The 70,572-nt window shown below is 41.2% G+C and overlaps 4 protein-coding genes across 8 annotated transcripts; all 4 read left to right on the forward strand.

The window, feature by feature from the left end:
• Positions 1 to 6,776: 6,776 nt before the first annotated feature.
• On the forward strand, positions 6,777 to 9,044 carry LOC121345107 (CARD- and ANK-domain containing inflammasome adapter protein-like). Its single transcript, XM_041421664.1, has one exon. The coding sequence runs from the start codon at positions 6,777 to 6,779 to the stop codon at positions 9,042 to 9,044; it is 2,268 nt and encodes a 755-aa protein (XP_041277598.1).
• A 2,079-nt stretch (positions 9,045 to 11,123) lies between these two features.
• MYSM1 (Myb like, SWIRM and MPN domains 1) lies at positions 11,124 to 30,040 on the forward strand. 3 transcript variants are annotated; one of them, XM_041421734.1, is made up of 21 exons: positions 11,124 to 11,236; positions 13,106 to 13,181; positions 13,375 to 13,445; positions 13,702 to 13,779; positions 13,911 to 13,937; positions 14,443 to 14,521; positions 14,999 to 15,097; positions 15,684 to 16,432; positions 17,262 to 17,392; positions 18,225 to 18,328; positions 19,790 to 19,867; positions 20,909 to 20,997; positions 21,310 to 21,364; positions 21,443 to 21,493; positions 22,315 to 22,389; positions 23,436 to 23,624; positions 23,908 to 24,040; positions 25,811 to 25,916; positions 26,036 to 26,093; positions 26,892 to 26,924; positions 27,764 to 30,040. In XM_041421734.1, the coding sequence occupies exons 1-21, from the start codon at positions 11,178 to 11,180 to the stop codon at positions 27,809 to 27,811; spliced, it is 2,388 nt and encodes a 795-aa protein (XP_041277668.1). In that variant the 5' UTR covers positions 11,124 to 11,177; the 3' UTR covers positions 27,812 to 30,040. The 3 variants fall into 3 exon arrangements, with proteins under 3 accessions (XP_041277668.1, XP_041277666.1, XP_041277667.1); XM_041421732.1 differs by having other exon boundaries at positions 26,892 to 30,040; XM_041421733.1 differs by having other exon boundaries at positions 26,039 to 26,093; positions 26,892 to 30,040.
• A 2,424-nt stretch (positions 30,041 to 32,464) lies between these two features.
• Positions 32,465 to 33,900, forward strand: TACSTD2 (tumor associated calcium signal transducer 2). Its single transcript, XM_041421724.1, has one exon. It carries the CDS (start codon positions 32,686 to 32,688, stop codon positions 33,613 to 33,615), a length of 930 nt encoding a protein of 309 aa, XP_041277658.1. The 5' UTR covers positions 32,465 to 32,685; the 3' UTR covers positions 33,616 to 33,900.
• Positions 33,901 to 41,475: 7,575 nt separating this feature from the next.
• OMA1 (OMA1 zinc metallopeptidase) lies at positions 41,476 to 58,985 on the forward strand. 3 transcript variants are annotated; one of them, XM_041421677.1, is made up of 9 exons: positions 41,476 to 41,613; positions 42,832 to 43,363; positions 43,745 to 43,973; positions 44,455 to 44,628; positions 44,715 to 44,822; positions 46,026 to 46,154; positions 49,574 to 49,648; positions 51,287 to 51,436; positions 57,558 to 58,985. In XM_041421677.1, the coding sequence occupies exons 2-9, from the start codon at positions 42,852 to 42,854 to the stop codon at positions 57,774 to 57,776; spliced, it is 1,596 nt and encodes a 531-aa protein (XP_041277611.1). In that variant the 5' UTR covers positions 41,476 to 41,613; positions 42,832 to 42,851; the 3' UTR covers positions 57,777 to 58,985. The 3 variants fall into 3 exon arrangements, with proteins under 3 accessions (XP_041277611.1, XP_041277613.1, XP_041277612.1); XM_041421679.1 differs by lacking the exon at positions 41,476 to 41,613 and adding an exon at positions 42,402 to 42,524; XM_041421678.1 differs by lacking the exon at positions 41,476 to 41,613 and adding an exon at positions 42,421 to 42,567.
• Positions 58,986 to 70,572: the final 11,587 nt, after the last annotated feature.

The raw sequence follows: 70,572 nt of genomic DNA on the forward strand, positions 1-70,572 counted from the left end.
TTTTTTAAAAAAGCACAAACAAAAAAAAAACTTTTAAAACTTTCTCAAACAGGGAATGCTTCAACTGCTCAGTAAAGGAAATTGAATTTACAAATGAGTGTGTTGAGGTTAGAGGGACAGTGTGGAAGAGACTCAAAAAGGCATAGGGTAGCAATACTCAAAGGATGAAAAGGAAAGTGGTGCAGGGACTATGGAAGACATCAAAAGCTTTAGGAAGGATGCCTGAAGAGATGCAGTTCTTATAAAGACTGCTGGTGGAGGCGTGCAGTCCTCTCCAGCTGGACATCAGAACCAAACATTAAAAGTTATGGAAGCTATTATTTATTAAATAAAAAGGATGCTGACATAATGAGTCAAACTTGTGCTTTGTCCACAGAGCAGCTGTGGCACAGGTACCAACCCTGTGTGCTGTAAGAAGAGGCATTCCTAGAGAAAAGAAAATCCATGCTCTGTGTTTGCATTACTCCTGTGACCAAAACTAGGGGTTTTTTTTTTCCCAAAAGCCTCTATATGCAGCAAATATTTCTCTGCCCCCAGTGCAGACTAGAGGAGTAAGGAATAAAAGACTTAGTTCCAGGCATGGGAATAGAGAAGTCTGAAATGAAAGCTCCAGTTCAGGAATAAAAGGCTAAGGAGTAAGGAATAAAAGTTCCAGGCATGGGAATAGAGAAGTCTGAAATGAAAGCTCCAGTTCAGATGGGACTGCACATGATCTGCACAGCGATGGAAACTGAGGGGGCAGCCAGGTCATGGCTTTCCCCTGCTGCATGAATCACTCTTTGAATGGAAATTTGAGTAGGAAGACAGAATGGCTTGGGAACAAAGGGAGCTGCTGGAATATCACAGGTGCAGCCCAACACAGAAGGGTGCTTTGGGACATGCCAAGGAAAGCAAACACCATGAATCTGGAGGAGTTGTCAGGACTTTGTGATTTAGGGACCTCTCCAAATCAACAAGGGTGCTTCTCACAGAGTCAAACAGACCAGAGGGCAGCTGAGGTCCTGAGCCAGTGCTCCAGTGAATCAGGTCCTCGGTGCTGGAGCTTTATTCAGAGCTCAGAAAAAGACAGGAGCTGCTAATGTCCTACTGATGCTCCTGGGAGTCACACTGGCCCTCCTCTGAGGCACCTCTCTGGAGCTGGGTGTGTAACCATATCCTCTGCTGAACTGGAGCTGAGGTGAGGTGCAGGAATCCAGAGCCTGACATACAAGAAGACACTTTCTGGGGGAACCAAAATAGTCAGTGAAAGGCAGAGGATTCAAAGAGAGGGCAGGGGAAGCTGCTAGAACTGGGAACGGGACATAACATGAAAGAATCATCTCTGTATCCCTCTGAATGAGAAATACTGTGAGCAAAAGATACCAAATTATAGAACTGAGAACAGACTAAAACACCAATAAGAAAGAAACAATTACATGCCTGTGATTTTCTGCTACAGCAGGAAAGTTAAACTTCATTTTCATGTATAACAAACATAAACCAAATGTGACTAAAAATCCAAGATCATTTTAACCAGTTGATCAGGTTGGAGTACAACTAAATAACAACAAAGGCAAGTGGAATAAATAAATAAACAAGCAACTGCTTCCATATATGTTTTTTTCCAGAAGAAAGAAGGTAAAGAATACGAATTTTTTTTTGAAAATGTGGTTATAAGCCAGCCCCTTGAGTAATGTAAATTGTCTAAAGACTAGGAAAGTGCTTCAGATAGAGAGATTTAGTTAGAACAGTGAAGATGTACTGGTGATAGATTTTTATGGTCACTAAGATGAAAATGCTGCTTGGTACTGGTGTAATTTCAGAGTAGTTTTCACTAAGTACCTCTACAAAGCAAATTTGGCCAAAAGGCTTCTCTGGGAGATGCAGTGATGGCACCACACCCTTCTGGGAGCAATGCTGGGGCTGTGAGGAAGATCCTCACTGCCTTCACCAGTTACAGAATTTCTATAAAGTATTTTCTTCTCTAAGTTTTCACTGACAAAGTGCATGCTACTGACTCAAAATCACAAGGGCTTGTTTGGTTTACAATGCAAAAAAATTGCCCATTTTGGAGAAAAACCCTGTCCCTCTCTCCATTTGGTTTTGCTGATCCTTAAAGCTGCCTCAGCATTTAGTAATTCAATACTTTTACATCATTTACATTTTATCCTAATGATAGGATAATCATCAGTTAGACACAAAAATTGTAATTTTTTTAAAACTTTGCATTATGAAATTTGCAGTAGCTAAATATATCATTCATCAAATCAGAACACTTTTTTCTCCTTCTTTCAAACCAACTTTTATTTATTATGTTCTGAAACAAGAATGTTCTTTTGTTCTTTAACCTCTGTGAAGCTAAACTAGCAATTTTCTTTCCCTTCAACCTCCACTATGTAGCTTTTTAGGAAACAACCTGGCAAGTAATGCCATGAAGAACTTTGGAAAAATACTTTCATTATTCAGAACCTGAATGGCACAAAAAATGTTACCTAAATAGTTTGGTCACTCTTCTTAAATTCACTTCTAAATGCATGATGAACTGGAAAACAGTCCTAATCCTCACTTAGGCTGAGTTATGTATTTGTTAAGCCTCTTTCCTAGAGCTGGATGCAGCCAGCCTGCTCTGCTGGCATTTACAGCCATCAGTGGAACTTTGCAGATGTGCACAGTCCACTCACAGTTACCCTGGCTTGGGAACTCCATGGAAGTACTCATTAATCTTTGGGAAAAAGAACAGTTTGCATTGCATGGGTGCAGTGCTTAATGTGACCTTCATTTGTTTATGCCTGAGGAAACAGCCCTACAGTGCTGAGATAAGACTGTGGCTTGTTTTGGAAATAGAATAAAGTACCTGGGGTATTATAGCAGCTGCTGCATTATTGGTATTTTAAAAGCATCCATGAGCAGTGGACAAATGTGGGAAGCTGTGGCTGCTGCAGGTCTCTCTTTCGAGCACTGTGCCTGCCCCAGGCTCCACAGGGGTGGCTCTGGGCTACCAAGAGGTGTGTGGGATGGGATGGGATGGGATGGGATGGGATGGGATGGGATGGGATGGGATGGGATGGGAGCTTGAGTCTGGCACAGAACACTGTCAGACTGACCAAATGAGCTTTCCCTGCCCTCAGTGGGCCCTGCTCAGGCCCCTGATCCCTGTTCTGTGTGTGCCACTGAGGATGGCACTTCCCTAGGGAACAGCTCCCAGCTGACCACCAGCCAGGAAGGCCCTGAGCCTGCTCCACAGAAATATGACTGACACAAACTCATCACTCGGCACCAAAGCTCCCCTTTGGATTCCCCTCATTTACTGCAGTTCATCTTTAGGCAAAACCAAGCTCTGCACTTTGCCTCTTGCAGACATCCTGTCTGCTCAGCTCTCCCAGTGTTCTAACAAGTGAAGCTCACTGTAATCATCACCACGAACTCTTCCAGCTCTGCTGTTTCTCAATCCAGCTCTGCCTAAATATAGTTCCACCTCAACCAGCTCAGCCACACTCAGATTGCTGGTTATCCAAAGCAGAGCTCTCTTCATGAGCCGTGTTTATTAAGGAAAATGTCTTGATTACCCAGAGATATTTCTGCACCCCTCACGATGTTTAGATAATGATGCTGGCTGTATGATCTCTTGCAGGCTGGTTATTCCACAGCGAGATCCGTTCCCAAGAGCCAGCTCGGCAAGAGCCTCGGTGGAGGAATGGTGACCTCTGCAGGTGCCTCAGTCCCGCAGCCACATCCCCTCACGGGCTCCTTCCACCACACTCAAGGTGTACTTTGGGTCGCTTTCATCTTTGAGAAATTAAAGTAGAGAAAATTAAATGTATATTTGATGATGACATGGCAACATCAAATCAGCTCGAGAACACGGGCACGCGTTAATTTAAGAAATAAATGTTCATCGCTGAGAAGTCAGAAAACAATACTTCAAAGGACAAAAACTTCAAAGCACTCTACAACTTCAAAGCACTGCACCAACAGTAATAAACACTTAGGACGTGTCTGTGAGGTAGAAAAAAAATTTCCTTTTTCAATGCTTGTGTAAACAGGGAACAGGGATTAAGGGATTTGCCCAAGGACACAAGTTAGGAGCAAAACTGAGATTACATGTCAGAAATTACTGACTCAAGTGTCCCAGCTACAGCCAGATTTAAACAATTCCCTGCACAGACACTTATTCAGCAGAGGCCAGAATTGATATCTTTCTTATCAAGGGCATCACCTGCCCTTTAAGCCTACAAATTTAGCAAAGCTCACAATATTATTTTTAAAATAACTTAATAAATAGCCTTTTAAAATAACCTAATAATCCAGTCCTTGGATACATGGAGCTAAAGAAGTCAGCAGAAATAAAAGTGGTCTCTGAAGTACCTCATGCCCCTCTGACAAAAAATAAATATAGAAGACAACAAAGCAGCCCAAAGATTTGCCTCTTCCTGCAACACTTCTCTCCAACTTAGTTGTTTTCTTAGATCTCTGGTAATATTAAATAGTGCCAATTTTATTTTCAATGTGGAGTTTACTGCTGATCTGACATATTTGTGGTCTCATGCACTTAATTAAAAGAGAAGAGGTGTTGAGCCTTAATATTTTTCCCTTCTCTAAAACATTTACATGTCAAATAAAGTGAGTTAGTAAGTGAAAAATATACAAACAAAAAAAGCACACTTCAAATAACCAATTCTGAATCTCTTTGTGAAGTCATTGTTGGAACAAAGGCTTCATTCTAAAAGTGGCTAAAATAATAATCAAAAAATAAGGGCTTTTAAGGCATAATTTCTTAAAACAAATCTATACAACAAGCTTCCAAAAGTTTATTGCTAAATATGATTCTTGTTTTGAGACAGAATTTCCTCATAAGTCACATATTTATAATGAGAAACCTTTTTAAAAAAATGCATAATTATATTTTGAGGACTGTGATTTGCATCTCATAACCCGTCATTTGCTGCTTGTTACTTTCCAAAATAAAGTGATGTGGCTCTGAAAGAGGTGCTGCCTGCAAATATTGTTCAAATGTTCCTCCTCAAGGCCAGGGAGGAGAACTGCACCCTTCCATCTCTACTAGGACCTGCTTACCAAGGCAATTCTTGTATTCACAACACTGGGAAATCACTGCCACACTAATGGAACCTTAAAGAATATCACCTTTTTTTATTCCTTTCAGAAGTTCAAAAAATTCCTGTGCCATCTAGAATAACTCTGCTCAGCATCCACATAACATTTTCCACTGGCAGAGCTCACAACTTTCCTGTGAAGGTGATCAAGAATTGTTATCTCTGTTTTGCACAGGAAGAATAATAACGACAACATGAAGATCCCATTTCCCCAAACTGAGTAAGGACTGATTTACTCAAGGCACAGAGAGATCCTCAGGACTTGGGTCACTCAGATCTGAAGACTGAATAATTACAGATTACAGACTGAGCCAGTGGCAGATTTGGGAACACCATTCAGTCCCCATTAAACCATGCTATGAGTTAACAATCATTAACTAAATGACAAAAGTTTTGCTATTCTTGGTGTAGTGCCCTTCTTTGCATTTCAGAGGAATTACTGAGCTCTTAAATTGGCTGTCAAATTTGCTGACTTGGTAACTGGCTGGCTTTCAAAATATATATTAAAAGTCTTGCCTTTCCCAGCTATTTCTTCAATAAAACTTTTTTTTAAATAGAATAAATTTTGCGATCTTACTTATAAAGTTAAAGTCAACAGCAAAAAATTAAAAATCTTATCAGTCACCTTGTACATACTATTAAAGAAAATACATGCAAAGGGAGCAGGACCCAGCAGAAAGGGCACTGAACTAAGAAACTGATGGCAAATTTTCCCATTTGCTTAAATAAGGTCAAGCTTTTGGCTTTTCAGCTCATTTTACCTCCAGCTTTTCTCAAACTCTGTAATCTCAATTTCTCTCTCAATTGGTTTCAAAATGTGTGGATAATTACTATTTTATTTCCTTTCCTTCCACAGGGAATTTAAACACCAATAAGTTAAATTAATTACAGCTAGATTCCAAAGTCCTACATCCATATGGAAGACTACACAGATTTGAAGCTCTAATTATACTTTAAATATTGCACACTGAATCACATGCCTTGATCCACCTCATGTAAAAGAATTAACTTCCAGACAGACTCTGGGTTAGAGCAGGAATGACAAGCTAAATGGCCTTAAATATACCCCTGACTGGAGTTGTAGCTCATATTAGAAAGGCTGGATCACTTTTTATAACCAGCTGCTTATACAGTTTATTTTTATCTAGGCCTTTATGCTTTTATTTCATTACATTACAGGGTTTTCACCTGCATAGCTGGCAGTGTGCACTCTTTCATTTCAGATCATACAAGGTGTGTGATCATGGCAACAGTAACTATGCTGTGAATTTTCTTTTGTCATGTTTAATTGACTGGTCATTTAGGAACCAGCTTGGCCAGAGGAACAGAGAAACTCGACTAACAGCTATCTTCTATTCAAACACCAGATTCACAAAAGCATTTTTTTATCCCTAATTATGAATTAAAAATCTGGAAGAAGCTTTCCAAGTGAAATATCTTTACATATCACAGACTTTTGTTATTAAGCTGTACTCGTTGCTAAGGAAGAACAGAGAAGATCAAAGGACTTTTAACAACCAGAAACTCAAAGGTGAGGGAGTTTTGATTTCTTTAAAGATTTATCACTGATCTACAATGGTTGTTAGTTCATAGTTCTATGAAAAGACTGAAATTATGTGAGCCTGCTTTGCTATTTCCTATTTATTTCCGTCAAACAATACCTCAATTCACTTTTTGATTAGCAACATGATCAGGCATTCAAGCAGCCTGTTTACAAACCCATATGCAATTGAAGTCCTAAGGACTAAAAAAGAAGAACTTGTACAAGGCATAAATGACCCAGACCAGCTCCTGCACTGGCTGATAGAAAACGGTATTTTTACCCCAGAAAAAAAGCTGGTGCTGAGTTTCTACAGGACACGAACAGCAAAGAACTCTCGGGTATTAGACATACTCATTTCTCAAGGTGAGCGAGCCTGCAGGCTCTTTTTTTATCCGTGTTTAAAGCAAGTGGAGCCAAAACTTTACAGCAAGATAAGAAAATACGTCAGTGAAGTAAATGAAAGCATTGGAGATGCCAGAAGACAGTTGGTTGGGTATTTACTTGAAAAAGATAAAGCGTGGTTTGAAAACAGCAGCGAACAGCACCAGGGGAATAAAGAGAGACCTGGGGAGAAAAAGCACAAAGGGGCTATTAAGAAGAAAGGAAAAGTAACTCCGCTTTCAAGAGCAACAAAGCCTAGAAAAGATCCTGCTGCTGTTGACATCTTTGCTGCAGTAGCTAAAGGCTCCCTTCCCGAGTTAGAGAAAACAGTGAAGGATAATGATCTCAATGTGCTAAACCCTTCCAGTGAAACACTTCTGCATGTGGCAGCTGCTCATGGCCACCTATCCATCATGGCATATTTGCTCAGCAAAGGTGCAAGGACAGGTGTGAAGGACAGGAAAGGGAGAACAGCCCTGCACAGGGCTGCTGAGAAAGGTCATGGAGGTGCAGTCGAGCTGCTTCTCCGAGGCGGTGCTTCCACACACACTCTGGATAAGGAAGGCAAGACACCACTGCACTGGGCTGCAGAGAATAACCACAGCCACATATTGAAGATGCTCCTGAAAGAAGAGGCAAGGAGCTACAGGAATCAGCACACCTTTTTACACATGGCAGCTCTTAGAGATGAGAGCAGCCTGGCTAAAATGCTTTTAGAGGCTGGTGCCTCCACTGAAGCAAAGGATGAGAGAGGACAGACTGCTCTCAGTTATGCTGTTTCTCAGGGATCTGAAAACACTGCAAAAGTACTTCTAGAAGCTGGAGCCACTGTTGATTCCAACATGGTTGAAAGAGCCTTCAACAGCAACCACCCATCCATCTTCAAAACACTCCTGGAATATTCAAAAGATTTGTCTGCTGACATAATGGAGTTAGCTCTTTTCAGAGCTGTAGAGAAGAATCTGCACAGTGTTGTAGCAGCTTTAATTGACAGAGGCACAGATATCAATGCCCAGAACAAAAAGCATTACACTCCTTTGCTACTGGCCTGTGAAATGGGCAAAGTGGAGTCAGCAGAAGTTCTGATGGAAAAAGGAGCAAACTTGGGAATAAGGACTCCCGCTGCAGACACAGCTTTGCACTTGGCAGTGCAGGCTGGGGCTGCTTCCATCGCAGGTTTGCTCCTGAGCAAGGGGATGGACACAAACCTCAGGAACCAAGCTGAGGAAACCCCGCTCCACGTTGCTGCCCTCTGGAATCACAGGGCACTCGTTGGCCTCTTAGTCAGTGCTGGGGCCAGAATTAACGCTGTCACTAAGGACTCTGCTACTCCCCTGCACATCGCAAGTCAGAGAGGTCACGCCGATGTTGCCCGACAGCTGCTGCACCACAAAGCTCCTGTTAATGCTCAGGACAAGCAGGCAAAGTCCCCTTTACATTTGGCTGCTGAGCAGGGACACAAAACACTGGCAGAGATGCTCCTGAAGGCCAGAGCTGACCCCAATGCACAGGACAAGGAGAAGAAGACTCCCCTGCACGCTGCAGCTCTGAGAGGACACCTCAGCATCGTGGAAGCGCTGTTGGCTAAGAAAGGGAGAGCTGGAGCTAAGGACATGGATGGATGCACCCCGCTGCACTATGCCACCATGAAAGGAAACACAGACATCCTAAAAATTCTCCTGGCCTCGGGGAAAAATAAAAATATCAACGACAGAAACGTTTGGAGGAAGACAGCCCTGCACGTTGCAGCGGAGTACGGACACGGAGAGCTGATAAATCTCCTGCTGAGCCGCGGGGCTGCCATCAACGCCTCGGACTGCGGCAGGGACACTGCCCTGCACTGCGCCTGCAGGGCCGGGCACCTCAGCGCTGTCAGTGCCCTCCTCAGCTGGGCACGAGGGGAAAAAGCAAATTTACTCGCTGCCAACAGCCTCAGAAAGACTCCACTGCAAGTAGCGGAGCATAGTAAGACAGAAAACCAGGCTCGAATTTTAACACTGTTGAGAAAGAAAATGTTAATATCAAAATGATGATGTAAAGGAAAAAAAATTACGTTTAAGTGCAGAATTCTCTTTATTGTAATTTGGGCAGTCCTAATGTGGAATATGATTGAGAATTATGCTTGAGCTGGCAGAATTGAGTTAGCAAAGATGATCTTGGGAAAAAAGGATCTTAAAGACACTTAAAATTTTAAGTACTGATTAGTCTTCTGGTTCTCTCATAAATCACATATTTGGGATCTATTTAAAATGCTATTGCCTTTATAAACATTGTGCTTGAACTCTTCTAGTATAAATCAAGACAAAGACAGAAAATATCTTTTCATGTATCTGTGAATATTAGCCTGTATGGATAGCTTAGTTTGGCAAAATCACAAGTTAAAAAATCATCTATTATGAATAGTAAGATGTCTGTATTTCCTCAAGGTATTCCTGAGACTACAACGATTAGTAACAAAGGAATTGTTTGGCAAAATCACAAGTTAAAAAACATCTATTTTGAATAGTAAGATGTCTGTATTTCCTCAAGGTATTCCTGAGACTACAACAATTATTAACAATTCTTTTTCTTTCTATCTTTTGTCATACCATTGTCTAGATTTTGCATTTTTAAGCAGAGAGAACAAAAACCATGATATTTGCCATTTATTAATTTCACTTTTATTCCAGAACAAAGATAAGATTAGTAACAATTCTTGTTCTTTCTACTTTTGTCATACCATTGTCTAGATTTTCCATTTTTAAACAGAGAGAACAAAAACCATGATATTTGCCATTTATTAATTTCACTTTTATTCCAGAACAAAGATAAAATATGTAGAATAAAAAGGTTGCAACAGAGTTTCTTGGTTCAAAACATTTGTATTGAGATGACAACACAAACATAAACAGAAACACTTTCTGAATCAACAGAAAGTTCTCTGGGGTTATTTCCCTAACAATGATAATCAGCTCTTACACTTCCCTTCACATTACAAGCCAAGTTACCACAAACACCCAAACACCTTTTGAGAAACAAAACACGGATTTAAGAATGCATGAGTCTAAAGCTGATTTTAGTTATTGATAAAACAACACTTTAACCTGACCCCTGCAATGCCTGGTGAAGGAACAGACATGACCATGAACTTGAAGGACATAGGAGCACACAGCCTGAGTGTGCTCAGATGATCCCAGAACTATTTAAGATGGAAAAGACCTCCAAGACCACCAAGTCCAACCTGTGAGCAATCATCACCTTGATGTCAGCCAGCTAGAGCACTGACTACCATGTCCAGTCTTCTCTTAAATACCTACAGGGATGGAGATCCCAGGATCAACCTGGGCAAGATGTTTTATGTTTAATCACCTCTTCTGTGAAGAATTTTTTCCTAATATCCAATCTAAACCTCTCCTGGCGCAGCCTGAGGCCTTTTCCTCTTTTTCTGTCCCTTGCTCCCTGGGAGCTGAGCCCAACGCCCCAGCCGGCTCACCCTCCTGTCAGGGAGATGTGGAGAGAGAACAGGTCCCCCGAGTCTCCTTTTCTCCAGGCTGAGCCCCCGAGCCACTCCTCACACTTGTGCTGAGGCCCTTCCCCAGCTCTGGACATCTCCAGCCCCTCCATGTCCTTCTCGCAGTGAGGGGCCCAGACCCGCACACACCTCTGAGGGTGCCCCTCACCAGCGTGTGCCCCAGCTCCATCGCCGCCTCCCGCACTCCCCTCAGGCCCTGCCTGACTGTCACCCCTTTCCCCTTCGCTCTTAGCCCAGCCATGTCCCCTCAGCATCCCACCATGTCCCCTCAGCGGCGACCATGTCCCCTCAGTCCGGCTGTGACCCGTCAGTCCGGCCGTGACCCGTCAGCTCTCGGCCACGTCCCCTCAGTCCGGCCATGTCCCCTCAGCAGCGACCATGTCCCCTCAGTCCGGCTGTGACCCCAGTCCGGCCGTGACCCGTCAGCTCCCGGCCATGTCCCCTCAGTCCGACCGTGACCCCTCAGCTCCCGGCCGTGTTCCCTCACTGCCAGGCCCTGTCCCTCAGCTCGCCGCCCGCCCCGGCCGCCCCGCGCTCCGCCTACCCCAGCGCCATCTCCGCCTCCGCCGCGGCCGCTCTTCGGGGCGCTGCTCCCGCCCATCTCCGCTCCGCCGCGCCCGCCCCTTCCCGCGATAGCGCCGGGCCCGCTGTCATGGCGGCGGCGGAGGAGCCCGAGGTGGACATCGAGGGGGACCCAGCGGCCGCGCCGGGGTGAGTGAGGGCCGCGAGGGGCCCGCTGCGGCTCGGCCCCTGCGGAGGGCTGGGGGCTGAGGGGAGAGCCGCTCCTGAGGGGGCGGCCCGGGCCGGGCGCTTCCCGCCGCTCCGGGAGAGACCTTGGAGTGTCACGGAGTGCCCGTGGAGAGGGGGCAGCGCCGGTGCGGGGCATCGTCGGGAAGGGCACTGAGAACGGGGCTGTGATAGCGCTGGTGTGAGGAGAAGGCGGAACCGCCGTCATGGGATCCCCCAGAGCCCGGAACAGCGCTGCGAGGCTGCTGGGAGAATCCTTAAAATACCCATGGAGAAGGTGCTGGGTTGTGTAACTGTGTTAGCGAGGGAGGCTCAGGAAGCTGAACGCCGGGAGGGAGGTGCAGAAAACGGGTCCATATCATCATGGAATGTTAAGGATTGGAAGGGATCTTAAACATCTTCTAATCCCACCCCCTCTGCCATGAACAGAGATATCTCCCACTAGGGCAGGTTGCTCAAGGCTTTATTCAGTCTGGCTTCGAACGCTGCCAAGGCTGGGGCATCCACAATCTCCCTGGGTAACCTGTGCCAGGGCATCACCATCCCCAAGTAAAGAATTTCTTCCTAGTATCTAACCAAATTTTTCCCTCTTTCAGTTTGTACCCATTAGTCCTTGTCCTATCGCTGCAGTTCCTGCAAAGAGTCCCTCTTCCCTGTAGACCTTTCAGAGAGTGGAAGTTTGCCATCAGGTCTCCACAGAACCTTCTCTTCTCCAGGCTGAGCAGCCCCCCTCTCCCAGCCCGTCTTTGTAGGGGAGATGCTCCAGTGCTCTTATCAACATCATGGGCTTGCTCCAACACTTCCATGGCCTTCTTATGTTGGGGACCCCAGAGCTGGATGCAGCACCTCACTCCTCACTCTCACCAAAGCAAAGCCCTGCTGGCCGTGCTGCTTTTGATGCAGCCCAACATTCCACTGGCTTTCTGGGCTTCAGCAAATTCACAGATAAGGGTTGCTGAAGTGGGTAGGCAGTGACTGCAGTGCCTCAAATCGAGCACTTGCAGGTGCTGAGAGAGAATGGGAGGTTTGTAGCAGAGACACTGCCCTCAAATAGCCCCTGCCACTGCTGCAGACAGGGTGCTGGCAAAGGGGGCTCTTGATCCCACCCTCTCCTGGGTATGCTGAAAAAGAAGCAAAATTTGTATTGATCTTGGGACATAGAGACTCATCCTGATCCTTTATCCTATAAAGAGATGTTTGAAGTGCTGCATGAAGCAGTTCAGAGCAGTAGGTGAGTTTAATTTAGTAGCACTGCAGGGAATATAGGTCTAATTAGTCTTCAGACAAGACAATGTTCTGGAAGTGAAGATTTTTGAAAACAAGTACTTACACAAATTACTAAGGAGAACTTATGCTGCATGAAAATAAAAGGAAGTTGATCAATGACATTAATCAGTGACAGATCTCTAATTAGTAGTTATTACAGAAAAGATTAAATAAAAACTGGATTAAGTTTGTATGAGGACAAGATTAAATATTAGGAAGAAACACTTCCCTGTAAGAGTAGTGAGCCCTGGGCAGGTTGGACAGGGCTTGGAGCAACTTGGTCTGGTGGAAGATGTCCCTGTCCATGGTAGAGGGTTGGAATGAGATGATCCTGCAACCAAACCATTCCCAGATTTTACTCAATGGTTCTAACAACCCTGTATGACAGGATTCTATTAAACCTTGTGCAAGCAGGAGCTCTCCTCAGCAGGAAAAGCAGTTTGCCTTTACAAGAAAATGCTTTTACCTTACTGTGGGTAAGATGTAGAAGTGCTAAGAGGAGATATACAACTCAATGACATTCAGTATTAAAAATACAATGGTTCTGAACACTGGAATCTCTTTCAGAGATCATGAAAACACAGCATCAAGCCTGCTGCAGGACCACTATCTTGATTCATCTTGGAGAACTGGCAACAGCCTTGTAAGTGTTTTTTTAGTCAATGCTGCTTGTAGCAAGGTTATCAGAGCTTCTGTGTTCTCTCTTCCATCCATGTACATGCTCTTTTAGGTTTTTAACCACTGCTTCTTCCTTACTTTTACAAACTATTTATTGTCAGTACTCACGTACAGTGTGACAGAATTCAGATATTAAAATGTGTATTTGTTGTTTGCAGCCCTGGACGTTGGACAGCAGCATTAGTGAAGAAAACAGGGCTGTCATTGAGAAGATGTTGCTGGAAGAAGAGTATCCTTTTGCTGATTTGGTTTTATGTTTTCCTGTAGAATGCTAAAAAACCTCCAATTTCCAAAAGAACTGGGCAAATCTTTGCCTGTTAAGGTGACTGAAGCCCTTCTGAGATTGCAGAATTCCTGCTGTAGAAACTGCAGTATTTGTTCTGCAGCTGGGTAATTCTGAAACAGTGTAATTCATCTGATTATTAAAATTCTCACATGTACAAATATCTCTGATGTTTTGGAAATTTACTTAATGACTATTTCAGATATTATTTATCCAATAAATCACTTTCTGAAAAAATATGGCTCAACCAAAAGGAAGTGGAGAAAAGACCTGTGAAAAGGTAAGATCTGTCTGGGAAGAATTCTTAGTTAGCTGAGTAGAAATGAAAAGTCCTTCTAAAATCCTTCTTATTTGTTGGATATGCACCAGCAGCACAATTACTAATTTTTATTTTCACTCTTGCATTTGCAGCCCACATAAGAAAACTGGAAAAGTCATGTATGTACATTTAAACAATTGAATTGTATTTTTAAGTATGTTGTCTGACTTTGTTAAGTTACCAGATACTATTTTAAAAAATTAAAGTTTGTTTTGTTTGGCTATAAAAAAATTATTTAAGAGACCTTACAACAGAAAGAAATATTGTGTGTAACAAGAGTCTAGAGTAAACCAGGTTTTGGGGAGTTTTTTGGTAGCACAGTGGTCTTTATGATAAAAATTTGTTAATTCTAGTTGCCTTTTTACCTGAAATTTTCTGTTGCTTTGACGTTTTCTGTGCCATTGGTCGCTGATGAATATTGAGTTCCTTTGAATCTTCTGTCATGATGGAGAAGCTGATGTGATTCTCAGTATTTTATTTATGAGTCACATTCATGTTTAGAGCAAACCTTGAGTTTTGCCAAAGATGGGGAGTAGTCCTCTTATCAGAGGGTGCCTTGAGTGGCTGGGATTAGAGAATATTTAGATTTGGGAAAGGACTGATTTCTGCTTCCTGCATTCCCAGGGTGCGTTCACCTACAAAATCACCTGGCTGTTCCTTGAAGTGGACATCAGAGGAAAAAGAGTTGTTTGAACAAGGACTGGTGAGTTTGTTTATATATAAAATATTTTAAATTGAATTAATGAGTTTATCTTGACATGAATAAATGTGTTGTATTATCATAACACTGCATTAACTATGAGAAGTATAGTAGTGTGTTCTGAAGGCAAATCAGCTAATGAAGTAAAATCCTTTACTGTTGTAAGGCCTGCAGAGACTACATGGGTGTGCCAATTGTAAAAGGGTTTGCTTTGCCAAGCACAAGGATTCCTTGGGATAACAGGCAGCAGAGTGCCTGAAATGGGTGAAGAAGATCCTTCAGTTAAGAATAACAATAATTCTTACTACTGGATGCAGTTTCCTTCTTGGTAGAACATAAATAGTGAGCTTCTTCATTATGGGTTTGCTGTAGTGTTTGTGCATTTTAATGAATAATGGGGTTTTGAACTCATTTGACACATGCAGTGCCATGGCTGGGATGTCAGAGTTGGGGTCACCTCCATGTGTTTTGTTGTTTCAGGTGAAATTTGGCCGCAGGTGGACGAAAATTGCCAAACTGATCGGCACTCGAACAGTTCTGCAAGTCAAGAGCTATGCTCGGCAGTACTTCAGGAACAAGGTAACTGGAGCATCCCTGGAGCTGCCAGAAAGGTGTTTGCCAATGGGTCCTTGGTTTTTATCTGTCTTTTCAGGGCACTGCTGTCAAAGCAGATACTTTAATCATTCCCTTATTCAGAGAAGTGGAATCTCGTTATTTGCAGATGTGAAGTCAGGCCTGATTTCAAATTCCTAGAATGACCACTGTTTTTATTGCTGGTATAACTAAACAATAAATGCAGTGTAATTGTGGTTCCTTACAGTGTTGATTGGTACTCTGAAAATACTGTTTTTTTTACTCCACTGCTCTTTCTGCTGTGTGTTATAGTTTTAGTTTCAGCCTCATTTGAGATTTCATGGGCTTTAAGAAGAAATAACCACTTTCTAGGGCTCTTTGACTGGAAATACAGGCAAATTTATACTTGGCCTAAAGTATATCTATAATGCTGTGTAAAAGTCAGTTGCAATGGATTAAACTAAATTAAAACAATAAATTGAAGAAGAAACACTTCAGAATATCTGTTCAAATAAAACAGTCCTGATTATCTGGGAGGCAGATGGCTTTGGTTTGTTTTTCCCCTCCTAAAAGTGATTTATATTTTCCTAAGGCAAAAAATGGTGATTCAGAAAAAGAGGAGCAGAGTCAGTGTGGAAGCACCCTTCCCACGGGAGATGGGACAAGGGTGGAAGCTGGAAACTTGAGAGGCCGTGCAGACCCCAACCTGAACGCAGTGAAAATCGAGAAGCTGTCAGATGATGAGGAAGTGGACATAACTGATGACATGGATGAACTACTCACTCCTGCCTTCCAGCAAGAAACAGGAAAATCTGAATTATCTGTTATCCCAAAAAGTCCAGTTGAAGAAACAAAAGCAGTGGAACAAGGTTTTCCATCTGCTGGCCACAGTTCTGCAGCTGCTGTGGCTAAAGAAGATCCTCAGCACACCAGGCCAGAGACAGTGGATGCGTTGGTATTTCCTGCTGTGGCAGCAACGTGTTCCCAGCACCTAAATGGGGATAAATCTGTGAATTTGGATTACCAGCAATGCAACAATCTTGTTGAGAAAGCTGAGCAAAGTGGACCAGTCACATGTCCTGCACAAGGAACTGATCAGGAGCTCAGTGAGGAGCAAAGAGACCTGGCTGATAATGGATTGCTTTTTCCTTCTCCCTGCCAAATGGATGAAGATCATCAAGAGGAAGCAGAGGAGCTGAAGCCACCTGATCAAGAAGTGGAGGTCGACAGAAGCATCATTCTGGAAGAAGAGAAGCAGGCTATTCCCGAATTCTTTGAAGGGCGTCAGGCCAAAACACCAGAGCGTTATTTGAAAATCAGGAATTATATTTTGGATCAGTGGTGAGATGCATTAATTTCTTTTACTGAAATAAGTGATTAAGATGTCCTGGTCTGATGTAGCTAAAACACTACTTAGCACTAATAGCTTACTTCTGAACAGAGTGAAATTAATTGTATGGTAGCTTGCCAGTGAAGAGCGTTCATTAATACTTCTTTTGCATCTTCCTGATTTTTTCTCTGCCATTCTGGAAGCTGAGCAATGAAAATACTTCGAAGCATTAAGAAAATGAATGTTCTGTACCAGAACAGGCTGCATTTATTTTGGCTGTGCTATTTCCTTGTCATTTTTGCCATCCTATGCATAAGAATGGTTGTAACAAATGGTTCCTTAAAATAACAAATGGCATTAATTCCATAGCCTTGCATTTACAGAAAGGCAGCAAGAAATAATAGTCTGTGCTAGAGCAAATAGTGTTGACCAAAGGAATGCCTCAAATTAAGGATCAATTTGGAGTGGTGCTTGTACACTTAAATATTTTATATTCCATCTGCAAAGGAGTGGTGTAAGGAAACATAGTGACTTGTAGTAGGAGGCTCAAGGTAATTTGGTTGCCAGTTTTGGTTTGTGATTGCTTTAAAGTATAAAGAATTATTGAGTTTAACTCTGTCCTCATTCAGTTGTTTTGTGCTCTGACAGCTTCTAGTTGCAAAGAGAGACTAAAATTCCATTTGACACCAGAGAAGTGTTGAACTGAGAAAATTCAGTATCAGCTTAAAGGAAGGAATAAATGCATAGAGAGTGAAAACAGGACCTCAGTTAAAGTCACCCAATTGCTTCATCCCCCGTGGTTTGTTCTGCTCTTTGACCAGGTGCTGTGCTTTGTTTTAGGGAGAGGTGTAAACCCAAATACCTGAACAAGACCTCGGTGCGGCCAGGCCTGAAGAACTGCGGGGACGTCAACTGCATCGGGCGGATCCACACCTACCTGGAGCTGATAGGAGCAATCAACTTTGGCTGTGGTAAAGATACTTCTGTTAGAATAGTCAGTAAAGAGCCTCTTCTGGTGCACTGCTGAAGGACTGCCCAGTGCTGGGGTGTGCTGGTCACACAGAGGCTGCACATTCATCCTTGCTAGGAAGGACATTCCAAGCAGATTCTCTGATAATCTTGGAAATCAAGAGGAGCTTGTAACCTATTTACAGGATTAGGAATTTTGAGTTTACACAAAAACTTCTATTTTTACTTTTTATTTCCCTTTCCTCATGTTTAATCACTCACCAGTTGGTGGGATGTCTGTTTTGTTTCATGCTTTTCTGTGTGTCCTGATAGCAGCTGTGTCTGCAATTCTGCCCTCCTTATTAGGCAGAATTCAAGTAATTGTTTTTTTTCCACACTAAATTATAACAATTTTCTAAATAAGTAACAATGCCTTCATCCTTAAGGCTAGTTTTTAAACTATTCAAGTGTTAAAATTAGGTGACCTGTTAAAAGTGAATGTGCACATGTTACTTGATGTTGGTTTAGAGGCTTTGAATGAATTTTGGTCCAAAACTGAATGACCATAACCTAGGAGAGGAGCAATGTCCTGTAATTACATTTCATCTGAAGTAAAGTTATTAAAAATTAATTAACAAGAAGGTGGTTTTGTTGTTTTAAAAGTGTAACGTGAGAGGGCTATGTCACCGCTCAGAATCATGACTATCAAGAGATGTCTTTGCTGTGAGGGTTTTGTCTGCATTCTCCCTGTGCCGTTTGCTGTTGTCACTTACCCGTGTCATTCCTGTGTGCGTGGCAGTGCTGAGCAGCCCTGAGCTCTGCTGACACGGGAATTGTCCCCTGTGTGTCCTGCAGAACAGGCCGTGTACAACCGGCCCCAGCCCGCCGACAGGAGCCGCTGCAGGGAGGGCAAGGACACGGTGGAAGCCTATCAGCTGGCCCAGCGCCTGCAGTCCATGGTACAGCCTGGGGGCAGCAGCAACAAGGGGAAAATCCTCCCAGCTTGCATTTATTTGCAAGCCAGGGCACCTCGGGGAATGTCTCCTCTCACTCAGTTTCCTTAGGGTGCCCTGTGATTCATCTTGAGTGCTGTGTCCAGTTCTGGCCCCTCGGTTTAGGTAGGATGTTGAGATGCTGGAGTGCATCCACAGGAGGGCAACAGACTGGTGAGGGGTTTGGAACACCAACCCTATGAGGAACGTTTGAAGGAGCTGGGGTTATTTAGCCTGGAGAAGAGGAGGCTTAGAGGTGCCCTTATTCCTCTCTACAACTTCCTGAAGGGAGGTTGTAGACAGGTGGGGGTCGTTCTTTTGCACTGACAGAACCAGAGGACACAGTCTCAAGCTACGTCAGGGAAGGTATGGGTTGGATATTAGGAAAAAAATTTTCACTGAAAGAATAATAAAGTACTGGAATGCTCTTCCCAGGGTGGTGTTAGAATCACCATCTCTGGATGTGTTTAAAAAAGGACTGGACATGACACTTGGTGCTATAGTCTCGTTGAGGTGTTAGGGCATAGGTTGGACTTGATGATCTTAGAGGTCTCTTCCAACCTCATTCTGTGATTCAGGTGTCAGTCTTAGTACAGGTCTCTCACACCCACTCACATGTTCAGGTACTTCAGCTATCTTGCAGGCCTTCCCCTGCAGCCTGAACCCCTCTTCCCCATAATTTATTAGCCACAAAATAGTGAAGTGCATTGCAGTCTGGGATTAAGTTGCTTGCATTTCACCTGTTAAATACAATAGGTGTATGTTATGCCTTACTGAGAGCCCTATGCACACAATTAAATGCAGCTCATTTATAACTGCATGAATTACCAAGGGTTGCCAGAGTTAATTTTTATATTCACACTTAATGTAGCATTTTTAAGTACTTCATACAGTAGGTGTATGTTATGGTTTACTGAGAGCCCTATGCACACAATTAAATGCAGCTCATTTATAACTGCATGAATTACCAAGGGTTGCCAGAGTTAATTTTTATATTCACACTTAATGTAGCATTTTAAGTAAAAGTACAGCAAAGGAAATCAGTTGATGAGAGGAAAACTAAATCAATCCCACTTTAAAAATAATAAATTGAAATGTAAAGAACTGTAGCATACACTAAATGTAAACACACTGAGTTTATAGCTTTGTGTGTTGTCTGAGCATTAATTCAGAGCTGGATATCAGTGCCCTGTTGCTGTCAGGAGCACTAACAGGCTTTACAGCCTTAAACCCCAAAAACTTTACTGATTATAATTCAGGACAGATTGTGAACTACTTAATTCTACAGAAATCCAGGGTGTTTTTTTATTTTCTGGGAATGTGTTGGAGTGTCAGTACCATTCCTGGGGCAGTGACCCTTTGGCTGCCTGGATGAAGGAAGTGCAGTTTTCTCAGGGTAATTTGACTCGTGGTGGTTTCTCCCCTCAGCGCACAAGAAGACGGCGAGTGCGGGACCCGTGGGGAAACTGGTGTGATGCAAAGGATTTGGAAGGACAGACATTTGAGGTAACTCTCCTGTGTTTTAAACTTACCTTAAATCATCAGTTCCTGCTAATTGCTGGCAGGTGCTGTTGCTTCAAACAGACAAGGGAACAGTTGTGTCACAGGGATTTAACCTCTCTTGTGGAAGTGTAATTTGAAAGTACTGCAGCAGCTGGCACATCTTCGTGCTGATAAACACAGCTGCATTTGGGGTTTGCACAGGGGTTTTATGCCCATAAAACTTGTTGCCTTGTCTTGTAGGAGATTTCATGACCCGTTGCTTTCAGTTAACTGCCTTTAGGGTAATGGTAGGGGATGGGAGAATAACATTTAAATGTTATTTTTCCAGTCCCATATGGTTTCCTTGTGCTCATTATGCAGGTGATAATGAGTTCCTAATATTAATTCTGCTACTAGCAATATCCCCAGTAATACTGTGGTTTATTAAGTGCTTAAAAAATTCATACAAGGTTAAATATTTTATGGGAGAATTGGAAAGAAAATACATGTCTGTTCCTACAATTACAAATTACATCAAAAGTGAAGAACTGTAAACATTCAATTTTCCTGTATACAAAGCCTTCTTAATTTTCAACCTTATTGCCTATAACAATTACTTCCAAAATGGTATTGTGCCATCCGTATTTTAGAGTAACTGGGTTAATAATTCCAACACTTCCTGTAAAATACATATTTGGATGGAAATAAAGGTTGAAAAGATCTCTGAGGAGGGGGCATGATAAATTCTGGCTGTGGATTGTAATGGTAGATGGTCACACCTGGATTTACACTTGGTGTGGGCTGTGATTTTACTGAATTTGAATGATTTGGAGAGTGAGAGAATTCTCTTATCAGGCACCTTGTGGACCTGATCTCAGATTGTCATTCCTTCCACACTTCTTGGTTCTGCCATGGCTTTTGCCTCTATCCTGAGTAGTCTTGTAATACACAAATTATATTAAGAGGGCAGGGATATCAAGAATTTATTCTGGGCTGGTTTTGCAATCAGGGCTGAAAAAGCACTTCAGACATTGAAACGTTCAATTTTTTAAAAAATCTTTTCAGCATCTCTCAGCTGAAGAATTAGCAAGAAGGAGAGAGGAAGAAAAACTGAAACCTTCAAAATCTTCTAAAGGTTCGAGACAAATCAAAAGGTATTTGATCACATCGTGTTCAGACATAGATCTGCCAGAAGTGGAACAAATGTCCTGTGTAGTGTCAGGCTGGAACCCTGCATCCTGGTATCCTGGTCTGAAATAGCAGGGATGCTTTTCAGATGTTCCATGTTGGAATTCAGGAGTGTGGGAAGTGATATTTGTGTATTTGGTAGAAGCCATCCTAATGTGGGATGAGAAAATCCATTGAAGAAAACAAGGTTATTCCTCCTCTGCCCAGGAGACAGTGGGAAACTTGAAAAGTTTTCTGACTGTCCTACATCTTCAGAGAAATTTTCTTTCATTTTATAGTTCCTTTGATCCCTTTCAGCTGATACCATGCTGTTTGTTCACGGAAGAAAAGCAGGTATGTACCTCTGAGTGAGTTACTGAGAAGGCTCCATTGCTTGGATTATTTTTCTTACTTTTTTGTTTATCATTTCAGGAACCCTTTCAGGTGAAGGTGTCTTCTGAAGCACTTTTAATAATGGATTTGGTGAGCATTACATTTTATCTTTCAAAAAGATGTGATGTGTGTGCTGTGGGTTGGTTTGTTTGTTTGTTTTAATGAGCAACATAACAAGACCAAGAAAATAAAACAGAGAAGCTGTGGCTGCCCCATTCCTGGAAGTGTTCAAGGCCAGGTTGGATGGAGCTCTGAACAACCTGTTCTAATGGAAGGTTAGACAGGGAGGATAATGAGATAATTATTAAGGTTCCTTTCAACCCAAACCATTCTGTGATTTTTTTCCAGTCAGACCTAGAAGTGTGAGAATCTAGTATTAAATAAAACCCCTAAAATGAATAGGTTTTGTATTGTGCTTAATATACAATTATTGACCTTCTAGAAAAACTAATAAGAGCTTTGCTACTTTACTGAGAGCTTTACTACTTACTACTCTGTCATACTTTAAATCTAATTTGCTTAAAGCTACTTTCTGAAACAGACTGCTCTTCTGAAATCTATGGCTTCATTTTCTCCCAGTGTGGGAATTGATTTTGTGTTTGCAAAGCAATGTGTGGGTTTTTTCAAGAATAACAGGCTGTACCAGAATGTGTACAGTTGTTCAGCACTGCCCAGGCTCAGTTTTTGAAGCCAGCATTGCCTCGTGTATGGAAGCGTTGCACTCTTGCACTACATCTGTGGGGTGTATATAATAAGCAAATTTAATCTTTTCTGTTTGCTTTAAATGGAAGTACTGGGTATTTGAGAGTCTTGAGTTGTCCTGAGTTTTCCTTCTACATATGCTTGAGAAGTCACTGCCTTGTGAGAAATCCCACAACTTGGACTTTCCTACTTGTTTGATCTCATTCCAGCACTCTCACGTGTCTCTGGCAGAAGTGATTGGGCTGCTTGGTGGAAAGTACTCCGAAGCTGATAAAGTTGTGGAAGTAAGTGCTTGTCTTTTCACATTTTCTCTATAATATTAAAACTGAAATGATCATAGTTACAATTTGAATAGAGTAACTTATTTCTAAAAGGTAACTGATTAAATATATCAAAGTTGAAGTTCATTACTGTAGTCTTGAAGTGTGAGAGTTAAGCTTACATTCAAGTGTCAGCTGCATCATGAGCAAGATCTGGTAAATGCCCCTTAGAACTCTATAAGTTTTTTGTAACTGATTCACAGAATTCACAGAATCACTGTGTTGGAAGAGATGTTCAAGATCATTTAGTCCAACCCAGTCTCAACACCTCCACTATACCCTGGCACCCAGTGCCACATCCAGGCTTTGTTAAACACATCCAGGGATGGTGACTCCACCACTTCCCTGGGCCGGCCATTCCAGAACTTTATCACTCTTTCCATAAAGAACTTTTTTCTAATATCCAACCTAAATTTCCCGTGGCACAGCTTGAGACTGTGTCCTCTGGTTCTGTCAGTGCTGCCTGGAGAAAGAGCCCAACCCCAGCTGAGCACAGGCACCTTTCAGGGAGCTGTAGAGAGTGATAAAGTCACCCCTGAGTCTCCTTTTCTCCAGGCTGAGCACCCCCAGCTCCCTCAGCTGTTCCTCACAGGGCTTGTGTTCCCAGCCCCTCTCCAGCCTTTTTGCCCCTCTCTGGATGCGCTTGAATGTCTCAATGTCCCTCCCAAACTGAGGGGCCAGAACTGGGCACAGCACTCAAGGTGTGCCCTCCCCAGTGCCAAGTAGAGGGGGGGAATGACCTCCCTGCTCCTGCTGGCCACACTATTCCTGATGCAGGCCAGGTGCCATTGGCCTTCTTGGCCAGCAGGGCACACTGCTGGCTCACGTTCAGTCTGCTGCTGAGCAGCACCCCCAGGTCCCTTTCCTCCTGGGCACTGTCCAGCCACGCCGTCCCCAGCCTGCAGCACTGCAGGGGGGTATTGTGGCCAAAACGCAGGACTCGGCCACAATAACCCCTGCAGCCTGATGGAGGTTCCTTGCACTGGTGCAGCTGGAGGTTCTTTCCCCAGGTGCGTGCGGCAGAGCCGTGCAACAGCCTGAGCACAGGCCTGCAGTGCGAGATGGACCCGGTGTCCCAGACGCAGGCCTCGGAGTCGCTGGCGGCCAGAGGCTTCCAGGTCATCGGCTGGTACCACTCCCACCCCGCCTTCGAGCCCAGCCCCTCCATCCGCGACATCGACACCCAGGCCAAGTACCAGGTAGAGCCAAGACACACCGAACACCCAGCAGCCCTAAAGCCTCCCTGGGCTTCACGCTGCTTCACCTGTGTGTATCTTACCTCATAAAGCCTCCCTGGGCTTCACGCTGCTGCACCTGTGTGTATCTTACCTCATAAAGCCTCCCTGGGCTTCACGCTGCTGCACCTGTGTGTGTCTTACCTCAGCTCAGCGTGAATTGACATAAAAGCTGTTCTTTGGGTTTCAGCTTTGCTGTTCTGAGTAAGACTGGATTTTTGTGTGTGGTGTTTTTGGTGTTTTTTAGAGCTATTTCTCCAGGGGTGGTGCCATGTTCATCGGGATGATCATAAGCCCTTACAACAGGAATAATCCTCTTCCCTATTCCCAGATCACCTGTCTGGTCATTAGTGATGAGATCAGTTCTGATGGTTCCTATCGTAAGTACCCCTATTTAATCCAGTGTCTTAATTCTTCTTTTCCTTTTTGGGTGTTAAGGGGAGGATGTCTGGTTTTGAACCTGAGAAATTGGTATTTATGTATTTATATTGGTAATATGAAGGCATTATATAAATGGTGTCATTTATAATGGTAACATGGGCTGGATAAACACAGGAATTTCACTGAGATGATTAACCTGTGGGTTGTCTGTGCTGTCAGGACAGGAGTACACAAGTGTAAATATGCACGAGATTGATCTTCTGTGTTAGTAGTTCCCACAATTCCTGAAAGAAGTGAAAGGGGCAGACACAGGTCCCTGTTATTCACATACAGAATACATGTGAACAGCTTAGAAACCGTTTCCCATGTCTTACTTGGCTTGCATTACAACATTCTGAACAGATCCTCTGCTCAAGGAGACAGAACTAAATAGCAAAGAATTGGCTGCTACAGTGGCCAAAAATCCTCAATTTTTGAGTAATGTGGCATGCAGCAGGTCAGAGGATCAAATAAATGTGCCAGCTGTCCAGGGGAGCACAAGGCATGAAAGCTGAAATGGTGCTGGCATGATCCCCCACCTAAGGGAACAAATTCCTGGTTAAAAATACCATTGGAATTTCATGAAAACAGGATCTTTTCCTTTGTTGAACAGTTAAGGAAATAGCAAATAAAATTTGCTGTATTGCAAGTGAAGATCTTCTGCTCTTTTCCTGACACGGATTTGAGGAAAATTCCCCTGATAACAGTATGTGGTTCTGGTAGCTGCCCATTCTCTCTCCTCTTCCCTCTATGTATAAAGTCCTGGTTTTTGCATCCACACACTCCAAGGTTTCCAGTTCTCTTGGCACAGCTGTAGCTGAGGCCTTGTGAGCCCACAGTTTTTTCTGTTTTTTCCTGTGGAAGCAGACAAGGGAGCCCATCTGCCTGGAGCCTCACTGCACAGTCCTGGGGCAGGGGCAGCAGTGGCCACATCTGTGCCCCAGGTCCTGTTTACCACCCTGAGACACCTGCACTTTTATCCTCTTCTCCCACACATCCCACCCTTGTGGGGGGAAGTTAAAATACTGACAAACTCTATTGCCCTGAGAAGTAGACATTTTTGTAGTCATGTGCATTTCCTGTCAGAGGATTTCAGATTTCTGTTTAGCTCCTGAAATCAAGGTTTTACAAAATGCCATCTTCTCTGGCTCTTTGGAAATTATTTACTGAAATGTACAGTCTCTTTCTTTCTCTGATTTTTGGTAAACTAATTGTGTCCTGCAAATAACTTTCTTTTAAAATATTTCCTAGAATTCTCTTCCCCCACCTGCAGTAATCTAGAAGAATTTCTTCATTTCTGAGCAAATTTCCTTTGAAATTGAAAACAATAGTCAGCACTTCACCATCAACCCATTCATACTGAAAAACCAAACCTTTTTTATCTATTTAATAACCATACAACTCTTAGACTACAAAAGTGCAACTAAGAAACACTCAATTCATTTTTTTCATTTCTGGGTTTGCTGTATATTTCTGTCCTCCCTTATGGAATGGGAATTGGCAAGGGCAGGGAGCAGAACAGATTTGTTCCTACTCCCATCAGAATTAAATTTGGAATCCAAAACACATCATCCTTTAACCTCCTTAATGTTGTCAAGTAACAGGTTTCTGCAGTCAGTAATAAATGAGGAACAGTTATGGGGAAGGAAGGGATTGCACCCAAACTAAACAGGAGAAAAAACAGTGGAGTGTAGCAGAAACACTGAATAATGATCTTCAATTGATTGCAGGCCTGCCCTACAAATTTGAAATGGAGCAGATGCTGGAGGAGCCTCAGTGGGAATTAATATTTGAAAAAACAAGGTGGATAATTGAGAAATACAGATTTTGCCACAGGTTTGTGTCCACTTCTGTTACAAATAGCCAGATTGGAATTTTTATACATTTATTGTTACATTTCAGTCAAGACCCATGGCTGCTTTCTCCAGCACTCCTGTTTGTTTTTCTTCCAACAGCAGCGTCCCCATGGATAAAATTTTTCATAGAGATTCTGACCTGACTTGTTTGCAGAAAGTAAGTTTTCTTCTCTTAACTTTTTAATCTTAGATGTTTTTTTTAAATGCAAATCTGTTTCATGTTGGAAGTCACCCCGACTTACACTTCTACAAATCAGAGATGTAAATTAATAAGAAATTATTTTTGTGGCACAGCTTATTTACTTACAACACAGTGAAAATAAAGATCCTCCTTCCTCTCAGAGAGGTGGTGGTGTGATTATGTGCAGATACCAAGTTTGACCCTCAGTTTGGAGAGGAATTAATGGCAATTAATTACTCAGGTCTCCCCTCAGCATTTTGTGTGCTTTCAGTATCAAGACCTGCACATGTCTCAAGAGCATATTTGGCCTTCCTGCTCCTTTGTTCCATCAGTAAAATAATGCTGTGCCATGTTTGTCATGGATAAGTAGGAACTTCAATTTTCCAGTCAGTGTAGTCACTGCTCTGGAGCTCTGACTCGTGGCAGCTGTACCATTGTGGCACAAACGAGAAGAAACTCTGTCCAAAGCAAAAGACATAAACAGAAAACTTGCACACAGTAATTGCACACATTGATTTTTTTTTTGTTCCCTCTCAATGCACCTTTGCTTATGAAGTGTAAATCTAAACTTGAGTTGTTAGAATGCTCTGAAATTTAGTTGTTGGATAATTGGTATTAAAGACTTGGATTTATATCACCCTGTTCCTTTTAAATTTATAATGTATAAACACTTTTCATCCTAAATAAATAAATAAAAATCTCCTTGCAATATTTATCACATAAAAGAAGGGGAAATGACAATTTTTAAAACACATTTCCTTTTCTTTTGCCTAGCTTTTGGAGTGCATGAGGAAGACTTTGGGCAAGGTAACAAACTGCCTCATTGCTGAAGAGTTCTTGACTCAGATAGAAAACTTATTCCTTTCCATGTACAAGAGTGAAAAAAATGCTGAAGGAAGTGAGAATGAAGGTTCACATGAATTGCCAGTGTAATGGCTTTGGAATTTTGATTTCATTTTTTAATTTCTTCCCCTCCTCTCCATTATGTCAACTCTTTCTGAATTGTTATCCCTTTTAGTAGTGACTGTTAAGAATCCAGTGTCATCTCATTGTTGTGGTTTAAAAACACTTTGAAAGCTCCTAATTTGTGTGACCTGTGTGCCTGAGGAATGCTTAATGCTGATGAGTGCCATGGAGGTAATGACTGACCAGCCTGATGTTTGGGAAGGAGGACACCCTGTCAAGAATGCTGTGCATCACTCTGCAAGGAGAGCTTGTCCTCTCTCAAGTCTTTCAGTTTGGGAATTTTCTCTAATGTTTTTGTCTACAAGTGCACCTCTAGCTCAGAATGGATTTGTTTCTTTGCTTTAGGGAGTGTAAGTTTGAATGAGTTCACAAAAGGGAAACTTAACTAAATGAGAGAGTTTTGTAGCTCAAACTTTCCTGGTATCCAGTAAGAAGCTTCATCCAGTTGTAGCAAAATACATCACCCTATTTCTTTCTGCTATTATTTTTCATATTATTTTCCCCATTGATTCTGTTGGTCAAGTAGCTTTTTGGCACATTCTTTGCCATCCTGCTTCCATATTGGGGAGAAAAAGCTGATGAGTTTCATGACTTCTCAGTAGTGGCTGTGCTTGTTTCCAGTGGAAATGATAACTCCTGTCTTACCACAGGTTATCTCTTTCTGGCCTTCCATTCTGCAGGGAGGTTTTATGTTGTTCTCCAGATCATTGTGGTTTGTCCACTTCTAATTGCTACTGTTTCCTGTGGAAACCAGAGCTCCTGATTGATGGCAAACTGAGTGCAACGAGCAGAAAAGGATTTGTGCTTTTGAAGAAAAAAAATCCCCACTTTTGTATTCAGAGTCTTCTCTATAATGTACAGTTCAATAGAAAAACACTACTTGTTTATATCAGCTCCTCAGTTATGATTTCATACAGGTATATATTTAGATAAATCAGTCACAGATTGATCTTGATTGAGAAGTTTCCTGATTGCAACTTGGAAATGTTTCATGAGCTGTATCACTGTGAATCTTTTTAGAAAAAAAATATGCTTTAAATGTTGCTTTCTAAATACCAAGGAAACTTGACTTATCTACAGGTATTACTATTTACACATGTTTATCTTGGGCAGAGTTTCTCAGAGAGGTCTAAAATATATTTGAAAGTTTCAAGCAAGACTTGGAGTTTATATCTAGAGGGGAGACAATGGACTCAATTTTTATTTTAAGAAAATATGTGTGTGTATATATATATATATGTGTATATATATACAGTTCTACATAACATAAATGGAATTTTGAGATTTTATATCTTTCAACTTTTTGTTTGTGTAAAGAGTTTGGAAGGCTTTAAAATTGTAGAGTTGCATCCCAAGGAGGGAATTCCTTCACAGGAAGTTAATGTTATATTTTTATCAGGCCTCATGAGTCTCTCTGTCTCTAAGGAGGGGGATCAAAACCTGAGCAGGTGAAAATGTGAGCCCTTGAAACTCAGTGATTTCCCCACATTTAAGAGCTGTGGACTCAAAAGTACTGGTGGGTGTTGTGTGCTCTCTCTGTGTTCAGATGTGCTGGTGCACAGCTGTAGGTCCCACTACTGTGTGTAAGTTACCACTTGGTGTATCCATCTCTCTCTGGCCTGTTGGCTCACTCTGCATTTGCTCTAAACTCTCACCTTTGGAGCTTCCTGACCACCACTATTGCAAGGATTCCTGGATTCCTGGCTGGGCTACACTCCAGGTGGGAGAGCACTCCTCCTTCTCAGTCATGGGGAGTTGTGTTGCAGTTTTGCAGTTTTCTGGAAAATCCCCCGGTGTCAATGTCCTGACAGTTCCAGAGCTGCTGGGAGGAGAATTTTGAATCTCTCTTGTCACAGCACCGTGCAGTAGATACTGTTTGTGTTCCACACCCTATTCCCAGCCCTTTAGGGATGAGTCAGGATTGCCCAGGTAGTGCTAATAATGTCCTGGCTGCTTCCCTCTTTAGTGATCACTGAGGTAAAGTCACACAGTTGTATTGTTGTGTTCAACAGTGGTGTTATGCAAGGAAATTTTTGAGTAACCCAGACTTTTCAAGTGATTTTTCTGAGGACATGGGGCAGGATTGAGCCTTTGACATGCACATAAAAGCTCAAGAATTCCAAGTGTTTGTTGCAGGGTGGTGTGGAGAAAATACAATGCTTGTACCATCAAGATCCAGTCTAGCACACAGAATTCTTTAAGAATTGGAAAGAGCACAGTTGTAATGCTGAGTAATGATTTTCTTGACAAGAGGCAGGGTAAGAAAATAAAGTAACCTACTTTTCATCATTTAGTTTCACTGAGTGGTTAATGATACGAGTTTGGAAGTTGCATGCTTCCCAGGAAATACAACCTGTTTAACTAATATACCAGTTCTACCAAACACATTTTAGGCATGAATTTTTTTTATTAAAAAGCTTTTATTTCCCATCCAGGCTTTGTTTCAGTGGACCTGTGCTAATCTGCTGTTCCTTTCTGTAGGATCTGTGTTACACCTTACTGGTGTTACACCTTCCCATGTTGCTCAGACATGGCAAATTGTTGAGTAGGGGGTAGAATGATACAGTTGAAACTGGAATTCAACAGGTTAGGAAAGGAAAAGAGAAATTAACAAAACCCTCACAAAATGAACCCAAACAACCCCTCCCAAGGCGTCACTTCTGGCAGATATCCCTACGGGCATTTGTTGGCTGAATCATGTTTTGCTCTCCCAGTTACCAGCAGTGCTGCCTCACAGGGATGCAGATCTTGTGTGCAAGGGGAGGGAACATTCCTAATTTTTTTTTTTTTAAACTAACCAACTTGCCAAAACTAGCTGAAAAAACAAAATCCATGACCAAGTAAAAAGTTAACACTGTTGCCACTGATATTCACTCAGTACTTTTTTTCTTTGCTTGCTTCTCCGCTGTTTCTGCCTGATGATAGACAAGAGTCTACTAATAAAGGCTGTACCTGCAGTACCCTGAAAGATGTGTCTGTGTTTGTAACAGCTTGTCTCCGAGCCGGGGTCTGGAATGTCTTTGTTCCACTCGGTGGCACTGCCCGAGTGACAGAGTAGAGCTGGGTTCCAGCAGAGGGAGCTTTGTCACAGCGCTGCGGGAAGGGATCGAAATCGGAGCAAAACTCTCCTTACGGGTGTGTGCAGTAGACTTGCGGCCAGGGAGCGCATCCAGGCAGGAGTGCCTCGCTAGGGAGGTGTTTCGTTGTTTTACAGCCGATGTGCTTTGGTCTCCCTCAGAAGATGATCCAGTGGCGCTGGAGCAGGGATGCTGGGATGGGATCCCAGAGTTTGGCACACACATCACAGTTCTGAATCAGCAGTGTGAGGGGCACGTCCTGGAGGTGATCCTTTTCCATCAGCCACATTCCCTCCCCCGATCTGATCCAGGTGTGCTGGTTCCAGCTCTGTTACCGATTCCTTCTGCTGTGCTGCTGAGAATTCACTCAGCCATGAGGGCAGAGAGGCTGTAGGGGGAAGAGAGGCTGTGGAGGAGGACAGTGCACCCCAAAAGGAGGGTGAGTGTGGCACAGCTGAGCACCCCAATGTCTGCACGGGGAGGGAGAGGTGCTGTGCACCCCCGAGGAAGTGAGGGATGAGGACTTCATCCATCCCCACTGGAAGCAGCCGGTGGTTTAACATCCCACTGAACACTGTAATCACATGTGATGCTGGACAAAGTATTTAATGGCCTAGATAAAAGTATTCGGGTTGTTTAATTGCTGCTTTACATAGACCTACTGCCCTACTTTTACAAGGTTTAGAATTGTGCTGAGAAATTGTTTCCATGGAAGCAGAGATCACTAAAGAAATAATGCACTCCACATTTCCTACAGGATTATTCCTTTTACAGCCTGCTGTTCTAAATAATTAACTCTTGTAGTACTGTTGCAGCTTAGCATGGATTAAAAGAAAGAATACTTTTTTTGGTGTCATAGAGGCATTAAATTTTTTAATATATATATAAGTAGTTGGATATATATGTATATATATATGTATATATCGTTGGAAAAACTTGTCTTTAAAGTAAGTCCCTTCCTTCCTTATTTACAGAGGGGAAAATCCACCAATAAAAGAAAAAGTCAATGAAGAAGTGCACTTTTATTTTGAACTATATTTCACATTCGGCATTTAAATAATGTGAAATAAAATATAGACAAGATATGAGGAGGTAGGTGATAGTGAAATGGATTTTGACTTTGAAGGAGGGATGTGAAAATTAAAAGGACATTATTGTAGTGTGGGTAAGTGAATGACATAGAAATGGGAAAAGAGTTGCTAAACTATTATAGAATCATCAACATGACAAATTGACTTACCTGGCAGTCTTAATAATAGTTTTAGCTGTAGATCTCAATTATTTTCCAAGAAAGCTAACTGGAGTTATTATTACCTGAAGGAATATCCAGATTGTGTCCTGCTTTGGCAGAGGGTGTTCACATCCCATTTCCATGTGGAGCTCTGATTTTACACCTATTCCCTGGCAGGCAGGGTCCTTCCCAGTGTGCACGGAGCCACGAGTGCAGGAGCTGGCAGGCACTGGAAGTGGGGCAGTGCTCAGGTGAGCAGCACAGGTTGGAGCTGACTGCAAGGCACGTGGCTGCCAGTGCAGTGCACACACTGCTCTGTGGTCATTACTGGTCTCAAAATAATGATTTATAAAGAGTCTGACAGGGTTTGACAAATCAGATGAATGGAAATGACTTAATGCAAATTGGAAGATCTTTGTCAGCTGCTGCCAAAGCACATGGAAATGGTAAGACAGGTTTGTAGATCACTGGGAGAGTTGGGAGCCACTGGAGTGTTCTGTGAAAGGCGTTATTAAAGTTCAGACTGAAAAATTTCTTAAGAAATACAAACAACTCTGTAAGGGTAAAATAAGCATGAAAAACAGTATTCCTAGTGCTGCCTTGGGATGAGCATATGCCAAAGAGAAGGTGGGAGAGAAGCTTTCCATGCAGGAAAATGAGGGTGACCCCTGCAGGAGAGCAGCCATCAACCTGGTCAGCTGTGGCACCTCTTGAAAAAGCAGTTGCTCCAGGCAGCAACCATCAAACTCCCAAAGGCATTATTTAATAAAGCTATGAAAGTAAAAAGTCTATAACTGATAAGAATCTAGATAGTGGAACGATAGAGATGCTGTGCAGTCAAACACAGGAACAACCATGATGGAAGTGGAGGAATAGGATTTCCTGCAGAAGTGGAAGAAACTCCTTAAACAGCCATTTGCATACAGTCCATACAAAATCTGAAGAAGGAAAAGGGCTGGCTGCTTGTCTCTAATCCATAACGGAAGCCCATGGCAGGAGCTTGGCTGCTGTCTCTTTCTTCCCTGTTGTTTCCTCATCAAGCAGGAGCGAGGGAGGCAGCTGGAGGCAGGTGCCACTCCCTGAGAAGTAACAGGGAGCTGGGAAGCTGTTGACTGGGATTTGGGAAGGAGATGCCAGTTGTTTTGGAAGAAGAACCTGTTTGGTGGGTCTGATTTGAATCAATAAAGGGAGCAGCACGCCAGTGTGTAGGAATGAGCAGCCTCCACCAGTGGATTAAAGCTTTGGATGCTGCCTGCTGCTGCTCAGGACTTTATCTGTGCTTTTCTCCTGCACTATGGAGCCTCTCTTTGGGGCTGTGCTGGGTTTGATTCTGGCAGTCGCTTCACCAGCCCACGACAGCTGTACTTGTGCCACCAACAAGTGGGCAGTGTGTGCCCAGGACGGCCCAGGGAACTGCACCTGCAGGCTGGCAGGTTCAGATCACCCCGTAGACTGCTCAACCCTGACTTCTAAATGCTTCCTGATGAAGGCAGAAATGATCCCCCTGAAGGAGAAGCGCCTCTGGAGACCTCCCCAGGGGGTGTCAGACAGCGATGGCATTTACAACCCCGACTGCGAGGACAGCGGTGTCTTTAAAGCCAGGCAGTGCAACCAGTCCAGCACCTGCTGGTGTGTGAACTCCGCGGGCGTGCGGAGGACGGAGAAGGGAGGCAGGAGCCTGAGCTGCAGCGAGCTGGTCCGGACACGGTGGATCTACATGGAGCTGACACACAAGAGGAGCTCCAGTGCCTTCGCTGCTGCCGACGTGGCGAAGGCCCTGACCCAGCTGTTTGAGAGCAGGTACAAGCTGCACCCCAAGTACATCGCAGCCATCAAGTACGACCCCCCGCTTATCCAAATCCGCCTGGACCAGAACAAGAAACCCAGGTGGGATGTAGATATAGCTGACGTGGCCTATTACTTTGAAAAAGACGTGAACAATGACTCCGTGTTTCCTTCCGACAGTAAATTCGCTGTCTCAGTCAATGGAGATGCTCTGGCTGTTGAAAAGCTCCGGATTTACTATGTGGATGAAAAGCCCCCCGAGTTCTGCATGAGGCAGCTGGCAGCTGGCATTAGTGCTGTGGTCACCGTGGTGGTCCTCACTGCTGGCATTGGCATCGCCGTGCTGCTCATCCTCAGGTGGCTGCGCACAAGGACATATAAAAAATTTGAGTGTAAAGAAATGAGGGAAATTAAAGCCCCAAGCTTAGAACTGACCTGAGCTGAAAGAAGAATGGCAAATACAGGAAGACAAGGAAAAAAAAAGGCACAAAATACAAAGAACAGACTCGGTGTATGTGATGGATTTGGAATTTTTTCTTTCCTACAGGAATTTGTATAGTGAATGTTCTAAATTATTCTTGCTTAGTAAGAATAAATTTTTGGCATATAAATGAATTTGGGAGTCAGTTACCTAAATATTTTAAATGACTCCTGCTTTGGAGGGTAAGAAAACTGTTACAGCTGTCTATTTAACATAACACAGAAGGCTTTCACTCCTGCTGCAGGCCCGGCTCAGATTGCTTAAATGCTTAAATACTCTGTGGGGTTCTTGGTGTATCTATGTACTGAAATTAAAACACTTGCTTCAGCATATTTGGGCTATATTGCTGCTTTTCTCATGGTAGACTTTTTTAAAATGCAGTTTGTTTTTAGTTCATGGGGGCTTTGAAAAACAAAAGTTTCTGGAACTTTTTTTATCAGCAAATAATTTCATGAATATTACTAAATAACCATATAAGATAATGATAAGATACTCTGTAGGATCAGAGGCTTTTATGGAGTGATTTGTTAGGAAACATCCCAGGTGTTGGGTCGCTTCCAGGTGCAGAGATCCCAAGTTCCTGGGTTTGTATTCAGGCAGCACAGCGAGCTATTCCCACTTGTGCTCTTTAATAAGGGTCTGACACTCCTCGTCAGCAAAGATCCCTTGATCCCCATGCAAGTGTAAGTTAACCTTGGTGTTCTGCCCACATTCCAACTCTGCTAATAGCTTTCTGTCTACCTAAATTCTCTGGGCAATTTTAATGGGAGAAGATATTTTTCAGTGTTGTACAGCTGCACAGAAACACTGCACAATGCTCCGGGACAGGCAGAAAAAGAGCTTTATTCCAGCTGAGCTGTGGGGGTAATTTAAGAGCAGAGTGTAATTACTGAACTTGGAGTTTGGCCAGCTGGACTGCTTTGCTACCTGCTCATCTGTTGCATTCCTGGTTTGGAGAGTCATACGCACTGTGAAGGACATTTTAAAGAAAATAATGCTGGTTGTTGAATGTTGGGATATTGTCAGTTCCACTCTCTGTGCTGCATGTGGATGTCTAAGCCCATCACTCTCCTCTGCTTCCTGCAGCAGCACCCATTCCTCCTGGGCACTGCCACAGGGCCAGCAGCTCTTTTCTTCTCTGAATTAGTTTCAGTGTTGCTCATTTGTAATTCTAGCAACAGTCAGGAGTGTGCTGCTTCCATGGCAAACCACCAAAATGCAGCTCTAGTTCTACTGAATGGAAAGGATACCAGAGAAAAAAAGGGAAGAGGCTTTGATTCTGATTCTGCCTTTGTTTATAGACACTGTTGGTTAATAACACTTGGTTCAACATACACCATTTCCATTTAACCTCACACTTGTTCACTTACCTGCTGGAAAATTCTGGGTACATACTTTGTGGCAGATGCATCACGTTTTCCCAAAATAAGATTTTTATGCAATTGCAGCAGCAGCATTAATACATTCACAGCTTTGGAGCAGGGTCTATAATTCATTGTGTGCCTTACAGCAACACGTCAAAGCTGGTTGTTTGTCAGTCAGGAATACACACTTGTCTGAGAGAAGATGAAGTGAGAATTTGAGATCTAGGCTGGATCTTTCTATGTCATAGGAAAGCTCAGAATTTAGCCTAACTCCACACAATTTTGCAAGTAGCCATTTATAAAACAGACTAAATTAAAAATCTAGAGCTGAGCAGCTCACAGCTGAAGAAATGTAGGATGAGAATAATAATTTTCAAAGTACATGGGTTAACCAATTTCTTGACTTATGCAGAGCAGATCAAAGCCATGTGTTTGAAAGGCTGGTGCTGTCCTTCGATCGGGGATCATGAGATGTACAGTCTTTTCTGGACATCCATAGTGGCTTTCACCAGTCTTTTTAAATCCCTGCATTTTTCTCTTTTCCATCATAGGAAAAAATATTATTTTCAAGGTGAATGATGAGATTTTATATTATAATATAAACATTTAGACATAACATTCAGTAGGAGAGGCAAAAGTCACTAATTGTTGAAAAAAATCCTAACAGGTAAGTGTCAGCATCTTTCCTTGGCTCCTGCTTTTCTTTTTAGTAGCTGAGATTGAGAAGAGAGGCTGTTGTGGTATCATTCAAATTTTTATTATTCATTAAAGAACTGCCCCATGAAAGCCATTAGCTGTGGTTGGCTATTTCTTTACTAGTCCTTCAGCACAGTGGACTGCACACTGGTCAGGGACTGGAAGTGCACTAGGGTTGGTTAATAGGAGGAATAAAGTATTTGCAGTTAAGCAATAAAATGAGATTAATTGAAGCACAGGGCTCAGGGAACCTCTCCTTGAACTAGATCATTCTACTTAAAACTCTACATTCTAATAAAACTGTGTAAAGCTACTGTAGGATGTGGACTTGAATAAACCAAACTGAAGCACAGGGCTCAGAGAACCTCTCCTTGGACTAGATCATTCTACTTGAATAAAACTGTGTAAAGCTACTGTAGGATGTGGACTTGAATAAACCAAACAGACCCATGAACCCTGGTGAGTACTCATTTCTCTCCTGCCACCTCTCACACCAAAACTTTTTTGCATGTGGCAGATCTCATATTTTACTGTAACAGCCCATCACATTCTGCCTGTTTGACTTTCTTACCCCTCCTGATATTCTCACTGAAAAAGAGACAATGAGCCCTTTTCCAGCTTTAAACTTTGCAAAATGAAAATACTTTTTACTATTCAGATTTTGAGGCTGCCAACTCTAAAATTTCTAGCTATCCTTTTCCTGATTACATCACCCTGTTTTAATGGAATGTTTGCTCATTTTATTTAAGTAATTATTCCCTGTGCTCTCTGCAGTGGGTTCTGTGGGTGATAGCAGAGAGTGCCTTTGTGCTGCTGCCTACTTGGGTTATAAAGGGCGGTGTGCTTGCTTTAACAATGCCAGAGCTGGCTGTTGCCTAAATTATGTTCTGCAGCTCCAACTGGCTGTCTTGGAAAGCTCAAATTAAACACATGCAGAGAAAAAAACATCCCCTCCCTGCACTCCAGCTCTGAAGAGGCCAGTGCTGCCCTTTGCACACAGTGCCACTACCCCTGGGCAACTGCACAAAGTGAGCTTTGGCCTTCGCTTTCAACTAAAACTTTTGTACCACTCATGATCTGAGGACAGTGCCAGAAGCAATGGCAGCACTACAGCAAGGAAATGAAAGATAAGGATTAAAACCTTCTTAAACTCTGTTCTCTCTACTCCCCCTGGTAAAATCCATGTCTGCCTATATCTCCAAGTATGTGCCCTGGAATTCTCTGACACGAAAAGCCCGTGTTGGTTTGTAGGTGTTGCACACACCTGTGGTGTTCCACACCTGCATTAAAAACACACACATCACTGTTTGTCAGAGCAGGGAAGCCCTCGGGAAAACCTCCTGGCAGCAGATCCTCCTCTGCACTCACCACTCTGCAGCCTCTAGCTCTTAGCAGTGGCAAAACAGCCAAACCTGCTGGTGTGGAACAGCAAAGAATCCTCTTTTTGTCCCATCTTCCCCCACTTGAGAATAATCTTTTAGGGATGTTTAGACTGGGATTATGACAGATGAGGTTACTGATGAGAATCTTAACGACTGCCATGTAAATACACCGAGGTCCCTCTTGAAACACCTGCACCTCTGGGATGTTATTGACAGCTGGAGACAAGATCCCTTCAATACTTCTTAAAATGTTTAAACCTTGGGGAATCATCCTGGAAAAAACCAAACCAATATTTACTGCTCAAATATCAAACCCACTTTTTCAGTGAACAGTTAAAGTAACAGATTGGCCCTTCCTCCACTTCTCCCTAATTGGGCCAGTTAATGCTATTAAACAGATCTTCCTTGTGCAGGTATAATTATCCTTTCCAAAGCATTTCCACTGATTTGCCTCAGGGTTTTAAATACCGCAATTACCTTTCTTTTTTTTTTTTTTTGTCAATGGTAAAATTAATCTTTAGTCATTACCATTGCTATCAAAGCAGGAAAAATGAGCTTCCAGAATTTTTACTATTATTTTTCAGCAGTTCTAACCAAACCTCTTGTACCAGGCTTCACCTAGTTAAAATTTCATCCATGCCAGGCAGCCTGACAAGATCCACATCTCATTTGCACGATGATCCCTGGTCCCTGAGGGATAACACTCCTAGAGCCCCGCTCCAGCTCCAATCAAGCGCCACAGAAACAATTAGGAAGACTTTGCATTATCTAAATGAAAGACTGAATTATGAAAATGTGCTCTGCTAATTTTCCACTGTGGATTTTACAAATGGGCCCAGCAGTACTGGTGGTATAGGCACCCAGCCTTTTTCAGGTGGTTCTTTTGAGACAAATTTATCTTTTGAGAGAAATTTCTGTCCTTGTAAGGCTTGAATTGAGAAATTTCAGCACTTTTGCTGCTCTGGTTGCACCCAGAAAAGCTGCTTGGAACAATTAGAAGGCAACAAAAAGAGCACTCCTTATTTCCAGCCTCTTCACATGTGTTTTGGAATTAAATTTGGCATTGAATTTTACGACAACTTTTAGATGAACAGTTTTACAGTAAATTTCTGCTTGGTTCAGTAACTTCATTTTCTGGATTTTAAATCCACTTTTTAAAAAGCATCAACAACAGAGATAATATGCAACAATAGTTAATACCTATTAATTTCTTAAAGAGTATCATCTAATTGGTATCTCAGTGGGGAAGGGGAGGGCAAAGGACAGTTAGTACATAACACAACACACTCAGTGGATCAAGGCAGGATATTCTAGTGCACAACATCTGGAAAAAACATTGACATTAATGAAAAGCATTGTCTGATCTTTTAAATGAACATGAACTCCTGATATTTCAACTGGCCAAACAGACTAAATGGAATTAAATCCAATTTGTGACTTGAAGAAGGTGATGGAGTGCATTTTTTCAGCCAGGATTTCAGCCCAGCATTCATGAACAGAAGTAAATTACACTGAAAGTTGAATTACAATACTACCAATTAATAATAAGTTTTTCCTTGGATTGATATAAAACCCAAATATTTTAATATTTTATAGTGAGTTTTTTCATTTGAAGCTGAAGACTGTATATTTTAATTGACAACTTTTTAATTGTGTTAATTGGTCCTTTTTAATTGGTCCAAATTGGTAGCAGAGAGACTTTAGTACCAAATACTGAAGTATCTGCATACCAAGCACAGAAAAATACTTTTTATATTCAGAGTTTAACTACTTTTCATTACTTTTATTGGATTTGGCATTTGCTTGTGTGAGTAATTTCATACATATACAAAACCTCATTTCGTTCAGAACAACTACTTATATAAAGAGATACACAAATACTAATGGACACACCCACACAGGAAAATTGTACCTGTTAAGGTGTTAATTGTTTAATTGGACTTAGGAAATCACTTGTGACCTCTAAATAGGTCTTCTACAGTCTGCAAAATTTTAAATTTGCTTTCTGGTCTTCTTCTGAAACAAGAATTACAGTCTTTTTTTGCAGAGAAGATGAGGCTTGTAAGCAAAAACTCAGCTACAAAACTGTCTTAATCTCCCTCTCTTTACCAGAGAATATTCTATTTTATTTCCTCAAGGAAAAAAAAGAAAAGTTGTATGCACATGTCTTCATTAAAATTCAAGAGAAGCAATAATATAAATTACAAGTTAGAATGTTTTTTCCACTACACATCTATTTAGAGGGAAAAAAACCCCAACACTCTATAACTTTCCAATTGCTCAACTGTTTACCAGATTTTCATCTAGAGATATATTTAGTGCTGGTATTTGATCCTATAATTACCTGTGCTGTATTTGCTGCTTGTCTGCTTTGGAGTTTTAATTGCATGCAATGATGCTTGGGGAAACTTTAGAAGTGCAGAATGTAGAACACAACGTTGAGCCCCGTCCTTCCACACTCAAAACATCCACTGATTTTAAGAAGAATTTAGCCAAGGATATAAGAATAGGTCCTATATCCTCTATGCAGAGTTAAATAATGCATTGGAGAAACAAATAATTACAAAAAGAAATATGCAAAGAAAAAACTCCAAACTAGTGTATTTTCAGTAGACTCAATAAAAAAGGTGAGGTGGAAAAATGATAGAAAAAATGGTAGAAGGCCTGAATGGCTTAGAGAAAACAATAAAAGTAAGCAACTACCAAGTCTAATAAGACCATTAATGAGAGCTTTCATCTCAGTTCTTCATTTCCTGACAGCTGGGACACACACAAGCCTTGGGTTAGACAAAGTGCTTTTCTGCTGCTACAGCTCAGCTGGTTTTGTGACTGGAGCAGACAGTCACAAAAATTAATGCTGTGTTACTGACTGACAGATTTTACTCTTCGTGCTTCTTATGATAATGGTGCCTGGGCAGGTCTTAAAGGAACTGTGTCAGAGGAAATTATAAGATTATCAGTACATAAAGATCCTTCCTTCTTGGCCTGGACTGCAACAACTGGTCACGACGTATTTCCATTGGCAATGACCATCAGTGCTTAGGAACTGTCACAGGAGGGCTCTGGTAATAAAAACCAAAAAAAGGTGGAATAAGGAGTACCTCAACAAACACTAACAATACTCAGCTGTGCTCATACACAGAGGATGTGGCTCTGGAAGGCAAAGATTTGTGTTTCTTTACCTTCCATAACAACAAGGCCTCTGTTTACATTCAAGGCATCAGGGCTTATGTGCAGCCTGGGCTGCCCTGTCATTACCACACATCCCAGCCTCACCCTCCCTCAGCAAATAACTTGTTTTTCGCATCACATCGCTCAAGATGTATTTGTCAGCCAGAGGAGTAGGGCAAGAGCCACACATTAAGTTAGTAGCTTGCTATTTTCTTGGGGAAAACATCACCTCTGCTCCTACCATGGAGATCTGACTGCTCCCTGTCCGGGATTGTCACCAGCCCTTTGGCAGCAGGAGCCACTTCTCATTTCAGGTGCCCAAAAACAGAATTACAGAGTCAATCAGGTTGGAAAGGATCTCTGAAATCGAGTTTAACCTGTGACAGATCCCCACCTTCTCAACCAGCCCAGAGCACTGAGTCCCACATCCAGTCATTCCTTGAACCCCTCCTTGGGCAGCCCATTCCAATGTCTAGTCACTTTTTCCGTGAAGGAATTGATCTTCATGTCCAACCTGAACTTCCTCTGGCACAACTTGAGGACATTTTGCCTTGTCCTGACACTTGTTGCTTGGGAGAAAGACTGACTCCACCTGGCTCCGAAGTGAGAAGGTCCCGACTCAGGGCTGCTCTCAGCCGTGAGGTTGTTGCCCACAAAATGGGATTGTTACCTGGTGCGCAACAAGGCAATAATTACACACTTGAGATACTTTTTATTTCAGAGCTGCACTCCGGTTCTCAGAGTTCACAAATCAAGGACCACCAGGCTTTTCCTGCCATTATTTATAGGCAGGAATTCAGAGTTAGTAACTTTCCAAGCACAGCCCTTTTATTATGATTGATTACTAATTTACATACACGTTACTCTGACGAGTTAGCAATGTATACACAGATATAAATCAACACCTTGATTTGCTACCTCCTTAAGCCTTCTCAGCTCCCGGATGCCCTTGACTAGGGGAAGCTGATTTAGGCTTGAAAGCATACAAAGATGCTACATCAAAGAACACCCTGATTTAAAATAATCTTGACATATTCCACATTTTGCAACCAGGTGACACGAAAACACCGCGGGCAAAGCCAGAGCTACGGCACGCAGGAGAACGGGCTCTGCGCCTGAAGAGGGGCGCCCCTGCTCTCCGCGCTGACACAAAATGGCGGGCGCCGCCTGAGGGGAACAGCGGCGGCGGCGGGAACGGCGGCGGCCCCGCCTGAGGGAAGGGACGCTGGGCCCCGGCGGCCGCTGCAGCGGCGCGGCGCCCGTCCCGCCTCCCGCTCTCCGTCCCGATTCCGTATCGACACCGGCTCCGCGGTCCGGCCCCTCCGCCGCCGCCTCCCGCGGTGGTGAGTAGGGGAGCCCGGTGGAGGAAGTCGTTCCCGGTCCCTGGGACGCGCAGCTGTGAGGCGGCCGGAGCTGTCCCCCGCCTCCCCGCCCGCCATTAGCCGGGCGGAAACCTCAGAATGACTCGTCTCCCTCGTTCCCCGCTCTCGGCTCCTCGCATCAGCCCATGTCACGATAATCGCGGTTGCACCAGAGGGTGGCGGGGCTGGGGGAGAAGCAGAGGCCGGGATCGGAGCCAGAGGGTGAAAGTGACGGCGGCGGGGCCCTTCAGGCGGGAGGGCCTGGGTCAGTTCCGTGCCAAGGCATTTCCATGTCCGTGAGCTAGAGGCTCCCGGCTGGCGCAGACTTGGTTTAGCGGCGTTTTGTTTCTAGGCTAGGAGTAAAGTACGAGCACTGTGCTCACAGATCCTGTGACACAAAATCAAGACCCTGGTTTTCCTCATGTATAGGAATGGCACCGGGGGCGGCAGGAGCCCCGCGCGGAAAGGTGATGACCCACAAGGGACGCCTAAAGTCACTCTGATCTGGTGGTAATAAAAGTGAAAGGAAGAAAAAAAAAAAAATCACACCTTGTTTTATTCTTAGTGATGCAAGAAGAAGAAAAAAAATCACACCTTGTTTTATACTCAGTGATGCAAGATAGTGATATCTTTCACAATCGGAAGCAGATGGATGTTTTACAACTGTAACCGGATACAGTTGTGATTGTGACCTTTTCCTGTGCAGTGCAGATTCCATGTCCGTGAGCTAGAGGCTCCCGGCTGGCGCAGACTTGGTTTAGCGGCGTTTTGTTTCTAGGCTAGGAGTAAAGTACGAGCACTGTGCTCACAGATCCTGTGACACAAAATGAAGACCCTGGTTTTCCTCATGTATAGGAATGGCACCGGGGGCGGCAGGAGCCCCGCGCGGAAAGGTGATGACCCACAAGGGACGCCTGCAGTCACTCTGATCTGGTGGTAATAAAAGTGAAAGGAAGAAAAAAAAAAAAATCACACCTTGTTTTATTCTTAGTGATGCAAGATATCTTTCACAGTCTGAAGCAGATGGATGTTTTACAACTGTAACCGGATACAGTTGTGATTGTGACCTTTTCCTGTGCAGTGCAGATGTTGACAAACTAATACGTAGTATCCGTTCAGGGGAAAATGAAATAATGATGCAGAGTTTCGTGTTTGGCTGGGCTTCTTAATACCAGTCTGCTCTTTTTTTTTTTTTTTCAGGGTAACCAAACAAAGAAGTTATGAATATCATCTGTGGTCTAAAGCTGTCAGGCAGGAACTGTATTTTGTCTCATTTGGCGTCTTTGTGCAAGCAGGGGAAGTGCAGTAATCTCTCTAGGTCTTACACAGGATGGTGCCAAAGTCAGGGTGACAGAAATAGATGCCAAAGGTTGGATTTGAGTGGAAATACTAGAAACTGTTTTTTGCCTGGAAACCCTGACTCCTGTAGAAACTTGAGTGGTAAAGGACTGAGATGTCTTTTGGATGTCCCACATACAAGTGGACAGGAAGTGCACAGGAATGCAAACCATAGTTTGGGAAGGTTTTTCTCCCAGTCTTCTCATTCACTGGAGGAGAAGATCCCATCCCTCCTGATCGGTTCTGTAGGACAACCCCCGTGTCACTTTGCTGCTTGGAACATTCAGATCAACAGGTCTTTTCACACATCACCATCACTTCAGGCTGCACCAGTTCCTCTTTTCTGGATTATTGTGAAGCCAGCTCAGAAATTATTTGCCATCATTCTTGGCAGGTAAAATACTGTGTTACTTTCCTTTCAGTTGCAAGACCCATCATGCAAAGAGTGAGTGTGAGTGTGGGGAGGCATGACAGGTGTGTTTGTAGTGTTGTTTGACTGACAGTTTGCTCAACAAGAGGTGCTTTTTTTCCATTATCAGAGGTGTTAGATGTATTTTTTGCTCTTTTCATTTACATGTGGTACAGGGAGATGAACCAAGACATTAAGGGGCATTCCTTCTTCTCCCGTGGGAGGGAAGAAATGCAGTGGAGTGGAAGCCAATTACAGTATAACCCTAACCCATAAGCTCCTACATGAGATGAGGCTGTAATAGAGAATACAGTAACAAACTCCTTTTCAAATATGTCCTAAGTTAACACTGTTTGTATCTTCCAGGAGCATAAGAAATTGGTGGAGGGCACTTCCTCCTAATAAACGGGAACTCTTCAAAGAAAGTGCAAGAAGAAACAAATGGAAGATCCTGCTGGGTGTTGGCAGCTTGGGAGTTGTATTTATCATGTTTTATTTTACCCACTTGGAGGAGACACCCATCACCGGGCGCGCTCGACTGTTGGTGTTTGGCAAAGAGCATTTTAGGGAGCTGTCACAGATGGAATATGATATGGTAAGATTTTAGACAAGAAATTGAAAATACTCAAAAAATTGTTGCTTTTTTGGTGATGAGATAGTCCTGTTAATGAAATGGGCAAACAAACCTTGTAGTGTCCTTGATGAGTTTTGAACTTCATGCTCAGAACCCTGCAGAGTCCCTTCATCTGTTACCTCCTCCTCTTGTCCCCATCCTTTTTTAGAATTCCCTTTCCAGGAGAAGCACATAATAGTTACAAAGCATATAACATGCATGTAGCAAACCTTCTTAACTATTTCTTGTCCATTGTAATTTTTGTAAATTCTTGTCCTGTAATTTTGAGTCCTGTGATTTCCTGTTGTATGTGGAACTTGATAAGCCATATCCAAATGTATCCATATTCCCGTCTGTCAGAGACACGAGATAAGAACAGAACAAATACAGGATATTTTCAAATTACATGTTTTGTGTACATTTGTCTACCTTAAAAATTAGGACCAATGAATTTTTTTTTCAGTGGATGGAGCAGTTCAGAAGTCAGATGTTACCTGAGACAGATGCACGCTACCAGGTTGTGGAGAGAGTTGTTGGGCACTTGTCTGAAAGCAACAAGGACATCCCCCAAGTCTCAGCTCTGAATTGGGTTATCCATGTGGTGGATGAACCAGGTGTAAATGCTTTTGTGCTTCCAGTAAGTTGTACACCACACAAAAAATAATAATATTGAAACAGCACTTGATATGTCTGCCACTTAATTTTTATTCTCTTTGTTTACAGAATGGTCAAGTGTTTGTTTTTACTGGGTTACTGGATGCAGTTTCTGATATTCATCAGCTGTCATTTATTTTAGGACATGAAATAGCTCATGCTGTGCTGGAACATGCAGTAAGTCTTTAAAGAAAGCTGTCTAATATTCTTAAATTATGAATTCTAATTACTCTAGTTATGATTTTCCCCATCATTACCAACCAAGTTTTCAGTGTGACTCTTATCTAACTAATGCAAAATTGAGCCTGCTACAGTAGATCCTTATTATTTGTGTAGCACTTAATAACTGTCAGAAGACCTGTGGTGATCCCTGTTAACACAGAGGCTGCCAGGGCTTTATTCACAGCTGTACAGGTAGATTACAGCTCATTGTCAAGAGTCATTTAGAACTTGGTCTGCAGATCCCCCTCCTACGGCACAGGCATAAAAAACTGAAGGTGCTCAGCAACTCTGTTACTCCTATAATTGTTAATGCTGCAGAAGTGTATACAACTTTAAAATGTATCTTAAAATACTTGATACTGTTATTATTGGAGCACACTGTTTTGGAATGTCAAATTCTAGAATACCCAGAGCTTGGTTCTTGTATGATTTTGGTTGAGCAACAGTTCACATCGTGGTTTCTTGGGCTGGGTTCAGCCAACCAACACTTTAAACTTCTAAAAATATTTCTGATGATAAAAAAGAACTTATCTTCTTTGTATGGAATCTGTGTCACCCAGCTGGCACAGAGAGAAATATTGCATTTATAAATGCTCTGATCAATTTGTTGCAATGTCAAATAGAGCTCTGGAAAACAAAATAATCTCTTGGATTCTGAGCTTAAAAGAAAGCAGCAGAAAATAAAAGAGAACTACGTTATGTGTACTGTCCCCTTATCCCATTAGTGATCCTGTCTCAGTCATGTGTTATCTCTTCTCAAATTAATGTAAAGAACAGTCTTTGAGGTATTTTTATAGGGTTTTCATTCACACTGAGATGTTTCATGGCCTTTTTAGTGAAGAACTTTTTCTGCTTTTTGCCTCCATCCTACCTCAAGCTTTGAGTCTCTCAGAGAGTCTGATAGGCACAATGTATTTGTTCCAGCTATGTTTATGCAGCCTATATGAATTCTGACCTGAAAATACCTTGTATCCAACTGGATTTTTTGTTGTTTGGTTTTTTTTGGTACAAGCAGGGAATGTTGTGCTTGCCCTCTTCCTGTGGCTCCACAGGAAAAAAATAAATCAGTGACTTTTAAAGTGTTTCCAAATTCTGTTAATGTTTTAAAGAAATGTCAGACGGTGACAGGAATGAAAATGGGACAATTTCTGTTTGCAGGCAGAGAAAGCCAGCCTGGTTCACTTCTTGGATTTTCTCTCACTCATCTTTCTCACTATGATTTGGGCCATCTGCCCTCGTGATAGTTTGGCAGTTGTTGGCCAGTGGATTCAGAGCAAGTTGCAGGAGGTAAGACTGACATTTTCTATTGTCCTTCCTGATTTCCTCGGAATGATAATTTTAATCTTTTGCTAAATTAAACAGTAAGTTTGGGGAGAAAGGCAAGAGGAGAAATATAACAGAAATTAGTGTTTGAGTCTGTTATGGAATGAGATATGTTTTTTATAGATCTGATTCTGCTTTAGTTGATGCTGATTTTCATTTGCCATGTTGAAGAATTTTACGTTTCCCTAAATGACTGGATTTAGTTGCACAGGCTGCAGGAATCTGCTTGCCAATTAAGACAGATGATTGTCTTTTAGAAAGACTTGCCCTTAACTTGCCCTTTGAAGTTGTATATGGTAAAATGTAAGGTTTTTATTTTAAGTAGTTGTTAAATTATTCCTGAATTAAATAAAATACATGGAATTCTTTAAATACATTGTTAGTGGTAAGAATGGTTTCCAAGATAAAAAATTGAGAATCTAAACACCCTTTATATCAACCATGCTGTACTACAAGTTACCAAAACAACCTTTCAGCCAGCAAATATTTCAGCAAAGTAAAATTCAGAGGCTTTCTGATGCCAGTTTTCTTCAGCAGATTAATTTACTCTCTGGACATTTACTGATCCGTATATTTTTTAAAAAGTGTGGGTTTTTTTAAAATAGAAATTTTCTTAGATCATAAAACTGGAATCTGAATTGAAGTGAAAGATCTCTTTGGTTTCTTTGACTTGATGCTTTTCCTGAGATTTCCCCCAGTTCCTCAAAAACATGAAATTAAACATAACCAATCTGTTTTGGTAGTTCTTATGCTAATGGGTGGATGTGTGGATTCTGAACATAAATTATCTCTTAAGAGCTTGGATATTTGCACAAGTAGCTAAGAAACCAATACAATGATGAATTCTAGCCAGCATTTTGAAGAGCTGAATTTGGCAAAAACAAAGTGTGAATGAATCCTGAGGCTGCTCATAATTTAGACAGCAAAATTCAACTCCCTGTCAGCATCTCTTCTCCTCTCCACAGAGAATGGGTATTTTGGCATCATGGGTTGGAGTTGTGCTTTAGGTTGGAAAGGGAATCTGGGCTTAAGCTGTGAGTCCTGTGCAAAGGAAACATCATCCCTGGGATACTGTCCTGGTTTAAAAGGCTGATCAAACTTCAGTAATGTTGAAGTGGTAAATACTTGCAAAGCTTTCATGCCATAGACAAAAGAAGCTGAATAGGAACTTGTTTTTTTTTTAGTCTGTTTCCCTCATTCAGTATTTGCCTGTTGTGCTTACGTGAAAGTGAATCCTCCACATTTTCTCAGGATGTTTCTCTTTCTCTTCTTCCATAACTGTATTTTGCTTTTTAAAGCTTTAGCATCCCATTCTGTGAAAGGGTTATTTGAGCCATGCTGTGGTACTTGCTTCTGTTTCAATATTTGTTTTTCTCTTATGTCCTTAGAGGCTTGACTTTTTGACCTGGTGACTTGTGTATTTTTTATTGTTGACTCTAAGTGTTTCCTAGTGATTCTGTGTAGGCCTTTGGGCATGTGAGCTCCAGTTCTGCCTTTCCCCCTAAGACAATGGATTTTCTTTCCTTAATAAATTGTTAACTTTTCTTATTACATTTATTTGGGGTTGTTCCTTAAACACGTATTTCTGGACTGAGGCATATTGGCTTTGTTATAGAGCAGCAGTTATTTTATATGGGAACTAAAGCCTAGGAATTATTCTTGGAATAACACCAAGGATGACTCTGGGTTTTACTCATGCCCCACACACCAGTATGTACAGATGCAGTGCTTCATATTCCTTTCTTGTCCGTGTCACACCATAAGACTTGTATTTGATGTGAAAACTGGTGATTTTGGGCAGTCAACATCCCTGGGACTCCCTTTTCTTCAACACACACAGGCAGCTCTGATAATTGATTTGAAAAATCAAATTTGTCTTCTTTTTTATGTCCAGTTTCTGACAAGGATTTTAGATCAGAGTTTGACGTTCTAATTTTTCACTCTAGCACGTTCACAAAAGATTTTTTAAACAATTCCATTTTTCAGTAGCTGATGAATACCACTGTATGTTAGATACCCCAGGACTCTTTTGTAGCTTACAAATTTCATTTCTGTGTCTAAAAAATGTTTAATAATTAATCAAATATTTTATCTGGCTAACTAAGAAATGGTGCTTCAGGAACATATGACAGACTAGCCACAGGCTTCTTTTCTGTTTAGTGAATATATGTACACCAACAGACCTGGAGCACTTTTCAAGGCAATAAAAACATGTATTCTACTTCAAGGAATTACTTTATCATCAGAGGATTTTAAAAATATGTTTATAATTGCAGTGTTTAAGATCTGTATGGAAAATAAGAATTTAGAAAGTGACTTCATCTCTGCTTACTTCTAAACCAGTATGTTTCACTTTTAAAGTCAGCTTTGGTTGGCTTCTATTTTTGACTTAGGAAAGAAAAACTATCAGTACTACTTGGGAAAGGAGCAAAAAGTTACAGTTACCTTTATGCACTCAAGGGACTGGACCACTTCTGTGCTCTTCATTTCAAACTGGTTTGTGGTTAATAGTTTTGGTTTTGGTGTTTTTCCCCCTGAAACTTCTAAAGAGGACAAATTTCTCTAGCCAGATAAAGAGCTGATAAAACCTTTTTGAGCTGCTAAACCTTTCTCTCTTCTCTAACCTTGCACATTTGCCATTGTTCAGTTCACATTTCCTAATGGATGACTAAACCAGGATGTTGTGACAGGTTCCTTATCTCTGCAGGAGCAGGCTGTTTAAACAAGTCCTGATTTGCATTTACTATAACATGTCAGACTAGGGTAAGGCTGCCCAAATCTACATGAATTACATTTGAAAATACCACCACTGCCTCCTAGGGTGTGTTAATGCTCTAGAAAAATGGGAGAGGAGTTTGGTCAGCTTTATGTCCTCTAGTTTGATTTCTCAAGGGCAATTTGCAGCTTGTGTGGGGGATAGTCATGGCAAAGGAGTGACTTCTGCATGCAAATATTTATGGCTACATTCTTTATTGTGGGCAGTTTGCCATGTGAAATAGATGATCCCATGCTTAAAGTTTAGGGAACCATTGGAATTTTTTACATACAGTTGCTGCAAGAAAAATCTTGAGGTCAATAAAAGAGTGAAGTGAAAAAATTCTGGTGAAAAGTTGGTATTTAGCTTTCACTTGCTGCAAAATGAGATTGCTGATAGTGCCCATGAAAATATAACTAATGTGAATTAATTTCAACTGAATACAGGATCAATGAGTTACACATAATGGAATTAGAGATTACATTGAGAAAATTAATACTGATCACATGCAATGTGAGCATGATAGATAAACCCCACTTCTTATGAGAAGGTTGAAAGACAGCTACAAGGCTCTATATTTGTACACATTCCAGACCCAGGAACAAAACTTTGATGTGTTTCTTTGCAGTTCATGTTTGATAGACCCTACAGCAGAACCCTGGAGGCTGAAGCTGATAAAGTGGGACTTCAGTTTGCAGCAAAGGTAACTACAACTGATGGGTTTAATTAGCAATAAAAATAAAATTAGCAAAAAAATAAGTACCAGACATTTTTCAATTTCTGTTACAATCAGAGGGAGTTTCCTTCTTCATATGAAGGTAAACTGTAAGTTTTTGAAGATATGTTTTATGAAGTGGTGGGAAATAAAAGAGTTTTTAGGGAAAGACAAAGTCATTGTGGCTAATTGTATGTAATAACATTGAAGTTGGTAAAGTTGTGCATTACCTGCACAGTCTCCTTTCCGTGTAGTTTTTTGCTATTGGAGGAAAACTCCATGTATTTGTAAAGAGGAGAACTCTAAATAGGGATCTTGTATAAGTAGGATTTAATTATGTGTAGAGATTTAAAGATTTAAGTGAAATACAGCCATAACAACAACACAGCTTTGCTGCAGTAAGACAATAATTTGGTCAGAAACTACTCAGCATTTTTTCATAGTTTATTTTTTCAATTACTTTTTTTTCCCCTATGGAATTTAATTCTATATTAAGGAAATTGAACCAACTCTTTGATTTGTGGCTGAGTGCAATAGACTTATGTGTGAGATACTAGTGAGAGCAGCACCATCTAGTGTTAATATTTCATTAGCAAAATTTCCTTTTAATAATTATTAATGTTTCTTTAAGGAAGGGTTTTTAAAATTAACTTTGATTCTGGGATTAACACTGCATTTGTAATTTGAAGTTGTATAAGGGAATAATACAATCCATTAAAAAAATGTAATTGCTGTGTTTGTGCTCACTCCTTTCTAATACTGGAAAAGTAGGGCCATACCAGAAAGAAATTAGAGAAGTGACATATGAGCATTTCTCTGGATGTGTAGATGATCTTTTTATAATAATAATTTAAATAAATAAATTCATAGGATAAAACACCACATCTGTTCCTGGGTGAGGGAATGGGAAGAAGCAATTTTCTTATCTTCTCACTACTTGTCCCTTTTTTTTCTTAGCAAATAAAGGTCAGTGTAAGAAATCTTGTTTATTTTTCTTCTCTACTTAAATGTAAGAATAGAGAAGTCTGTGGTGATACACAAAAGCAATTCTAAAAGTTACTGTTCTATGACTTTCTATGGTTAAATATATACTTCTTGAAGAGGGTCAGGAATTCTACAGAATTCCTGTTTTATTGTGTCATGGATTCCACAGATCACCCATGAAAGGCCATGTAATCAATTACAGAAACCATTTCCAGTTTCTTTTTAGGTATATTTAAGCATGATTTATTATCATCTTGTATTTTGACTCTCAACTTCTTCCTGTAACTTTGCCTAAATCAGTGGAGATGATTAATTTGTTCTAGTAAATATAACTTGAATTTGCAGCTGAGCTTTTTTTTAAAGAACAGTGTATGCCAGAAATTGTAAACCTTTCCTTCCTCCTCAATTTTCTTAATTCAGGTGTAAGTTTTTTAAGGCACAGGTGTTAAAAGGACTAGATCCAGTGTCTGCATGTGTTTTTTACTACTTTTAGATATTTTGGGACAGCTTTTTCCTGTTAGGTATAAGGGCCATCCAAACAGTACTTAAATTTTAAGATGTGTTTTGTAATTCAATATCAATTAGACTGTGTATTTTTACTTTAAACATCCAGTGGTGTTTCCATTTCCCTTCCGTTCTCAGGCTTGTGTGGATGTCAGAGCCAGCAGCGTCTTTTGGCAGCAGATGGAATTGGCAGAAACCATCCAGGGGCAGCCCAAGCTGCCAGAGTGGCTCTCCACACACCCTTCCCATGAGAACAGGGCTGAGCACTTGGACCGCCTCATCCCAGAGGTGAGCAGGGCTCAGGAGGTGTCTTTTCCTCCTAGGGATCTTGCCAGTTGTAGTTTGATATTAATTGATTAATTAGCTGCTTTGGTATTGATTCACAATTTACTCTGATAGCACCATGCTTACCTTTCTCTTTATCCTTACAGAAATTCTCCATTGCAAAGCTTTCATCCTCAAAGGTTTTATTAAATGAGGAAAAAGTAAGATAAGCACAGATAAAATGATATTATATTCCAAGTGTAATTATATTCCAAGTGGTTTGTGGCTTTTTTTCTGATTTCTGATCAAGGTGTAAAATTTTTTCTTTTGAATGGCCTTTTGATAGAGATGTAACAGTGCCAGAGGTCTCATCCCCTCTTTCTATTTTTTTCCCATTTTGGAAAGGCAGTTTTTAAGTTGGATCCCTAAATTGTCTTGACTTCTCTTGCTTTTGTAGCAAATAAAAAAATAAAATACAGTGTTAAAGCACCCCACTGCGACACTGTTTTTTAGCAAACTAAACTGTGTTTGGAAATACTCTTTTTTATAACAAACTAGTCTTCTCTTTTCTTTTTTTATTAAACTCTGTCACTTTAAGTCATTTTCAGTACCAAACTGTAAAGACACTTGAAGATTTATTGGCAGAGGGAGCACTAAAATGTTGAGGTGTTTGCTGACTTCAAAGGAGAAAAGAAAGAGTTTCATGAATCCTTTGATGAGAATGAATACAGTAAATATTCTAAATGATGGCATAAATCAAAGTCAGCATTAGGGATAGGAGGCTGGAGAGTGGCTAGACTGGATATTTCAAATTAATATACACAAAGTCTGTACTTTGCAAAAGCAGGCTGGGAGAATGTTTTTGATGGATTTTCTAACACATTTGAGCAGCTGAATAGAAAATTATTTTTGTTGAGGAGCCTCAGTTTTAGCTAGATTGAACATGATCGTTTATTTTCATAGAGTTGTTGACTGGCTTATAAAGAAGTAATGAAATAAATTACTTCTTATGTTCTACCCCAGGCCTGAGCATATAGGTTAAATAACTGAGCAACTGTGTAGAACTGTTATTTCTGTCTCATCTCTTGTAGTTTAACAGGTGGAGCAGCCCTCATCTTTTACTGCTATTCTCACTTCCAAGAGCAGGGAAGGCTGGGAAGATCTTCCAAAAGATAATTGAGGGGAGATATTTTTGTTTGCCTCTTCCCTTAACATTCTTTAGAGTAGGAAGAGAAAACAGGGGCTGAAGGTTTCCTGTTTTTAGCAAGTTCACAAGATAAGTGAGGTTACCACTACAAAACTGGAATAAAGATGAAACAAAATGTGTAGATGAGGCTTCTTGTCTGAAGCATTGACTCCCCTTCTTGTGGGAGCTGCTGCCTTCAGGCTGGATTTCAGGCATGGAAAAGGAATCCCAGCCTTTTATTGCTGCTCAATATCAGCCCCTTTTTGTTTTGTTGTTGACATACTTCGAGATTTTTAGAACAGGATGTTTACCATATTAATTGCCATTAGATGTTCAGAGCCCAGCAGAGAAGCCAGATGATTAAAAAAGGTTTTTTTATCTCTGGTATCTCTCTGAGAAGAAACTGGTACTTCTTAAGGCTCAGTGCCAGATCCATCATGAGTATTACTGGGTTTCATGTGCTGCTGGTTTTGGAGCTGAAATGGTTTTCAGGGCACTATATCTCTTATTAGACCAGCTGCTATTGCTGGGACAAGATTTTGGACTTCTCTAATCTACAGACTTTTAAGCAGGTTCACAACAAGATGCAATCATATCAAGTGAGAATTTTTCGTCAGGTAATGAAATGTCACATCTGAATGAGGTGACTGAACAGTCTCAGGAAGTGTAAATTAAAGGGGAACTATCACAGGGATCCCTTTCAAGTCATTAAAAGACTGAGAGCAAATCAAATGAGTGTTAAAGATGTTAAAGATGTTACATCTGGTTTTCTGAGCAAGCTGGAAGCTACAGCCACACTGAGGAATCAGTAAACAAGAGAGCTATAAGCAGTTAAAAAGTGGTGCTGTCCTGGAAATGAAATAAAACAAATAAAAAAGATTTGCTGTATTTTGAAAGTATTTTCCTCTCATACAGGGAGGTGTTAGGATAGTAAACGAGGAAAACAGAGTATAGTGTTAAATAGGAAATTGAAATCTCTTAGAATTCCTGCATGAAGGCTGCAGAGATGTGTTTTACTTTCAGAAAAAGAAATCAGATAATAACTTTTTATAAGGATGAGAGGATGGTCATTGTTCTGGAGACAGAGAGACTGTGGGAATGTAGTGCCAGAGAGAAGCTACAGAATCTTCTAGTTGATCTCAATGTTTTATTTTCATGTTCTCTGACTTGGGGCAGTGTCTGTTTCCACGTGTGCTGTTCAAATGCAGCACTGTACCTCAGTGGAAGCCTCAGCTAAACTGAATAAAGCAGAAGGTTATCTACTGAGCCTTGCCTGTGATACAAAAATTCATCTTGATGTGACATTTGCTTTTTTAGCATCATTTTTTGGCTCAGATTCCATTTCTGATTCACTGTAAGTCCTGTTTCCACTGTCTTGTGGAAATGCCACAAGGTCATTTAGACACTAATAATAAGTTGAGAGATATCAATTGCACTGCTTGTCTTGTTTGCTAGGTCAGTTAACTTGTCAAAAAAAGTTAATTCATTTACTTTGGCAACACCTGTTTTTTTTTTTTTTTCAAATCCACATTGGCTGTTTATAATTTTTATTAATTTTTGTGTAGTTAATACTTTTTCCTCTGCTGCCTTTTGATATGGAAGGTACATTTATTTTCCTTCCTTTTCAAAGGTGGGTTGGTATATTTGCCCTTTGCTTATGATGTGAACATTATTTCAGATAATTCTAGTACTAGACTATGTCAATTAAACCCTATCAACATAGAAACAAGAATAAAAACCACTGACCTGCATTTCTATTTTCCCTAAAAAGTTATTAAATATTTTGTCACAATTTTTCTTTCCTCTGCCAACATCAGTGGAAGGTTGGAAGTATTAGCATTATATATAAGCTGCTTTTCTTCTCTATCCAGTAAAGTCTATCAATTCCTTTAATCATCTTTTTACTGCTATTTCATTAAGACTGTAAGGGCTTGAGACCAGCAGGTAGTCTGGTGTCTGTGACAGTGTGAAGGATTAATATTGGGAGCTAAAAATTACTTATTTCTCTCTTTGTCTCTGCTGGTAGCTTTACATGAAGGTGATAGGATGAGAGGGACCTGCCTAATTCTTCTGCCTTTCCTGCTGCCAAACATTGCAGGAGGTGACTGTGATTGCATTAATAAGAAAAACTGCTTCACCTTTGTAACTGACAGGCAAGAGTTTGGATGTTTTATTTGGCATCTCCTCAACCATTAAGCAGGCAGGTGGCTGCCCTCACTGGAATGTGTGGTTCCAACTGTCCTGAGCAAGGAGGTGACAAGTTAACTTGGCTTTTCTTTGCTTATCTGGAGTTTTTCAGTGGCATGTGAGGGGATGATGTTGAATAGCTGCCTTCTACTCCCTTGCACGGCTTTATGTCTAGCAAGAACTCAGACATCCACAGGGTAAAAATGTTCACCTGAAGTACTGGTTTTTATCTTTGCTGTTTTCACTTCAGGTGAGTGAAACCATGGAAATAGGTCAGGCACTGTTTAGCCAGGAAAACCCAGAGATACGAAATTGCTAAATTAGTTTAAAAGAGGATTATGTTGCCTTTTGCAGCATACAGCCTAAATCTTTATATTCCCATTTGCCTTGAATAACACTGCTTGACATTAATGCAGTCTTGCAGCAGCTTATGTTCTAGCAGAGAACAAGAGAAAACTCTTGGTTTATCATAAATGTCAGTTTAGAATGGATTGGTCACTGAAGCAGAAGAGTGTTCAGCAGTACAGTTATATTTGGTGACTACGTGGATGATCATGCTGTAGAAAAACAAGCTGTGAAAGCTTTAGCCATATTTTTAAAAACTTAGACAGGAACAATATTTGCATGCCTAATCCACACTTGTATATCCAGTCATTTGAATTTTACATTTCAGCAAGAAACAACTGGAGAAACTCTTGCTACATTTTTGGAATGTGTCTTTTTCCAAAACCATTTGTTAATTTTAAATTCTCTTTGTTTCTAGCCATTTACAGCAAACTCTATCAGTTCACTGTAGTAAAGTTAGAGGAGAAATATGTTTTGGAACCTCCTTATAAAAAATGAGTTAAGAAGCTCTGCTCTTCTATTTTAAAATCTGCTGTAGTAAGATGTTTCCAGTGCCTCCTGTGGAAGAATATCAAAGTGTTTCAAAATGGTGGGTAAATGCTTATGCAGAGCTGTACTGGAATATTTGATTTGATATTTCAGACAAAGCTAGTGGATATAAAGAAGATTAAAAATTTCTGTCCACAATGCAATGCTAGGACTGGTATGAAAACTGTGTTTTTAATTCCTCCTCATGAATCCATCTAGAACAAATTAATCAGCATGTGTTTTCTGCTGACATTCCCAAATACTGGCCAGGAGGCACCTGGCTACCACTCAGGACACCTCTGGCCATTGCTTTTCAGGAATCCATGATTGTGACATGAAGTGGAATAAAATGCACATTTCAACTGGTTTCCCTATGAAAGGGTTAAAAACAGAGCTGGATGTAAATCTGCCCATGGTTTATGTTGTTAACTGAGGCCAGGACAATATTGAACAAATGTGACCATCCCACAGTGACCATTGATTAATGGTAACCATCAGACTTGTTGTGGTCTTGGTGTTTCATTTTGCAGATCTTGAAAAAGTAGTTCTCAGTAGTGATGTAGAACCCTCTAAAGTTCTACATGTAATATTTTGCTATATAATACATAGGATCTACTTTTCTTAATTAGTTTAAATGAGTTCTAGGAGGATCCATAGATCCCAGCAGTTTTGTGTACAGCTGCTTACAAAGCACTTCGTCAGTTGTGTGCCAAACACAGGAGCTGCCAGTTTGGGATGGTCTCATTAAGGTACGTTCAGTTTTGTGACAATGAACACAACTTAAGCATCCTTTAAAACAGCTGACTTTGAACAGGTTGATATCAATTTGTCCACAGAGCCTTTGAGATGTGACATTCATCCACTGCCATTCCTTTCTCAGATTGCCAACCAGACAGGATGATCTGGGGGGAATGTGCTTGTGCTAATGAATTTTGGTTCTCTGGGAGATTCTCTGGCTCCTTTGTGCCCTTACTTTCTTACTTGTAAAACGCAAGCAATGGCACTTACTCAGTGAGCAGGACTAACTTCAAGTTTGGTCACTTACTGCTGATCTTTTTATCCAGAGAAATTGTTACATTCTATAGACATTATTTTCTTGTGACGTTATTTTCTTGTAATAATTGGAAACTTGGAATACTCCAAATGCTTCTTGGAGATGAGATCACTTGTGTAACAGGAGTTTATACTGATGAACCATCTGGATCTCTGTGCCAAACAGTTAAAAGTCCATTATGTTACTGGAGATTTTCCCTCGTTTTTGAGTCAGACATCTATGTATAGTTACTTCAATAATAGAACATATCTGAGGAAGTAAATTATTCAGAGCCCTTTTTTCCTTGATGCAGTCATTTTCATTTGCATTTGAATGTAAATATAAATATAAAAATATGAAGCTGAGTGCAGTATGTGGGCTGTGGCTGTGGGCTATGGGCTGGATATACCCCCATTTAATTAAGTGGATTTCCTGCTGGGATTTTTTTCTCTCTGAGGCATTTTAGAATATGGATTGATTCAACATTTTTCTTCAAAGTAGCCTGAAAGGGCTACAAAAAGTTTAGTTTATATGTGAATGTAAATTAAAAGGTACTGATATGGACAAGTATCACAGAAAGCATTGGAGAACTTCCTGTTTAATTATGTTGTACCTTTTAGAGTACCCATCCTTGAAGATCACGGTGTGAGAAAATAATTTCACTCTTCATTTTTAACATTGTTTTACCATATTGCTCCATTTTGTCACAGGAATTCTTGGTTTCTGTTGAGAAGTTGTTCAGTAACAATTCAGGCTCTTTATTACACTAACCAATCTGCAAATGCAGACCTGACTGGAAAGCCAAAGTCACTGACTGAAACCTTTCTTGTTTTTCCTATTTGATTTGTTTTCCTATGTGTTCACAGGCTCTTAAAATAAGAGAGAGCTGCAATTGCCCATCTCTTTCTGGACCAGATCCTCGCCTTATTTTCAGACTTAACATGCAACATCTCCTGGAATCATCTAAGGGTCGAGGACCCCCAAATTCTACAAAGCAAGATCCCTCAAAACCAAAACTGGACTTACCTCACACTCAAAAAGTAGAAGATATGCCAGTGACTTTTGCAGTTAAACCCACGAACTGATGATATTAATTTTCACTTTTTGTGGAACTGGTGGTCCCTGAAGGTCTATCTTATAACTCAAAAATGTCTTTGAACCATGAAGAAGATGTAGGCACTCAGATTCTCCATTTCTTTTATGTGATCTCTCACTCAAAGCAATAAGGAACCATGCCCACACAAGAAGAGCTGCGTGTTGGAGCAGAAAGTTTCTTATTCATTAAGAGTTACTAAAATAAATCACTTCTCAGGGGAAAGATAATCTCATACAATCCAGTCACACAGTGTAATTTTCAGCTTTATCAGGCTCACCTTGATCAGAGGACAGATGAGCCAGAAGTGTCCCTAAAGCAGAGGGAAAAGTACAATTTTCATCGCTTAAGTTGTCTGGTTTATCTTGCCATAATTTGGGTTAGATCTACTCAGCTTCATTTGAGAAATAATGAGAAGAGCTTACTGCCTGCTCCACATACAGGGTGTTTAAAAATATTAAGCTGAGAAGCTATAATAGCTATGGGCTAGATACACCCTCACTTAATTAGGTGGATTTACTGCTGGGATTTTGCTTCTTTCTGAGGCATTTTAGAATGTGGATTGATTCAACGTTTTTCTTCAAAGTAACCTGAAAGGGTTGCACCAAGTTCAGTTTAAAAAAAGTCTTAAAATAATTTTCAGGGGAGTCTTCTTTCTGGAGGAAGCGCTGAAAGAATCATGGTAGCACCAAATGCTTTACAAAGCACCAATGCTTTACTCTTGTCTTTTTTAAATGATATGGGTGCCTCATCAGAGGGCAGTTTTGCTGCCACAACATTCGATTTGGATATATCCATTTGGATAGAAATGATTGCTGATGTGGAGTGTATTACATAGGAGACAAATACAAGGTTTCTTGCCTGCACAGCTTTTGCAGATGACTTTATCATGAAAGGTGACTTCTCATCAGGAAACTGGCATCTAAAGCTGAGCATCCCTCCTTCCCTTCCTCCTTCCCCTTGAAGCCACACTTTTCATACCCTGGAGACAAATATGGACAATGTAGGTAAAGCTCTGCCTTTCAGGATGGGTGACCCACTGTACCCAGCATGTTAATCTCTGTTTGCACATGTTTGAATTGTCCTTGCTTTGCAGTTGATGGAAATACTGAAATGTTGATCTTGCAGGAAGATGTAGAAAGAGGTGGAAGTGAATTAAAATAAAAAAGGGAAATCCTGTTCCTTCATCTGTTGAGATGTATTTGCTGTTGTGCTTTTTGTTATTAATTTGATCAAAACAAAAATCTTTTTCATAAAGTAGTGTCTTCCTTGAAGAAAACATCCAGAATATTTTACAGGTTATCCTATTTTGAGACATTCTTTTTTTTTTTATATGGAGAAGAGTAGACTTAATCATATTTCTTCAATTAAATCAGAATGTAAACTTTTAAGAAGGAAAAAATAACTATTCAGTGCTGTCAGTGACTTTAGTTGGAAAAACAGATTGTGAAACAAGTAATGCTTTCAATGACTTCAGTCAATGAATCTGGTCCTTTGAGAAACACCAGCAAGTCCCTTGTCTCTATTCAGAGGTAAGTTGATGTCTGTGTAATGCTGATGATTCTAGGTCTGATTATATAGGTCTACATTGGCTGCATATTGCTTACAAGCTGTTTTTAAATCTCTGCTCAATCCTGCTGGCAGGAGGCAGAGGGTCCAGCCTGACCATTATTCATCCATCCATTTTTATTCTTGGTGACAGGAGTTTTTGTAACAGACGCTCAGTGATGTGTTGCAGCATTTGGACATTGTCACCTGAAGGTAAACAGAAAAATACACCATTTAGATTTCCCTGTGGACCTGAGAGTTTATCCTGCAGCACCAAAACCCCAACGCTGCTGCCTCTCTCTCGCTCCAGTGTCAGAGCTTGTTTTGTTATCCAGGGCTGCTGCTTGACATGCAACTGGATGCTTGTGTCTGGTAGGACTAAGGAGAGCAAACAAGAGTTTTTATAGCATTCAGGATGAAGTATGAAACTACACAAATTTCACATTTCTGCTGTCTGTTTTAAGTGACTGAAGTACTGCAGCAGAAGGCAGGAGATTCACCAAGGGAGCTTTTTTAAAATTTGTAAGTAAGTAGTCTTGTAACCATGATCATGGTGATGTGAGAGAAAAGGTTTCAAGGGAGGGGTAATTCCTTATATTAGACTGACAAGGGGATTATGTATTTTTTCCAACTATACTCATCTAATAAAACACACCCCTCTTTTTACAAACATATACACACAAATATAAAGTGCACACACAACACACACAGGAGTTAGGCCTCTACACTAGAACACTATATATTTAAATACTGTTTAAATTGTTTCAAATGTATAGTTTTACATAGAAGGTGGGATGCTAAAAATTTCAGGTTTTAATTTACATTTGAATTAATTCATAATACTTTTCTCAAGTGCTTTGGAAAGGGTTTCTCCTTTTTACTTTGCTTGTGTCCAACACAGAAAATGCCTTATGTTCATCTGCCTCTTGGAGGGCACTTTTTTCTTAAATTCTTACTGAATCCACTCTATTGTGGATCTGCCTATATTGCTTAAGCATTTTCTTTTTTCTTTCTTGAACAGAAAAAATTGTTGCCTTCTATAGTAAACATTTCACTTTTAAAATCAAAGAATATATAATAATTTTGTGTGGGCATATATAATAATATACATAATATGTCAATATATAAACTATAATATTATATACAGTAATTATGTCTATAATTAATTAAGAATTATAATACAATAATATATAATATATCAATTATTAATAATACCATGTAACAATTACATATATAATCAATATATATTATAGATATAATATTAATTATATATACGTTATATTAAAATGTAATTTCAAACTATATCCCTTAGGAAAATACTGTGGTTGCAAGCTTCTGATTATCTATAGAAACTTCCCATTACAATTGTAACTCACTGTGGCACAGGAGAAGCAGATCTAGAAGTGCTGTTGTAGGAATTCAGTGCTTGGAGAACATAGTATGTAAGAGGGAGAATAGTGGCTAAAGTGGAAAAAGCTGAGATAGACCAGAAAAAAATCCATCTGGATTTCCACCTCCTGTACTTCCCAGCCTCCTGCTGGAAGAGTAAATACATGGTACAAATTTCACTCTTAATACATTTACTGTAGAGGAATTGTTGAGAGATTTTGTGAGCAGGGGAGGTGCATTCAAGGCAGTCCTGCAATAAAAATGGCTCCTTTTACCTTTTGGTTTATCAAGTTTACTCTTTTGTTTTGGTTAAGTTTGTTTTTTTTCATTTTTTTTCTTTACACTTGAAGTACAAAAATGCAAGGAAAGCAAAGCAAACAGCTGTTAGAGTGCTCTTTGTTCTTCAGTTCTGTTTGTAGTCTCTAAAAGAGAACAATCCTGCAAGCTTGATGCCTTTTCCATATATTATGTAGGCTGCCAGAGCTTTTTTTTTTTTTTTTTTTCTGGTGTGATGTTTGTATCTCAATACCCTTGGTTGAAAAACTACTTTCTCTGTAATAGTCTGTGTAAGCTATTTTACAGCCATCCAGATACTCTCTGGTGAAGACCTTTGTTTCTGCAGATCTTGGGAGCATTTCAAAGGGGAGCAGGATGATCACAAAATTGGTGATGGTAGAGGTGACAGGATGACTTTCCTGTCAGCACTACAGGTTTCCTGAGCATACTGCAGAGTGTGGGTTAAACACTCACAGGAAGGACTGATATTAACAACTTGCATTTCTAATCACCTGAAGCACCTAATAAATACAGTTTCCCCATAATACCTGCATAGGTGATGGTTGTAGCAGTTCTGTTGGAGATATTGGAGCTCAGTAAGATGGAGGTTTTAGCCAAGCTCCACAGAAACTCAGTAAAAAATCTGGAGCAGGACCCTTGAGCCATTCCTTAGCGTAAAATGTTTGTGTGTGACCAAACCAGAGTCCTCACAGCAAATTGAGGTGATGGCCTTTGGGTGATCTCTGCATTTTGAGTTTGTCTCCTTTCAAGTCTGTCTGCAGAGTTTGAAGGTGCCTCTTTGTTCATACTCCACTAGGTTACACTTATTTGTTCTTGATGTGGTTATTTCTTAGCTACTTTCTCTTATGCATAAACTGGTTGTTGTTTGCTCACTGTCCACCATCAGTAAGGAGCTGATGCCTACATCTCTTGACATCCTGGTTATTTAATCTCAAAAAAGTTTGGTCTCAAATTTATGTTTCCACAACAAAACCAGGGATTGTTTTGTATATTTATTGTAAACAAAGATAAGATAAAGCCTTGAAAAAGTTGGTTACAATTCCTCCTTTTCCATGGCCCAGCCCCACCTTTTCCTAGAGCTGCAGGTGTCTCTGCTGGAAACAGCAAGGGCTGCTGAGAGAGAAATCAGGATAAGCAGAAGAGGCTCCTCACTGAGCTGAAGAAGAGATGGGGCTGGATGTTCCTGTGATAACTTTATTGCTGGGGCTGACAATTGTTGGCAGGTCTGTAAAGAGAACTGACTGAGTGTCTCTGGTGTCACTGCTGCTGCCTACACATGTTGCAGCCATGCAGGAAATGTGCTCTTTGATCTCCTGAAGCCCCAGGCTGTGTGCCAAAGCCAGGCCTAGCAGAATATTCCTGGCTGCCTTGTTCTGGCTGTGCTGGTTCAAGCCTGCTGCTCGTGGTATGAGCTAGGGGCTCTTGCCCTGATTTATGGACATATGCAGAGAATTGTTATCTCCAGCACATAAATTCATTATAACTATTAAACTAAGCTGAAATTGAACCTGTTGACCTGGAAGTGAATGGCTTCATAACATTTCATTAATCCTCTGAGATGTTTAATTCCTGCTAATTTGATATTTCAGATACAATCTTCTCTACTGATATAATGGCTTAATTAGTATACATTACATGATGTCTCTTCACAGTACAGCGTGTACAGTATTTATCCACTAGAAAAGTAATTCAGTAGAGCTCAATTATAATACATTGACTAGAGCATAAAAGTTGAAAAGAATATGTGCAGTAGTCATTATATTTTAAGCATAAACATTTTTCAAGCAGTCTTCTGTTTGCTGATATCTATTGCCTTCTAAAAATGATGGTCCTAAACATTTTGTTACAGCTTATTAAAATATTGACTGAGAGCACTTTTTGGTCATGCCACCAAAATCCATGTAACAGAAATCTATTTTCTAGCATTCAGCTTGCAAATCTTTTTACTGAAGTCACTTGTTTCAGAGCAAGTCTGTGTGACAGGTCAGGACAGTGGTGAGCTAGGACTGCAGGGGACAGGCAAAGGGAAAGGTAATGGATCTTTGGAATGTGGTCGTTTTTCTGCTTCCTTCCTGTGGGAAGTCGGTAGAGACACAGATGTGAGGATGCTCTTGAGTGGAACCTGAATTTAGATTCAACCCAGCTACTCCCCCTCTGACCACTCTCTGCAGTCTAAAACTTAATTAAATTTATCTCTTTTTTTCTTTCTCACATTGATCTGTATTATATATTTGAACGCTAGAGACTCCTTACTCCTACCTGGGATACATTGTCAGATTAATTCCATGCGTATCTGGAGTAGTGAAGGAATAAATGCTGAGGGAATAACGCAGTGTGAGTTTTCAGTCACCAGGTGGCGGCTGGGCTGCCCGAGCCGGGCTCAGGCCGATGGATGCAACACCTGCGGCTTCAGTCCGGCTCCAGTAAATTATCCTGGCGATTTTCCCTCAGTGTTAACTGACTCCTCCCTAGAGTGAACTCGAAACATCAGGAGGAGAAAGTGAACGTATTAGGCTAGGACGTTCTTATTTTCTTCTCTAGATTTCTCTTTTTACAGGATGAAGGATAATGGAGAGAATAAGAGGTCAGCCAGACCTACTTGTTCAGGAGGGATGAAATAGGAGGGCTCCAATTTTGTTCTCTGGTTTCAAAGCTCGGTGGTCTCTCTCTTCTCCCTCCCCCCTCCCTATTCCATGTGAAGTATTTCTTGAACTAAGAGGCTGAAGGGCAGTAACTGATCTTGGTGTTTCAAGAAGTTAAACATGTATCCCTTAGATTTCAGAGATTGCCAGATATATGAAGAGCATTTTCAAATTCTGAGCCTGGGGAAGGTTTCTGTTTTGTTTAAGCACTTGAACAGAATGGCAGATGATCCTCAAAGTGCTCAAGGCCTCAGGTAGCACCCTGGGGTTTTACCCTCTCCTTTCCTGTGTCCTCAGCTTTGTCACCTTCCCTTTTCTTTGATCATGCAGATAAGGCTACACTGCTCTGTTTCATCATCTTTTCATCCAAAAAGCTAGAAGGAAACAAAACCCTTGAGAAGCAACAGGGTCTAATTTCCACTGTGTCAATGAGGCCTCTATTCTGTTCACATTGAAATTGTTGGCAAAAGTCCCAGTAGTTAGATCTGGATTTCTCCCTCCATAAAACAATATTCTTCCTTTTGTGCTTTATCCTGTGCTTGTCAGAATCAGCTGATTATGAGCTCCTGCACAGATGACATTTTATCTGCAGTCAGCAGGAAGGAGGCATGAATTAGGGCTTAGAAGAAAATCTTCAATAATTAGCCACTGAGGAAGGAAAACATCCAAAAAAAAGTACACAGATGGAATTTACTTATTTCATTTGACTGGGCTGGAAAGTTCAGCTGTAATGATAGTGGTTAAATTAATTATGTTGATTTGGTGACAAGGAAACTAGCATGTCCCCAAATGATGTGTATTATTTTTGAACCCAGATGAAGTAGCTGCACACTGTTGGTGATGTGTGTCAGAGTCACAGATGTCAGGTATTCCTCATGTGGGCTTTTCACCCCATGCTCCTTCAGGATGTGATTCATGATGGCACAATTTGGTCACATACAACCCTCAAGGCAGAGTTTGGGTAAGTGCAAGGCTTTAGTGGTTTCTCTGAAATCTTTATTATTGTGAATAACTGTGATGGACACAGTTTTGGATGCTGTAGTGGGTTGTGATCTCTGTCATGAAAAGACACGTGTTGTAGCTGAAATGTGTCCTGGGGCTGTGCTGAGAGTGCTGCCCACCTTCAGCAGTGAATGGCAGAATGGTTCTGCATCATCACTCCCACATCTGTTACAGCTCTGTTCTGCCTCAGCTGCAGCTTTGGTGACCAGAGGTGTTTGTGGGCCTAGCAAACACCACACACATCACACATGTCCCTGTATGGAATTAGAGAAATTCTCATGGTTGTCTTGGGGTGTAGAACTTAAATGTGCATCAGCTTCAACTCCTTGTGGCTGTTTGGTCTCTTGTTGTTCTGGCAAACTGGTTTGTTTGTAACTTCTGACATGCTGACCTCTCATTCGTTGTTGTTGGTATTGTGCAAGTGAGGACCCACTGAAATAACTTTTCCATGTGGCTGTGTGGAAGCCATTGACACCTGCAGACCTCTTGATTTTCTCTGTGAGCAGGTCCCAGTCTGTCAGGATACCTCTGAAGAAATCTCCATCTTAGCTTTGTACTTGCAGTTTTGTCACTTTAATGTTTCATGGTGCCTGTGGGACATACATGTCAAGAGGCATCACATCTTGGAGGATGTTTCTGAATGGCCTTCATGACCTGATCCATGTAGGATTTTAGAAAGAGGACCTTGAATTTGATAGGGATAAAAAAAGACAGCAAATAAAATGAGCACAGCATTAGCAGAGAGAAATATTCAGAAGGTTCTCATGCATTGATAACTGATACCACTTATCATTTTCCTGAACAATAACAGATGTGGGTGTCTTTAAACTTTCCCTTTTATTTCCACTGAGGTGAAATCAGGCATGGGTGTGAAAGGATGTGGGTGCTGATAAGCAGAAGGGTCACACCAAGATGCCATAGTAAAAGCATAGTTATTTTTAGAAGAAAAAAAACCTCAACACAATATTTTTACCAGTTTGGCTTATTTTATTCCACTAATAACACATTTTGCCATGTATAACTTTGTCTGCATAGAAACACTCTGCTCTAATGGTTTACAAATTTTCATATGTCAGAAAAAATGTTCCTTAAAATCATTTGGACTTGGTGTCATTTTTATAGAGTGTGTATGCAATTCTACCTCCTGAAATAAACCACACATGTTTAATCCTCTACTGCAGGAGCTGCAGGCACAGCTCTTCCTCTCTACCACTAGGCAGAGCTGCTTTGTGATCTCTGCCTTCCTCTGAGGCTTCTTCTGCCTTAACTTTTTTCTTATACCCTGCTTTTGTGCTTAAAACTTGGCTTCTTGTGAAAACTGTAAAGATAAATCCAGATTATTAGTCTATCTGATACTCTGTTCTGCCTCTGTTTCCAAATAACAAGAAAAGCTTTGACAGCTGAGAGCCCAGGTGAGCTGAGGTGACTTAACCCATGGCATGTGGCAGTGGCTGCAAGTATTGCATGGCATCTTGAACTCTGCCTGCAGAGACTTTCACCCCAGGTGCTGAGGCATCGGTGACTCTGAATGTGCAATCTGTTAGCATCTTTCACTGTAACTGTTAATGAGTTGCAGGAATCCAGCCTGGAGGTCAGGGATGAAAGGCTTGTGTTGGAGCTGCTTAGTGAACCTGGTTCCCCCATCTTTAGGAGCTCAGAAAACTCCTCCACCAAGAGAATGACCTTTGCCAGGTCACAGGGACTGATGAGCACCTTGGCCTGTGCAAATCGCAGTTCTGAAGCCAGTCTTGGAAGCAGAAAGGAGTGATTTCCTGTTTTCAATGATATTCTGTATCTTTGTTAGTTTCCTAACCTAGGAAATCCTGCATCTCTTAAAATTGTATTGAGTAATATGGAATAAAACATTATCAGGTTATGCTGATAGGTTTGGATTGAGTACTTCCTGGAATTCATGTTTTTAATCTGCTCCAGTCCATCAGGGTGACCTAGTGAAAAGGGAATAGGAAAAATGCAACAAAGAAACTGTCAATATGGAGACAATTTAATTACAGTATTTTGCTTCTACAAGAATTGCCTACATTGAGAATACAAAAATAAAAATCAACTCCCAAATCCTTGGCAAACTATAGCTTCCACAGACTTCCTCATGCTTTAGACATTCTGGTGCAAAGATACATCATGAAGCTGTGTGTGATTTACAGAAAGGAAAGAGTAAAATATAAAAAAGAGAAAAAGAGTCTATATCTGTAACTGTCATCCTCACAGGTGGGCTTCAAAGACCCAAAACTTGTCACCTAGGAAACTTAAAATCTTCCAGAATTCTCTCCTTTAGTATAAGCATTTTTTTAAAACCTCAGTATTGTGATTATTTCAGTGAAATGTGTGGATTTATACACTGTGCATGGAACACAAAGGTGAAGGGTTTGAGGTCTCTCCAAGCAGGAGGTTTGAGCTTTTTGCTCTTTCAAAGCCAATTAGATTTTGGCCAAAGCTTTGTGGTAGAAGCAGAATGAAGTTCTCCACCCCTCTTCTTCTCATTTCATAGGTGTCATGTGGCTGGGGCTTTGTTCCCTCTACTTCCTTTGATTTACACTGTCATGTAGACACATCAAAGCCTATCCTTTATTTATTGCAGCTAGCAAGAGTGTGCTATAGACTTAATTCAGGATATGGACTCAAATCCTTCCCTGGAGCAGAGTGGAGTACTTTGTCATTTGCAAACACTTGGAAGCACAGTGCTTCAGAGTTCCTGTAAACAAGAATAAATTCAAGGAAAATTTTGAATTACATGTGTAGTTTGAATGAATACATTGGGAACAGAGTAGCACACAGCAAGACAAATCTATCCATCATGGGCATTTAGTGCAGAGCCTGGATTTGCTTTTCTTTGCTATTCACATAGATTCGATCAACATCGCACTTCTGTCATTCGCTAAATACATGGGCTCTGCTTGCCGGGACACCAGCTCATCAGTTACCCAGTGAGCAGCCTGTCACAGGGCCTGCACAGGCCATTTGTAACTGTCACATCCCCCCAGATCAGAATCTTCCCAGAGCCTGATCCATCCAGGCCTTGGAAACAGGCTTGCTGCACCTGAGAGCAGCCTTGCTGCTTTGAGCGCGGATGCTGGGCCTGGTGCAAGGTGTGCAGTTGGAAAGTCTGGCTCTCTCCAATTTGGAGGATAGGCACCAGCCTGCAGCTCTGGTTTTTGCCTTATTTTTCCATCAATATCCAAGAATAACTAACTGATTTTGGAATTCTCTCTCTAAAGTGGTATTCTGCTGTGTTTTTTAGGATGATGCCTCAGGTTTAGCTTTTATATTTTTCAGATTCTGTGCTGCTTTAGTGTGTAAGTCTAAGCTTCATATTAGGGGATAGTCAGTTCTCTTCACAGGGTAGGGAGACAAAACAATTCCTTCTCTAGCTGGGGATCTAAGAACAGCTGATCCAGATCTCAGGCCCAAGAACATAAACAATGTGGACCAAAGAGAAAAAAACAAGAAGGATGGGATTTCATGGGCTGGAGCTGTAATTGGACAAGTAGGTCCAATATGCAAATGGACCAAAACCTATAAAAGTGTGAGACCCCGTGACCTGTCGTCCATTTTTTTGTCCATTTTGGGTTGTGCTGCCCAAGGTGGATCTATTTGAGGCCTCTTAATAAATCCCTACTTTATTCTTTAGCTCTGTCTGGTCTCTGTTCTGGGAGAGCCTTCACAAGGCAGCAAGGAGAGCTGCAGGAAAGGCGTAGAAATCATGTTACAAACTTGATGTGTAGGCAAACCCAGGCACAAGTGCTAAGAAAGCTTCACTACCTGGAGTGAATCCCTGCCCCATTGCCAGAGCTTTTGCAAGCTCTTTCAGATGCCAAAAAACTGTGTGAGTTACAAGGTGCAGTTTTTTGTGGCTCATAATTTTCTTCCATATTTCTGCCTTCTAGAAAGCTAAGACTTTATATCCTTTCCTGAGACTGTTTTATGCCTTCAGCTGCATTTTTTTCTAGACCTTACTAAGTTCCTTAAAAACAGTCAGAATGATAATTTGCAACCATAACTGGTTTGGATCTGAAAGGGTTTGTTCTTTTTCCCCCCCCACAGTTCAGTGCTTTCAGCTCCAGCTGTGTTTCCTTGTGCTTTTCTTCTTAATTCTTTGCAGGGAAGTCGAGGAGTTTCATAATGATGATGCTGGACAGAAAAGCAGAGTGTTAACATTATTTTAGTTTCCTATATCCTAAAAAACTGCTGTAACATGGATCATGTCTTTGATCCCTAATCTAGACTGAGTTCTCTTTCATGTCTTTTTAAGATTATGGTCTATATTAAATGAATAGCTGATGATACATTTCACTTCAACAGAGCAGGAATTGTGTAGTGGCTGCATGTAGTTCTAAGCCAAAATTTCCCAGGGATTTTGTACTAAGGCCAGTTGCTATAGACTAAGTGCTCTTTAGGACCTGCTAAAATAAGTCTGGTTATTTGGATTACAGATTCCCTGAAGATTATTGACATTATAGTCTTGGTAGAATATAATAGTTTTTTGGAAGCATCTGTATTCTGTCACTGCAGTAATGAGTGTCAATAAAAGAATTAGGGTGACCTAGGACATTTCAATCATGTATGTCTCCATTCCTCCATTTTGTCACTATAGCAAACAAAGGGGAAATTTTAGTGAAATTTTAGTCCTGGAAGACTGCTGATAAATCTCAGGTTCTTCTTCAAAAAATTATAATAAAACATTTTTGTGTCTTGTACAGCTGTTCCTGATTAATTCTTTTAAGGTTTGTTATCATCTGGGGAATTGGTGTCTACTTGCATTTTTGTTGTTATCACAATATACAAAAGCAGTGAGCGATGGGTGCACTGCAGTGGGAGGATGTCCATGCCTCTACATCTACCTGCCTATGTCCTTTTTCCAGCTGGAGATTTTGCCTGGGCAGGCCTCCAGATGTCTGGAGGACTGTCCAGAGCATCTCCTGAAACATAGCTGCTAAAAAACCAAGTGTTTCTTGTATTTCTTAGCCCTTGCTTAGGGCAGCTGCAGGATGTGCTTCACGAGTGCATCAGCGCTGTTACTCCCAGCAGCACAGGAACAGGCAGGGCTGTGTGAGGAATCCCTGCACTCCTTGCAGACATCCAGATGAAATCTGCTGTTTCCAAGGGAGAGCCTGTCACAGCCCAGCAGATCCCACTAGTGCAGGACTCTTCTGGTAATCAGACTGATAGTTCTTATCCTCAATTTTGTGCCATTACCCCTCAATAGCTCCCCTAAGGACTAAAACTTGCTTTTTGCTCTTGCACACCCTTCAGATACTTGATGATGACACTGCATTTTCCCTTCCCTCTGCCTGCCCTGAATCCAGCTTTGATTCACAATGAATCCCAGCACACCCATATCATTTATGCTTTCACATTTTAGTTTCCAGTGAGTCTGTAAACATCTTTCTTTGACAGTACCAGGATCTCATAATTGTGTAGATTCTGTATCATTGCGTTGTTTCAGTGACATTTCCCACTTAGGAGGGAAATGCCAGACTTCCTTGGTGTCTTTGCTATTCGCAGTTTAGGTCAAACCCTGCCTGCACACTAACACACTTGGCTGCATGTTAATTTTAGTTAATAGCTATTCAGTAAAACAATGCATCCAGCTCAAGATATATGGCACAAATTAAGCTGAATGCCCAAACAAATTCAGCAACAGACCCTGGCCTCAGTGGGCTCTTTAAGTCCAGTGTAACATCCATTTACATTGTTTTATTTCTCTCTCAAACTGTAACTTGCTCCCTGTGGGGTTACATTGACTCAGTTTCATTTTCACATTGTACTGGCACCACGATAGTCTTGCATTTAAATAGTCTCATTTCATTTTGATATCATGATGTCACCTCCACAGAGGTGTTTTGAGGCTGCCTGGAGAATTCAGAGCTAATGCCCAGGCAGGGCCATCAGCTG

The sequence above is a fragment of the Onychostruthus taczanowskii genome, unplaced genomic scaffold (assembly GCF_017590055.1).
Source record: "Onychostruthus taczanowskii isolate IOZ18803 unplaced genomic scaffold, ASM1759005v1 scaffold7, whole genome shotgun sequence".
Lineage (NCBI taxonomy): Eukaryota > Metazoa > Chordata > Aves > Passeriformes > Passeridae > Onychostruthus > Onychostruthus taczanowskii.

Bases quoted from the DNA above. Each gene is read 5' to 3' on its own strand.
- TACSTD2 (XM_041421724.1), top strand. From the start codon at position 32,686: ATGGAGCCTCTCTTTGGGGCTGTGCTGGGTTTGATTCTGGCAGTCGCT.
- MYSM1 (XM_041421732.1), top strand. From the start codon at position 11,178: ATGGCGGCGGCGGAGGAGCCCGAGGTGGACATCGAGGGGGACCCAGCG. The intron at 15,098-15,683 runs GTAACTGGAGCA...TATTTTCCTAAG, and splicing joins GGCAGTACTTCAGGAACAAG to GCAAAAAATGGTGATTCAGA. The intron at 21,365-21,442 runs GTATGTACCTCT...TTATCATTTCAG, and splicing joins TGTTCACGGAAGAAAAGCAG to GAACCCTTTCAGGTGAAGGT.
- OMA1 (XM_041421677.1), top strand. From the start codon at position 42,852: ATGAATATCATCTGTGGTCTAAAGCTGTCAGGCAGGAACTGTATTTTG. The intron at 43,364-43,744 runs GTAAAATACTGT...TGTATCTTCCAG, and splicing joins TTTGCCATCATTCTTGGCAG to GAGCATAAGAAATTGGTGGA. The intron at 51,437-57,557 runs GTGAGCAGGGCT...ATGTGTTCACAG, and splicing joins TGGACCGCCTCATCCCAGAG to GCTCTTAAAATAAGAGAGAG.
- LOC121345107 (XM_041421664.1), top strand. From the start codon at position 6,777: ATGATCAGGCATTCAAGCAGCCTGTTTACAAACCCATATGCAATTGAA.